The sequence below is a fragment of the Papaver somniferum genome, chromosome 8 (genome assembly GCF_003573695.1).
Source record: "Papaver somniferum cultivar HN1 chromosome 8, ASM357369v1, whole genome shotgun sequence".
Lineage (NCBI taxonomy): Eukaryota > Viridiplantae > Streptophyta > Magnoliopsida > Ranunculales > Papaveraceae > Papaver > Papaver somniferum.
In genome coordinates this window covers 49,212,548-49,284,636 of record NC_039365.1, presented here as the reverse complement: position 1 = coordinate 49,284,636, position 72,089 = coordinate 49,212,548, and the positions used below count along the sequence as shown (strand labels likewise).

Genomic DNA, 72,089 nt, shown 5'->3' with positions numbered 1-72,089 from the left:
TTCTCTTTACAGCTGATCAGGTGAACTCCATTTTAACCATTCCCATTCAGTTATATCAAGAGGATAAATTAATCTGGCCCTTTACAACCACTGGTATTTTTACTACTGCCTCAACTTATAAGATGTTGTGTGACAAAGATATCCTAACAGATAACTCCATGGGTTTATCTCAACATTTTTGGTTATCTTTTTGGAAGTTGAAAGTACCTTACAAGTTTCAGATTTTCCTGTGGAGAGCTATTCACAATGATGTTCCAGTCAAAGCAAGAATTTTCACCCATGTGCATAATGGTGATTTACACTGTGTGCTTTGCAACCACAATCAAATGGAAGATCTGGACCATCTATTACTTCATTGCCCTCTCTCTAGGGCAATATGGCAGTATTTTTTACCTCATCAGTTTCACTTTATTTTGCAGCACTCTTCTCTCTTATCTTGGATTCAGACTTGGAAACTCAAAGACTCCATCATCAACATCCAGAAGTCCCCTGAGATTGTTCACTTATCTATGTGCATCATGCATTTCATATGGAAGCTTCGATGTAGTGTTGTTTTTAACAATACCACTCCCAACCATAACTCTGTTGTCCATCAGGTCACTTCATACATTCTCCAGCATCATCTAGGAAGTAATCCTGCTAACTACAATCATCCTAATGTTCATAATATGTTTTTACATCATAAATGGGAACCTCCTCCTTTGCAGTACCTAAAAATTTAATATCGATGCTTCTTATAATTCTAGTTCTTTGTTAGCTGGTATTGGAATTATAATTCGGAACTCTACAAGGGCATATGTCATGGGAAGGGGAGCCTTGAGAAGAGCTAGTAATGCTCAACAAGCCGAAGCATGGTCAATGTTGGAGGCTATGCAACTGGCAGATTCAAATGGTTGGTCTCATGTGATTTTTGAATCTGATAATCTGGGAATTTCTGGGAATTTGTTCTTTTCTTCTAACAACAATCTTCTCTTCTCTTTGTCACTGACAGAGTATACCTCCTCTGCGAAAATGTGTAAACATATGTAATATTAATCCTGTTTGGTCTTGTAGTTTTGTGTATAGGTCTGGTAATAAAGCCGCAGATGCAATAGCGAAGGCAGCTTGTAAACATAATCTATGTGGGGATTGGTGGTTTCATCCACCTCCTTTGTTAATTCCTTACATAAATTGTGATGTATCAATTACTTATGTTTAATATAAGTTCTTTCCTTGGTTAAAAAAAAAAAATTAAAGGGATAACCCATGGAAAACAGGAGTTACATTCCATACAAAGAAATTAATAGACTATAGGGAAAGACCGACTTAAGCAATTTGAGTCTAAAGCGTTTGGTATAACCCCAAAATTTCTTGGAAGAACCAAAGGTGCAGATATCCATGCGGGTCTCATTATCCATATTGGCCCAAGCCTCAATATCGATCTTCAAATACACAGTAGAGTTGCAACACCAGTCAACCTGTCTGGAATACACAGGGTCACACAATCACCACGTACTTCAGGCAATCCAATCAAAATGTTCCGTTTCCGAGAAACATTTCCTTATCCTTGATGCTCACTTGCATGTTACCCTACATCAAACCGTAGAAGATGAACAACATCGAATCAACATGCCAAAAAGTGCAACTCATTAAGAACTTATTGCTCATAGAATTTATTTCCTTTTCCTAGATGTTGCACCACCTTCAACTATGCAGTTTCAGATTCTAAATCAACTGAAACATTATCCATATTCACAACATCGATAATCATGATAACTCTCCAAAATTAGTTGTTGTTTTTTTTTTAAATCACTTCAAAATTAATTTTTAGTCAAATATTTTCCATTAGACAATTTGAACCGACCACCCACACAAATGTAAAAAGTAATTTCTGATCCAAGAGAGGGGTTGTACCTTATACGCTTCTGCAAGAGTTAAACAACACATTGACACCAAGGTTTAGACCTCAGGCCTATATTTTTAACAAATGAAATGAATTAAAAAGGAAAATTAGATAGCATATTAAGATTGATGTGGTAGACTATATATAGGTAACTATATAACCATATCCAAAGACCGTGTGATAATTCTGATCTAAGATTGGGGTTGTACCTTAGAAATCCAATTGCGCAATATGAGAGCATCCAAATTTTTAAAGGACAGGAAGCGAATAAGTTCATGAATATTTTGGGGAAAATTGGGGGGAACGATTTAAGATGGTGTTGTACCATAAAAATAAGACAACCAATTCACAATATGAGAGCATTCGAAGCTCTTACCTTTGACAGGGAGCGAAGAAGTTCCTGCATAGGTAGAAACTGAAAAAGATAAAAACATAAAAGATATGATAATACGAAAAACAGTATGCGGCAAAATCTAAGACAAACGGAAATATTTAAGACAAAACCAGTGCTCTCTACTGATGATTGTCGATGTCAGCTGGGGAAGTGATACTGTATATTCTTTTCATCAAGCTCGCCATTCATCAGACCATACGGCACATACCTTGATTCAAAATAGAGTCACACAACGCAAGCACAACTCAAGCACATAATCCATTTAGACATTTAAAATCTTTTCCAAGGCTGAAATAATCCATTTAGACATTTAAAATCTTTTCCAAGGCTGAAAATACCACGTATCTTCCGTTATCATGTTAAAATAACGGTCCCGATGGGAAACTAATACCGACTAAGTTATATATTAAAGAGTTAGGGGTAGTGATAACCTTTGTAATAAAATCAATATACGGGATCATCTATGAAATTGTTGTTGTACCTCTGACATCAGGACCATGTCTATTGCTGGGTGGCGAGAAATACTGTGAAGCTCTGAGTCGAAGGCGTGCAAAATAGGTTTTCTGGTAGGGTCATGACAAAATTGCATTATTTCCAAATTAAGGAACAAAACCCGGTTGCGAGACTAAAAGGTGTCACCAGGTCGGGATAATTATCTTTATAACCCTTGCACGAAATGTCACATTCCTCACCAACTACTACCGTATGGAGGACCTGACAAGTTATACAACACCATTTTCTCTCGTAAATGAATTAGGTTGCAGTTTCCTATCAAAGAATCTTGCAACCCACAGAAGTACATGGATCATTTAAAAGTTGAACCAAGGGAATCACAGTCATTTCGTTGAAATAATGACCTGCACTCAGATTCTGAATAATAACCTTTAAAAAACATCACCAAAGACCAAATCAAACTTTAAGATATAAACTGCTTATCCGAACCTTAACTGACCGAATAACACTTTTTATGCAAATGCACGCTGCAGTTCACACTTCAGCTAATTCATGCTTTTGAACATCCTTTACCAAGTTCAAAACCTATAACATCAACAACATAAAATTAGAATTGTGTTATGTAACTGATCACGGTGTATACTAAAAGAGATTAGTAGGTTCCATTTAGTAAAATTCAATGCTCTATAATGTAACAGTTCATCTATGCAACAAGGAATTAGATGTACTTCATAAAGAAAGTGAACAATCGTTAAGCCAAAGGAGGAGAGCAGTAACAGCATAATTCTAGGTTGTAAAGGCTCCAGGGAGCCTAACTATCCCTCTCTATCTTTTGAGGATTTTTTTTTTCACATGCTCACCGCAATTGTTTGTTCTCTACTACTTTATCTCTTTTAAACACCTAAAATTTTCCCTGTTACCAGAAAAATTGAAAAATAATAGGTTCAAACCTTCCAAAATTCAATATACCTTGTCATAAGCTTCTTTGATTTGAGCCTGTATCCATAGCTTGCACATATGGCCTGAATAACACATATGTGCTTTGAACCAAGAAAGGCTTAAAAGACATTTAATTACATTCTAAAATAATACATCAACTGAAGTAAAACTCAAGAAACGACAGTATATTATTAAGAGCGTTAGAATTCTGTTAAATATTGTAGAACCTAACCTGCATTTTAAGTCATCTCCGTCGAGGTAACTTTGCCCACAACTGTTCACATTATTTCAAAAACCAGCAGATACTATTTCTTTTCTTTATACATATATACAACATAAAAATAAGTCGGCATTAAAACACAAAGAGATAAAGGTATCGTCATTAGGCTTTGGCTTGGAACTGATGTTTTTAGCGCGAATTCATAGAGCTCCGACAATAAGAAACACCAAGCGAGCGAGTTAATCATATTAAACAAATTCAGCAATCTAAAATGATTCTCTGAAAACCAAAATTCACATTCCAATGAGAACATACCATATTTAGATCTGAATTGGAAAACCTGTACATAGACATTTCATCGGGAGGATCAAGGACTTATTAATATTTCATCAGGAGGCTCAAGGACTTGTTATTCAGCCAATATGAACAACCAAGAAGCGATGTAATACTGGAAATTCTAATACATCGGCAGTCATATCCCACACTCGAGTTTCCAGAATCACATCATATCTTGATTCTGACCCTCAAATTCGGGTCCCAATCACTGATTCAACTTACCCTGGCAACTAATGCCAACTCTAATGTCCATGAACAAAGGATTAGCAACATTAGCCAGGGTAGCACTGCATAGAGGAAATTGACATTTGTGAATCAGTTAAACCTTCATCAAATTTAGAAAACTTCATAGATTCAATTCTAATAGACTAACCACTTTGAAACTGCATTCATTGCATACTTAGTAGTTACATGCTATTAGCCAGGGGTGCGGAACACTGTGCATATCTTAGTTAAAATCCTGCAAACATGTACAACCTGAATTGTAATTAACCCATATTACATTAGCTTATTAATCTGTAAAATGCCTACTGTGTTAAACCTAATTTCAGTCTCCTGAAATATATAGTATCCTATAAATCAAACCTACAAAACCCAATAGTCAAAATCACAGGTAATCAACATCAAATCAATAATATATTAACAAAATTCAGCAAATACAAAAACCCTAATCAATATTTATCCAAAAAAAAAAAGCAAATACAAAATTGAGACACAAACCCCTTTAGGACGTGATATTTCTGTTAGGATTTGAGATAGAATCTCGGATTGCTGAAACACGGAGGATTACGAGGTATGGTTCCAACGATTTCTTCAACGACATCTTTGTTGTGAATAAGTAGATGAAAAGAAGAGTTTAACAGTGAGAAACTGGAAAATTTGCTTGATAAGATGGAGAAGAAGATATGCTTGCATTAATCAATCAAATTAAAAACAAACAAAAACAAATAAATTTTAATACCGAATCGATTCGCTGAATCAATCCGATGACGGCAACCGTAAACCCTAAAAAGAGGCACGTCTTCTGATTGAATATTCACCCCTGTAAAAAATACCTGAAAAAGATCAACAAACTCCAATCAGTACAATTAAATTCGAAGAATTACATAAGAGAAAAGAAAGAATCGAAAAAGATAAAAAGAAAAAAAACACGGACGAAGCCGGGTACTCTTATTTTAGCTTTTTAGGGAACAAAGCTATATTAGGAAACTTAGGGTAATGGACATCCGCCTTGTTTGTCAAGATTTATGATTATCTATTTATGATTATAGATAATCAAAAATAGATAAATAATTTTAGTATAATCATTTTTATAATAAATTTTCACAAACACCTTTATCAAATAATTGATTATCTTTGAAAAATGCTCCCTAAAAGTAGTGGGAAAAATAATGATCTAGAACTTTTTTCTAAGTTCCCTAGTGTTTTTTTAACCCTCTCTTGATAGTTTATAGAAAATAAGAGGAATAAACACAACTCAATTTTATTAAGAAAAAATAATTGATTATAATAATTTTTAAACAACTTTTTTCTGTTTATGGAAATAATGGATTTTTTCAATTATGATTAAAATAAGCAATTATTATAATGGTTACCAAACGCATATAGAATCCATTATAATCTGCATAATGGATTATGGGATGATAATCCATTAAAATAATGGTTACCAAACAGCCCCGATATATACGTCACAGATCGGTCTATCCTGTCTGGAGGATGACGATTTCAACGGCCAGATTTATCCAATATTTATAACATCTGTCGTCCTTTGTCTCTTCATAAATTGGTCGATCCTGGCCATGTTTTGGTCTTTTACGGTCGATCTCAACCGTTCTTGGTCTTATCACAGACAGACACCACTTCTTCTTATAATATAGATATATAAAAAAAAAAGGATACAGACCTGTTGATGGTGGATTTTTGACAAAGGTCTAAAATCAAAACGGAAAATTATGCATTTTTGATCGGTATTGGAATCATAAGAAATTTGTATCTTCATAAGGTGAATCGCAGTTTGTTAATACCATGGCGGTAATAATGTATTATAGTGATATTAGGGTTTCTGAGGCAGAACTTTTAATATTCCATGTGAAAATGTGGGGGTATAACAATCACACCTAATAATTCGTTCGGAAATCTGTATGGACTAACTCCAATATAATTCCGAGAGCACCAGCTTATAAAGCGATCTCAATTAAGAAATATGTCAAAGAGTTATATCTCAATTTTTCAATACAATCTGCAATCGAACAGATAGAAATCTGTAAGCCCAATTGATATGAGAAATAACTTGGACTGTACCAAAGACCAATGCCCAAGTGTCAATCAATTTATATCAACAACCAAAAGTTGGATTTACCAATTGATTGAACTACGCACAACCTATGATATTTCAATTATATCTAGAATACAAAACATAGTTTGGATAAGTTTGCCTATGTAAGTGGCGGTCCAGATTTATCCTCGGCAAAGATAAATCTATGGTTGTGGTTGATCTATGTAATTAATTTTTGTATTTATACCCGCTCAAATTATTAGGAGGCATCAAAAGTCAGGTCCGGGGTGTTTTCTTCTCTGAGAAAAAACTATTCAGTTCTTCTACGCAGTTTTTTTTTCTCTCCTCCCCCCTCTAACTGACGCAGTCGTGGAGGAGTCATGGGGTTTACATTAACCAAATCTTCTGTTAAGTTGATGAAGATAATAATATCTTTGTATGTTCAGCTTTGGTTTCTTACAAAAATATATGATTGTGGGTTTAGTTTAAGATTCTAAATTTTGTTTATTGGATTTACGTTTTCTTTCTTTTTGAGTTTCTTTTCGTTTTCTTCCGAATAGAAAGAAGCCATTTTTTATCCTTCATTTTTAATGATTTTCATTTTGATGATCAAAATTTGTTCTGCTTCAATTCAAATCCCATTCTTAAATCTTAAGATAATCACGTTTAATTTAGGCCGTTTCATTTTGTTCTGTAGGGAAATTCATGGTTGTTGTTCCCATGGAATGCCTCTCTCATTGGGTTTTCTTTCATTGCATAACAAAACGCTTCTCAAACACCTCTTCTCCTTTGAGGTATACTTCATCCACTGTTAAATTCCAGTTTTAGGATTTTCAATTCTCATCTTGATTAGAAAATTAATATTGTCTCTTGTAGTAATTTTTTATATGAGGTTATAGTTTCATAATGATGATGTTTAGATTACAATCACGAACTATTTTGGCACTGGTTTTTCATAAATTCCGAATTTTATTATTTGTTTAGTCTTGAGTTTGTTGGTATGTGGATGTATGGGAGTATCTTTCTAACAGTGAGTATTCGTTATACTTAAAATGTTTTGTTCTGATCCTAATATTGATGGGTATCTTTGATTTTCACTTTTAAAGATGGGGATATTGATTACTTAGGTGGTAGTTCCGGCGGTGGTAAGAAGGAAGGAAATGAAAAAAGAAACCTAAAGGTAAGGTCAAATCATGTTATAGTTTGTATTCATTGATTTGTTTCTTTCTTATTGCTTATGGATCTATAACTCCTTCGGTGCTGAAACAACGAACTTGAAGATCGAGAATCAGTACTGCACTATTTTATTGTCTATTATTGTTTTACACTGAGAAAATGTTTTGTTATTGTGTTTTTATTTTGTGTTTTCCCTTTCTTATTTGATACTTGGTATCCTAGCGTATCTAAGATCTGAAAGAAGTTGCATCATTGGCTATTTTCCAGAGGATTGAATTGAAAGTTTTTTTGAATTGTTACAAAGGTTTCAAGGGCAAGGTTACTTCGAACTATTGAGGGTAAAAACATAGCAACTTAAGACGCATTTTCTATGAAATTGGCTTTGGTAATTATGTACGTCAGAGCTGCACTACCTAGAAAACCCCTGAGACCTAGTCCATATTTTAACACCACACTGTATTAAGTCGCTACAGACACTAGCCTACTACAAGTTAACTTCGGACTGGAATGTAGTTGAGCCCTAACCAAGCCTCACACCGATTAAGGTACAGTGATGTTCCTTACGCGTCTGAATCCCAACATGACTCTACGCACTTGATTCCCTTAGCTGATCTCACCCACAACTAAGGGTTGCTACGACCCAAAGTCGAAGACTTATAAACAAATCTGTCTCCCATAGATAAGTCTATTATGATAGATAAATCTGTCTCCCACAAAAGTACATATGAATTTTTTGTTTCGTCTTTTGATAAATCAAGGTGAACAAGAACCAATTGATCATCCGTTCTTATATTCCCGAAGAACAGCCTATAAATATCAATCACCTCATAATAACTTAACTATATGGTAGTAGAAGAAGTTATTGTGGAATCACAAAGAATGAGACGAAGAGCTTTGTGATTACTTTTTATATCTTACCTATCAGACATAAATCTCGAGTTAATCTTAGAGAAGATAGTACTCAATACGATAGAACAAGTAAGATCAGATCACGCAACTACAGAGAAAATAGTTGAGTCTGGCTTCATGAATCCCAAATGAAGTCTTCAAGTCGTTAACCTATAGTGGTTTTGGAAAAACCTAGGTTAAAGGAGAATCGACTCTAGTCGCAACTAGGACACATAAAAGTGTTGGGATTAGGTTTTCCAGTTGCTAGAGTTCTCCCTCATATAGTCTTTCGAATTAGGGTTTTCTTTCAATCAAAGCTAAGATAGCTTAGTAACAGAGAATTCAATATTCACCGTTAGATGAAAACCTGATTTAATATTCAAGCTAAGTTTGTTTAAAACAAAAGCAATATCTCTCCACCGTTAGATGGTCTTAGCTTGTTACACACAAATGAAATATACTTTCATTTAGATATGGGTAACCGTACCTAAACGTGTATATTGAGTTGGCTCAATAATAATTAACCGAAGTTATCCATATGAACACTTTTGTCTTAACCACATTCATCTAACACTTATAGGTCAAATATGATGATCAATCAAACATGAAAGATAATCAAATGAATCTAATTGTATTTCAGATAGAGTTGTTCAATTGTTCACTATCTCACAGAAATATATATGAACTAATTGAATCAAAATCGGATTGATTCATGAGAATCAATTCATGAACATTAAGCCATTTGCAAAGATTGCATTCCTTAATTAATAAATATTTTTTTCATGAGTATGAAAACATACTTAACCGATTTTAGAACTTTAACCACTAAGTTTGCAAACAGGTATGCAAACTATAGCTTTCAGACTTTGATCTTGTCCAGCAGTTTGCAAATCTATATGCATACTACCATCACGGACCTTAATTAACTCGGGTAGAACCGTTCGCATATTAGTATGTAAACTTGGTTCCCAGACTTTAACAATTAAAACCGTTCGCATATTGTTATGCAAACAAGGTTTCCGGACCTGAATCATACCACACTAGTTTGCATACTGTGTTGTATCCAGACAAAGGTTAATTTGTTTTAAACTCGCATTTCAACCATTGAAACATCCTTAAAAGACGACAATAGTTGTCTCACACAAGCTATTAGATTATAAGTAATTTTCAAGTGATTGAATAATCAATACGAAACTTTCCGAGTCGATATCAAATGATTGTCTCACACAAATCATGTAAGATGTCTCAAGGCGATTTTCACATGATCATCTTTTAACTTATTATTTAGTTTTCAACAAATAAACTGTTTCCAACTAAAATCGTCAAGAATATGATGAACGTAGCTGAAGCAAAAAGCTTCCAACACATATTTCGAGAAATAGATAACCGAGTTAAACTCGACTCGAAATATCAAATGTGTATAATATAAAAGTCTATATGGCTATACGACTTAGTATCATTAGGAGATAAAATATAATAGACTTCTGAATGATAGATAAGTTTTAGTCTTCACATACCTTCTGTTGATGAAGTTCCTCCAAGCTCTTCTCAATATATCTTCGTCTTCAATCGATGAACGCCGTGAAGTCTAAAGCTCAACTACGTATTCCATCCTAATCCGAGACATAACTATAAGTATACTAGAAATCAATACTTATAGTTTTGAGCACCTAAACTTGACAAACAAGCTTGAGATAGCAACGCTTGCGAGTTCAACCGATCAATGCTCTAACAATCTCCCCCTTTGTCAAATTTAGTGACAAAACTATCAATACATATGGATTACAAAATAAATAAACTTTGTAGCTTCTCATCCATCATGCTTGATTTACTTGGTTCTTCAACATTCCTTGAATTTCTTGCCACTCCAAGTACTCCAATGATTTTGCACGTGTTCAACTCAGCATCATTGTTGTTGAAGATCCATAGCCATAACAATAAGAAAACATATGTTCCCAATCATTGTTATACAATGTCATAGTATTATCACACAATATCAAAGTCTAATTGTATCACAACTTTGACAATAATACTACGGTGATATGTATCACTCTCCCTTAGTCAATACTTCCATCTCACAAACCACTCCCCCTTACATAATGATCCGTAAACCATATGTATGTAGTGTGAACTACCAAATAATTTTCCCCATTTTTGTCAATATAAATTGGCAAAGATACGAAAATTGCAGGATCAAAATAAAATCCTCAAAGAGATAATTCATGACTAAAAGATAATATATCAACTTTGTTTCAATGATATCACATAGTCGAAACTTAGTGTATTCACCAAAGAGTTTATAAAGATACAAGACAACGCCTATAATATTCCACAGTCGCACTCTCCACAAAGATTTGGCAATTAAGCACATGTTCAATTAAGAACTCCCCCCATAAAATGTCATTCCCCAAAGAACAACAAGAGCGACCTTAATTTTAACAAGAAAAGAAGGATTTCTTTGGACATTAAAAAATCACATGAAACATGAATTTGTATCCAGAAAACTCGATTAAATTAATCACAAGAATACCTTATAGATTAATTTAGTCAGAAATGCTCAAAATAAGAAAACTTACGGAGCCATACAATACTTTCACATAGAAATAGATCAGGGAAAGATTAATACTGCGGAATATCCAAAAGTTCATTCTATCTTTCATCAATATTTGCATAAAGACATGATAGGCTTAACTTTTGACATATATGAGATAATCATAGTTCACAGACGTAAACACACATATCTCATAATATATTTTTGCAATATATAAAACCAATAAACATTAATACTGCAAAATCATCTTCCAAGTAACTTAGAATTTAAATAAATAAATCTAAAACATTACAAGATGAAAATCATTGGCAATAGTTATGTGTAATCACAATATTTTTTATTCCAAACCCCAAAAAAAAAGTTATCCTTCTTAAACACAAGAATAAATTCTAATAAGAAGTTTCCTAGACAAAATAAAATCAACTCCTAAAATACTTAAAAACTTAGACATAATCAGCAACTAGAGATCGAACAACAGCAAGATCATCAGTTGCTCTCTTCATTTCAGTCTTTAGGAATTCAAGATTCTTTGTAGCAATTTTAAGTTGATCACGAACAACCTCAAAATCACGAAGAAGATTCCCTACCAAATCGGATGACATATGAACAGGTCTATTGTCTTCGAGATGGCATGCATAAAATATCACAAGAGGATCCTTATGAAACTCAATAACCTTTTCATCTTCGATTTTTTCTTCCTTTTTGCATCCATCCATCGTGCAGTTCATGATATCACAAGAATTTTTCTTTAGGTTACGGGACATACATATATCAAAAGAAAGAGAGCCTTTGATATATATATGTGTGTGTGTGTGTGTGCGTGTGTGTGCGCGTTTCATAGGAAAACCCCGGGGACACATATCAATCTTTCCAAACATGATAGTGTTGGAATCATATGTTCGATCATGAACCTGGTGCATGAATGGTTCGTGGTCATGAAAAAAAATCATAACCAAGGAACCAATTGATCCATATTAAAAACACGTTTTATCTTAACTTAAATAGATTTAGGCATAAGAATTTTTGTTGATAAAACAACAAATCCATTGTGTTAAGGGAAAGACCAAAAAGAAGCTTCTCAGAGCAAGTAACAAGGAGTATTACTTCAAGAGATATTGATCATTTACATTATCAAGTGTGATGATTAACCGGAGCAAGGCTCAACAGTAAGATGATCATTATTTTTAATAGAAAATAGATACAACAAAGACCACTTTGTCAAGAAGAAAGTATCTTCTTGAGAATCATGTGCATCCTCACCCGGTCTCAAAGAGAACGCACAACTGTAAGCAGTCATGTTGTAATATGATGAGCATTTTGCTCATCAAGGGTGTTGACACTCTATCCTTTTCTTTTACAAAAAACGTCAGAGAAATCAATAGAGTTAGTCTCAAGGGAATCAATAAAAAGAGGACAAGAGATACCTGAAGTTGTTGTCTTCCTTGCCTTCTTAATGTTGCGCTTGAGTTTATTTATACTGGTCTTGAGTTTTGAACAAGGTTATTAATGTGAATGTATTAAGGAACGATTGACACTTTTGATCCAAAACACTCTTCAGCCATGATATGAGCGTTTGAAGATTTTTCCTTTTGCAGAAATTCCTTTCTACTTATTGGATCAACAAAATAGCCATTTGTCCTTATAACATTATTCCTTTTATGAAAAGTCTTTGTGTTATCTTTAGAAGCAAAAATTGGCTCATCACCACACTTTCTTTGCCTGAAAGTTGGACTTTAAAACCAGTAATATGAGAGACAGGTTTGATTACTTCCTTAGACATCCAGACAAGAATATTGTGAAGCTTTTCTTTCCGCAAACGGAAACGACATCACATTTCAAGGTGACACTTGTTTATGCAATAATAACACTTGAATGGAATGTTATTACTAGTTCTCGTATGGGATGTATTTATAGGTTGACTGCCCTTGTTCTTAGAAATTTCTGCCGTAGAAGGTAAATTTTTACTTTTGCTATCAGTGAGATTTATCTGCTGGAGATTGCTATTAGTACCAACAAAATCAATCAAACTACTACTTGAAGCGTCTTTTCCTTCATATCCCAAACCTCGTGTGTCAAGATGTTTTTTACAAGCTCCCAGCATAGTGGACAATTTTGTTGAACTAACTTTAAACTTATTCAAGTTTTCTTCCAGTAATTTTACCTTATTGAGTGCAGCAGAAAGGTCAGCCTCCAATTATTTTTCTCGAGAAAGAAAAACATTTTTTCTGTCATTAAAACAACTTTGTTGAGAGATACATCTTGCTTCAGATTCTGCAAGTTTTTCTTTCAACACAAAGAGATTTCGACGAAGATTTTCACATTCAGAATTCTTTGAACGTAATTCTTCTTCTTGATCTTTAAGAAGATATTGTAAGAGATATCCACAATAGAAAACATTAAAGAGTTGTTTCATTTTTTTCTTTCTTTTTTTAACAGAGAGGAGTCAGAAACTCAGTCAAACAAGATGTTGACTTCTTTTTATTTATGAGATGGTCAAAAAGCTTGATGTATTGTGAGATTTCCTCATCAACATCTTTTCCATCATCTGAAAGATCATCTAACTGTTCGTCTAGACGAGTTTCCAGTCATACATGGTTTCAATCAGTAGAGAAGACGTGAGAAGTTACTCAATAGAATCACTGCTTTGAACCAAGTCAGACTGTTTCTGAACTGGCGATGCGATATTTGAGATAGCACATCCGTCCATCGAGTCAGATTGCTACAAACACAGACTTATGAGGTCTTTAACGTGTTTGCCTACTCTGATACCAATTGAAAAAGCGGGGGTATAACAAACACACCAATAATTCGTTCGAAAATCTATATGGACTAACAACAATATAATTCCGAGAGCGCCAACTAATAAAGCGAGCTCAATCAATAAATATACCAAACAGTTATATCTCAATTCCTCAAAACAATCTGCAATCGATCAGATATAAATCTGTGAGCCCGATTGATATGAGAAATAACTTGGACGGTACCAAAGAACAATACCCAAGTGTCAATCAATTTATATAAACAACCAAAGGTTGGATTTACCAATTGATTGAACCACGCACAACCTATGATATTTTAATTATAAACAAATATAATGCGGAAAAGAAATAACACAAAGACCAGAAATTATGTTAATGAGGAAACCACAAATGCATAAAACCCCCGGGACCTAATACAGATTTGAACACCACACAGTATTAAGCCGCTAAAGACACTAGCCTACTACAAGTTAACTTTGGACTGGAATTTAGTGGAGCTCAAACCAAGTCTCACACCAATTAAGGTACAGTCGTTTTCCTTACGCCTCTGAATCCCAGTAGGACTCTATGCACTTGATTCCCTTAGCTGATCTCACCCACAACTAAGAGTTGCAACGACCCAAAGTCGAAGACTTATAAAGAAATTTGTCTCCCACAGATAAATCTATTATGATAGATAAATTTGTCTCCCACAAAAGTACCTATGAAGTTTTTGTTCGGTCTTTTGATAAATCAAGGTGAACAGGAACCAATTGATAAGCTGGTCTTATATTCCCGAAGAACAGTCTAGAATATCACTCATCTCACAATAACTTAACTATATGGTAGTAGAAGAAGTTATTTTGGAACCACAAAGAATGAGACGAAGAGCTTTGTGATTACTTTTTGTATCTTACCTATCGGAGATAAATCTCGAGTTAATCTTAGAGAAGATTGTACTCAATACGATAAAACAAGTAACATCAGATCGTGCAGCTATAGAGAAAATAGTTGGGTCTGGCTTCACGAATCCCAAATGAAGTTTTCAAGTCGTTAACCAATAATGGTTTTGGACAAACCTAGGTTAAAGGAGAATCGACTCTAGTCGCAACTAGGACACAGGAAAGTGCAGGGATTAGGTTTTCCAATTTCTAGAGTTCTCCCTTATATAGTCTTTCAAATCAGCGTTTTCTTTCAATCAAAGCTAAGATGGCTTAGTAATAAAGCATTCAATATTCACCGTTAGATGAAAACCTGATTTAAGATTGAAGCAAAATCTGCTTAAAACCAAAGAAATATCTTTCCACCGTTATATGGTCTTAGCTTCTTATACACAAATGACATATACTTTCATTTAGATATGGGTAACCGTACCTAAACGTGTATATTGAGTTGGCTCAATAATAGTTGATCGAAGTTAGCCATATGAACACTTTTGTCTTAACCACATTCATCTAACACTTCTAGATAAAATATGATGATCAATCAAACATGAAAGATAACCAAAAGAATATAATTGTGTTTCAAATAGAGTTGTTCAATTGTTCACTATTTCATATTAATATATATGTACCAATTGAATCAAAATCGGATTGATTCATGTGCATTAATTCATGAACATTAAGCCACAGTTTGCAAAGATTTCATTTCTTAATTCATAAATGTATTTGTTCATGAGTATGAAAACGTACTTAACCAATTTTATAACTTTAACCACTAAGTTCACATACGGATACATAAACTATAGCTTCCGGACTTTGGTCTTGTCCAGCAGTTTGCAAACCGGTATGCATACTGCTGTCCCAGACCTTAACTCAGGTAGAACCATTCGCATACTGGTGTGCAAACTTGGTTCCAGGACTTTAATAGTTAAAATCGTTCGCATACTGATATGGAAACAAGGTTTTCGGACCTGAATCATACCACAACAGTTTGCATATTGGTATGCATATTGTGTCGTATCCAGACAAAGGTTAATTTGTTCTAAACTCCCATTTCAATCAACGAAACATCCTTAGAAGATGGGAATAGCTGTCTCACACAAACTATTATCTTATAAGTAATTTTCAAGTGATTGAATGATCAATACGAAACTTTCCGAGTCGACATTAAATGATTATCTCACACAAATCATGTAAGATGTTTCAAGGCGATTTTCACATGATCATCTTTTGACTTATTATTTAGTTTCCAACCAATAAATTGTTTCTAACTAAACTCGTCAAGAATATGATGAACGTAGCTAAAGTAAAAAGCTTCCAGCACATATTTCGAGAAATAAATAACCGAGTTAAACTTAGCTCGAAATATCAAATGTGTATAATATAAAAGTCTATATAGTTGTGCGACTTAGTCTCATTAGGAGATAAAATATAATAGAATTCTTAGTGATAGATAAGTTTTAGTCTCCACATACCTTTTGTTGATGAAGTTCCTCCAAGCTCTCATCGGTAGATATTCGTCTTCAATCGATGAACGTTGTGAAGTCAAAATCTCAACTACACATTCTATCATAATCCGAGACATAGCTATAAGTAGACTAGAAGTCAAGACTTATAGTTTTGATCACCTAAACTTGATAAACAAGCTTGAGATAGCAACGCTTGCGAGTTCTACCGAGCAATGCTCTAACATCATGTATTTCATGATTAAAGTTGAAAGACTCAACACATTTGTATGGAATTCAGAATTCATCACTGGTGTCTGTATTAACCCGGAACAATGTATGATGCTGATCACGTCATATCTAAATGCTCCTAGACATATTGCATGCTGGTATAGAGCAACGAGTTAATTAAATCTAGTAGAATTATTCATCGGATTGAATTCCTAGAAATTATATACTGATTAAACCTTAAATATTCACCTACTAAGGATACATGGATTTTCTTAGTCGAATTCCATGGAAAGTAATGGATATTGACCTTTCGGACATTTGGGGCACCCCCGAGTGAGCCCGAGCAAGAGGCACGGGTGTATTTAGTAATAACGCTCAAAGGAGCATCCAAAAACATGAAAGAACTAGGAATTGAAGTCTAATCAAAGAAGGAAAGGGAAGGGAGATAAAATAATAAAGGAACCGTGAGGGTGAGCCCACACGTCTAGCCGGCCCACCCTTCTTTTCCTTATTTTATTATTATTATTAGGGTTTTGCTTTTTCAAGGATTTCTCTTTCAGTCAAAACTCCTGAAACTTCTACATGCCTTCATAAATCATGTGGTTAGCAAAACAAGTGGTCCTGCAACCATCATGACTTGTCCTTCTACCACCATGAGAAATATGAAAATACTATTGTTTTAATACATTTAATAAGTGGTCCTTCCACCACTATTAAGATTTCTAGTTAAACTCAAATTCTTCGTACAAGGATGAAATAATGCCCGATGGACCATCAGAAAATATCAAAATTATCAGGATTGGACCGCGAAGATCATGGCGACACGGTAACGCCATCATGACCGGTCATGGTCGACCCTTTGGCTTGCAGAAGCCGGTCCCATATTTCTTGATGATTTTTGACCCGATTAATCATCTAGAGTCCATATTTGGTTCAAACTTCTTCCTACAACTGGGAATAGTCATCCACCCACCATCAGATGGTCCCACGACCACCAAGGGCCGGTTTTACACCTATTGATCGGTTCCTCCTCTCTCCATGACTAGGTTATACTACCTATTGCTCAGTCAAACACAATTTAATAATCATTAAACATCAATTAATCATCCTTTCATCAACTGCTCTGAAGTTTGGTAAATGCTCAGTCTAGCATCCAAACACTACATGGTCATTCAATCACTAGTAGAGGCGGTCCCTCTCTCATGATTGGTTGACTCTCAGTCGATCATCAATTGATCATCATAATTAGGGTTTTGAACTGAAAGCTCTGTCTAGCATAATTATGAACATGTTCAAACATCAATATTTTAATATTGATCCAGAAATCAATATTTCAATTAATTAGTTAATGTTACAGGGCCTACGGTCCATGGATGTGTGGTCCAACTAGATTCATATGGTTTTATATAAGGCAAACTATGTAATGATTCTACACTACTCTCCTAATAATATTGTTCTTCTCCTTCAGAATAACAAGGAAGCTTTAGGGTGGACCATAACAGACATTAAGGGTATAAGTCCTACTGATTGTATGCATCATATCTATATAGAGAATGACACCAAACCTTCTAGGGAGATGCAACATCGATTGAACCATAATATGAAAGAAGTAGTTCGAACCGAGGTTCTTAAGCTGTTAGATGCAGGCATTATCTACCCCATTTCAGACAGTAAGTGGGTCAGCCCCGTTCAGGTTGTTCCCAAGAAATCTGGTATTACTGTAGTCCATAATGATAACAATGAGTTAATCCCAACCCGGGTGACCACGGGTTGGCGTGTCTGTATTGACTATAGGAAATTGAACAAGGTCACTAGGAAGGACCACTTTCCTATTCTCTTCATCGACCAAATGCTAGAGAGATTAGATGGACGTAGCCATTATTGCTTTTTAGATGGATACTGCGGTTATAATCAGGTTGTTATTGCCCCAGAAGACCAAGAGAAAACCACTTTCACCTGTCCCTTTGGTACCTTTGCGTATAGACGCATGCCTTTTGGGCTATGTAATGCCCCTGCGACCTTTCAGCGTTGTATTCTGAGCATATTTCTGACATGGTAGAACGATTCTTAGAGGTCTTTATGGATGATTTTTCAGTTTTTGGTTCGTCTTTCGATGAGTGCTTGCATCATTTATCATTAGTTTTGACTAGGTGTAAGGAAAAGAATTTAGTGCTTAATTGGGAGAAATGTCACTTCATGGTTCGTTCAGGAATTGTTCTAGAGCATATCGTATCTTCGAAGGGTATAAAGGTAGATAGAGCCAAAGTTGACCTCATTAAAACTTTACAGGTCCCAAAAACCGTAAGAGATATTAGGTCATTCTTAGGGAATGCAGGTTTTTATCGTCGATCCATTAAGGATTTTAGCTTAATTTCTAGACCTCTTTGCAATTTGCTTGCAAAAGACGTTAAGTTTGTCTTTGATGATGCTTGTTTAGAGGCTTTTGAGAAGCTTAAGAATTTACTCACTACCGCCCCCATAGTCCAGGCACCCAACTGGAACCTACCCTTTGAGATCATGTGTGATGATTCAGATTATGCTATTGGTGTTATGCTAGGTCAGCGAGAAAATAAGTTACTTCATGTGATTTACTATGCTAGCAAAACTCTGAATGATGCCCAGTTGAACTATACCACTAAGGAGAAGGAACTATTAGCTATTGTGTTTGCCTTAGACAAGTTTAGATCCTACCTCTTAGGTTCTAAGGTCATAATCTTTACTGATCATGCTGCTTTGAAGTATCTTATTTCCAAGAAGGATACTAAACCTAGATTGATTAGATGGATCCTATTGTTGCAGGAATTTTCCTTAGACATTAGAGATAAAAAAGGTGCAAAAAATGTAGTAGCAGACACTTGTCTAGGCTTGTTGTGGATACCCCTAATGATTCTCCTCCGGTTAGGGATAGTTTTCCTGATGAACAACTGTTCTTTGTTACCCAAGCACCTTGGTATGCGAATATAGTGAATTATATTGTTACTGGTCGAATGCCCAACATTGGGGTAAACAAGATCGTTCTAGGTTTTTAGCCGAGGTGAAGCACTTCTTTTGGGATGATCCTTATTTTTTTAAGTATTGTCCAGACCAGATTATTAGGAGATGTATACCTGAGAGTGACCAGTCCAGTATTATTTCCTTTTGTCATGATCATGATTGTGGGGGTCACTTTAGTGCTAAGAAGGTTGATGCTAAGATATTGCAGTGTGGATTCTATTGGCCTTCGTTGTTTAAAGACTCCCATAGTCACTGTGTTACTTGTGAGCGTTGCCAGAAATTAAGAATCATTTCCCGTAGGAACATGATGCCCTTGAACCCTATTTTAGTTGTTGAGTTCTTTGATGTGTGGGGTATTGACTTTATGGGTCCGTTTCCTAATTCTTTTGGTAACCTTTACATCCTTGTCGCTGTAGACTATGTCTCTAAGTGGATTGAGGCGGTTGCGTGTAAAACAAATGACCATAGGGTTGTGATTGAGTTCTTGAAAAATAATATACTTACACGTTTTTGGTACACCGCGAGCTATAATTAGTGATGGAGGGTCGCACTTTTGTAATGGACCTTTTAGGCCTTTGATGAAGAAACATGGTATTACACATAAGGTAGCTACCCCGTATCATCCACAGACTAGTGGTCAGGTAGAGGTTTCCAATAGGGAGATAAAGCGTATATTAGAGAAAACAGTTAATCCTAATCGGAAAGACTGGTCGTCTAGATTACTGATGCCTTATGGCTTACCATAATGCGTTTAAGACCCCCACTGGAATGTCGCCTTATCAGCTTGTGTATGGCAAGGCATGTCATTTACCTGTTGAGTTAGAACATAGAGCTTATTAGGATGTTAAGAAGCTAAATTTTTCACTTGACAAGGCAGGAGCCCATAGGAAACTCCAGCTCAATGAGTTGGAAGAGATTCGTATAGATGCTTACGATAGTGCGAAGGAGTATAAGAACAAAATGAAACTTGTGCATGATAGAAATATTTTAAGGAAGTCATTTTCTCCAGGTCAAAAAGTTCTTCTGTGTGATACCCGCTTGCATCTTTTCCCTGGGAAGTTACGTTCTCGGTGGACGGGTCCTTTTATTGTTCGCACGGTCTTTCCTCATGGAGCTGTTGAGATCGAGACACCAGATGGTAGTAGTTATTCGAAGGTTAATGGTCAGAGATTGAAACCCTTTTTAGAGCCCTTTCCTACAGGTGATGTTGAGGAGGTCCCTCTGGAGGACCCTGTTTACCCTTGATTGACCATCGAGGCGATTGTATGTTGTATATTAGTTTTTGATTTCTCTCTTCACCCAGGTACTATCTTTCCGACTTCTCTCTTTACTGATTCCCCATGTTACTTTGCTTTTTGGTATTGCTCTTTAATTAGAAACATTGAGGACAATGTTAGATTTAAGTTTGGGGGTGGGGAAGAAACTTTTTGTTAGATTTTAGTTGCAATAAATAAATTCCAGAGCCTAGAAATTTATGCTTATTAAGGTTGGCACTAACCAATCTAAGTGGATGGGAACATCTTGGTTGTAGGAGTTGAGGAACCAATCTGATTAGATGGAAACATCTAAAGAGTCTATTCATAAAAGCACAGAGCTCAGGTGTTAGAATTAAAAAAAAATGGTAGTTTCGCCATAACTCGTTGAATCCTAATCCCTTCTGTTTTTATTTTTTAAGTGATTTGCTGGGGCACACGACACAAGTTGTTACCTTTGCTATGTGAAATATGGTGATTGAGATACAAAAAAAAAAAAAGTTTGTAACCAGACCATCAGACCAACCGGAATAAATTCAATAAAGTCGACCACTGGTGCCCTTGTATATGCCAGTTGTGTTGACCTAGAGTTAGGTTTATCGACCACTGGTCCCCTTGTATATGCCGGTTGTGTTGATATTAGTCAGACCGGTATCTGGAGTAAAGGTTTACCTTTCGCATCAGGGTACTTCCTCCTATAGTCAATGATTGTATGCCAACCAAGGAGATTATTTAGTGCCTTCCAAGGTTCTGCGTAGATAGCTAGGGTCTGGAGTAAAGGTTTTGTGGGTACACCTCTGGTAAACCCTTCGGATACAACACTCCGCCGCTAGGGCCACTTAGCGGTTTAACGGCTTGCTGCACGTGCTAAGTGTAGTCATTTTATATTAGATTTGCTCGAGGACTAGAAAATAATAAGTTTGGGGGTATTTGATAGACACATTTTTGTGTCTGAATTGTCCTCAGTGTCTCTATTGCTAGTGCTTGATTTTGTACTTATTATGGTGTTTTTATATTTGTGTAGGTGTTTTTGGAGAAATACACTTGTATGGAAAAAGTTGCTCAAAAAGTGTTATTTGGACCCTCGGAGGACATTTGTTATACGAACCCCAGATTTGACTAAGGGGCACCCAAGGTTATGCGTAGCCCAAATTCATCCTCAGCACCCAATTACTAAGGGGCGCACTACCTGCTATTTGCACCCCCAGAGCGCCACCTGCTATTTGCACCCATGGTTTGGTTAGGGGGACTCCGTCTTCATCATTTCAAAAAATTGTTTTAGCGGGAAAAGCTCACAGGATGTAGCAGATTTTGGACGGGAATCAAAGAGACTAAATGGCTGAAACTCTTTGGGATGACTGATTGGGCTTATCAGGCTTGGTAAAGGCCTTTGGTTCGACCCAGTTTGGCTGGATATTCCGCCAGAAGAAAAAAGGGTAACACGTTCAGGCGAGAAGTTTTCACGAGATTTCTTGTTGTTTTGGAAAGATTATATGTGTCTGAGGCGTGTTGAATCAATCTTAGAGCGTGTACGATCATGTTTGGAGTGTTATTACATCATTTTAGCGCGTGAAATGTTAATTCAGGAAAGAAAATATTTTCTTTACTGCCTGAAGTATGAAGAGATTATACGGAGAGTTTGGAGGGGATTACAGAGCTGTGAAAGTCGAGTTGCAGAAGAATCACCATTTCTGCTGCTGTGAAGAACACCAAGAACATTAGGCGCGCAACAACAGTCGTTTCTCAACAATGGAAACGACACACATGCGAGGGTCGAGAATCAGCGACAGTACTTTGTTCTATCGTTCTTTTCAGTTTGTAACACTTATAACTGTTGCAAACCCGGTTTTTAATAGTTTTTCTCCATTTCATCTTTGTAAACACCCTTTGAGCAATAAAAATGAATTTTGAGTGTGTTTCCAACATGATGATGAGCTAATTCTCCCACAACCAAGGCAATGAGGAAGCTATTCACGCATGAAGAATGGGTAACTATTTCATTTTCTCTAATTTTTAATTATAATTCACTCAATCACTGCTCTTGCAGAGTTTTTAAATGTTTACATAATTTTCTTAATTATTTGTGATTCAATTGGATAGATTATACATTGTTTAATCAATTGATAGTCTATGCTTGGGGAATACAATTAATATTTGAGAATATATTTGATTAATTGTGAATTAAGAAATAAGGGACTTAAAAGATAATTAGAGTTTTGGATTATTTTCCATAATTTATTCATGTGTGATAGTGGAATCAGTGTCTTGGTTATTCCTAATAATCTTGAATTAAGTTTTGTTTGTTTTTAAATCTCATTAAATCTAAAATCTTTGCTTTCACAAGTCTCAACGAACTTTTTACTACAACTCAATTAAAAATCTCATCAATTAATTTTTGACGCCGCCGACGCGGACTTGTCTATAGGCTAGAGTTTTTAGATTTTTTTTTTAAGGTTTTTATTTGTTTTTCATTTTTATTTTATTTGTTCTTCTTTACGTTTCTGGGTTTTTGTCTTTTCTTTACAGATTTTGGAATTTAGAGCGAAAGAAAAATTTTCCAAAGCTTTTGGTGAATACTTAAAGATTTGGAGTACAAGCAAAGCGAAAGGAGCGAAAGAAAAAGAGAATAAAAATTAATTAAAAAAGAGAGAGAGTGACAAAAAAAATTTATTTTTTTTTATTTTTTTAGAATATCTTTTAGATTATGTTTTTCTTTTGCACTTTATTTTTGGACTTTGGACTGTGGACTTTGGGACTTTATTTTTTTTAAACCCTACGGAAGGGAAGTTTAAATATAAACTGTTTGCAGAAAAGGACGGCGATTACGATATCGCATCGGCCCCTCGGGTTCGTACATGACATAGGAGTCGTGGCCCGAGTCGACTTCAGCGGTTCATCCCCCGTCTGGTACGGGAGGTAAGTTTGTCGAAACACTCGCGAATCTCCTGTCAGCGAGTTACTGTATTCTTTCGTTTGCATATGCTGAGGATTTGAAAACGGCTGCTTTAATTTCTTAGTAAAGGACAGGGACTGGCCATACAAGATAAGGGTTCGGATTTCATCACCGTTCCCTTCTTGCCCGCCTTAGGAAAACGAAACCAAACGCGAACCTAAGCCTAAAATTTGACTAGAGCGAGACCTATAGGGTAACGAGCTTAATAGGAAAGTCATTCGAAAAATATTGGTTACTCTTTTAAGCATGCTTCAAATTTCATGATGGTTTATGTGAGTTGAATACGCCGCCTTGTAACGCCGGTGAGGCCTTGGGTATCAAAGCTCCACTGAGCTTCCCTCGTCTCGATTCAACTTACTTAAACTCGGATTGATTCCAGAGGGGTTTTCTTAAATTGTAATGAATTCCCTTTCGAAGGATTAGAAGCTCGCCTAGAAACAATCTAAGTGGAGCCATCATGCTTTTTGTTTGCTAGAAATCAGTAGGTTTGTTGTGGTGGAGTCAGCCTTGTTTGTGTTTGCATAGAACTTCCCTTCCTTTTAGGATTTCTTTCTTTATCTTTTGTTTTTCTAGCATATGCCCAAGGTTATTAAAGAGCGGGCTTGGAAAAGAAACACTCTGGGTCGTTTGATTAGTGATAAACCTAGTAGTTCTTCTTGTGAAGACTCTTCTTTGAGAGCCCTGTTTTTGGAAACTTCAGTTTTGAGAATTTGTCTCTTCGTGAGGAAAATACCCTTAGTACTTCAGCTGTGCCAGCAATAGCAACTTTGAAAGACTACATGTTCCCAACTAGGTCCACCCGAGCTTCGTGCATTAAATTGCCAGCCACTACGGCTAATTTCGAGATAAAACCTAGTATTCTTCAGATGATCCCTATATTCTTAGGGAAAGATGATGAGAACCCTTATTTTCATATTAGGGACTTTGAGGAAATTTGTGGGACAATTAGAATAAAAGACCTTACTGATGAAGTCTTGAAACTTAAGATGTTTCCCTTTTCCTTAAGAGATAAAGCCAAGACCTGGATGAACAACCTACCATCTGAATCCATTGAAACATGGCAGGAACTTATTGCTGCTTTCTATATGAAATTCTACCCTAAGCATAAAACTGCGTCTGTTAGGCAGAAAATTAGTGCTAGTGTGCAACAAGAGGGAGAGTCTCTTTATAGGTTTTTAGAGAGATTCAATGATCTCCTATCCCAGTGTCCTCACCATGGATTTGATAAGATGAAACTCGTAGAGATTATTTATGATGGTTTAGACTATTCAAATGAGTCTATGTGCGCTGGTGAGTTCACTATTAAAAGTGCTGATGATGCTTTTACCTTCTTAGGAGATGTCTCTGAAAAATCCCAACAGTGGTAGTCTTGTGTTGAACCCCCCAAAAGACTCTTGGTCAATAGAAGTAGCACCAATATGGTAGATACAAGCTTCGGGTCTGATGCTAAGTTTGTTGCTTTGTCTAGAAGGTTAGAAGCTTTGGAATTGAATCATCCTAAACATAGGTCTCGTATTGAACCTGATGATAGGTTTAGAGCCTCTCAAGTGTCTAGTTGTGGAGTAGAACCCAATAACTCGTTTTGGGAAGGTCAGGTTAGTAAAGAGCAAGCCCATGCTGTCTATAATAATGCTAGGTTTGAGAACCGTCAAAAGTTTGACCCATACTCAGAGACTTACAACCCTGGTTGGAGAAACCATCCTAATTTTTCTTGGTCTAAGGGTCAGAATCAAGGACAGTCTAGTAATTCTCAGCCTCCCCCAGGTTTTGGTTATGCTAAGAACTCTTCAGGTCAACCCCAGTTTCAGAATGAGAAAAAGATCTCCACCTTAGAAGAAACCCTTACCATGTTAGCAAAGAGCCATGAGATGTTATCAAAGAACCACTATGGTTTTCAAAAAAAAACCCTTAGAATAATTCCCAGCCTCTTGCTAACTTAGAACTTCAAGTCGGCCAAATAGCTAAGTTTCTTAGTGAAAGAGAAGATGGAAGGTTCCCTAGTCAAACTAATCCTAACCCTAAAGGAGATAAATCGTACAATCATGTGAATTCTATAACAACCCTTAGGAGTGGAAAGAAAGTTGACAATAAGGTTGCCATGCCTGATAGTGAACATGCTGCAGTTCACCATTCTGAGCCAGAAAATGAGGAGATTGATAGAGTCTCCAAAGAGACCAATGAGGGTCCTGCTGAGCCCGGCTTTGTTCCCAGAGCCCCGTTCCCCTAGCTGCTAGTTCCAACTAAGAGGGAGTCCAACTTTAATGATATATTGGAGGTTTTTAAGCAGGTTACTATCAACCTCCCATTGTTAGATGCGATTAAGCATATTCCCGCTTATGCCAAGTTTCTCAAGGATATGTGTACGCGAAAGCGAAAACTTATTGTCCAGAAGAAAGCCTTCCTAGCTAGTCATGTGAGTTCTATTATTCAGAATACCACTACTCCTAAGTATAAAGACCCATGGTCCCCTACTATTTCTTGCACAATAGGTAAATACCGTGTCGATAAAGCTTTGCTTGACTTAGGAACTAGTGTGAACTTACTGCCATACCATGTGTACCTTAAGCTAGGACTTGGTGAAATCAAACCTACCCATATGACACTTCAGTTAGCTGACAGGTCCGTCAAAATTCCTCGTGGTGTGATCGAGGGCGTTCTTATTGAGGTCGACAAGTTTATTTATCTAGTGGATTTTGTTATCCTAGATACCCAACCTGTCCCTGACCCAGAGAACCAATACCAGTGATTTTAGGTCGCCCGTTTTTAGCTACATCCAATGCGATCATTAACTATCGAAATGGTATTATGGATTTGTCTTTTGGTAATATGACTATTGAGCTGAACATTTTTAATAGTAAGCTACCCTATGAACTATATGACTCGAACATAGAAGAGGTGAACATGATAGGAACATTAGTCGAGGAGTCATTACCAAACACTTTGTTAGAAGATCCATTAGAGAAATGCCTAGCCCACTTTGGGATTGATTTTGATGATGACGATGTGATTAATGAGGTGAATGCTTTGTTAGATTCAACCCCTTTGATAGACACTAGTAATGGCTGGAAACCTAAGTTTGAACCTTTACCCGTTTCTAAGTCTACCCTAGTTCCTTCGTTAGAAAAGCCTCCTAAGTTGGACCTTAAACCATTACCAGATTCCCGGAAGTATGTGTTTTTAGGCTCATCTGAAACTTTACCTGCGATTATAGCATACGACTTGGATAGTGATCAGGAAAGCAGGCTAGTGACTGTCCTTCAGAATAACAAGGAAGCTTTAGGGTGGACCATAGCAGACATTAAGGGTATAAGTCCTACTGATTGTATGCATCATATCTATTTAGAGAGTGACACCAAACCTTCTAGGGAGATGCAACGTCGACTGAACCCTAATATGAAAGAAGTAGTTCGAACCGAGGTTTCTTAAGATGTTAGATGCAGGCATTATCTACCCCATTTCAGACAGTAAGTGGGTCAGCCCCGTTCAGGTTGTTCCCAAGAAATCTGGAATTACTGTAGTCCAGAATGATAACAATGAGTTAATCCCAACCCGGGTGACCACGGGTTGGCGTGTCTGTATTGACTATAGGAAATTGAACAAGGTCACTAGGAAGGACCACTTTCCTCTTCTCTTCATCGACCAAATGCTAGAGAGATTAGCTGGACGTAGCCATTATTGCTTTTTAGATGGATACTGCGGTTATAATCAGGTTGTTATTGCCCCAGAAGACTAAGAGAAAACCACTTTCACCTGTCCCTTTGGTACCTTTGCGTATAGACGCATGCCTTTTGGGCTATGTAATGCCCCTGCGACCTTTCAGCGTTGTATGCTGAGCATATTTTCTGACATGGTAGAATGGTTCTTAGAGGTCTTTATGGATGATTTTTCAGTGTTTGGTTCATCATTTCAAAAAATTGTTTTAGCGGGAAAATCTCACAGGCTGTAGCAGATTTTGGATTCGCATTTTGGACGGAAATCAAAGAGACTAAATGGCTGAAACTCTTTGGTATGGCGTGATTGGGCTTATCAGGCTTGGTAAAGGCCTTTGGTTCGACCCAGTTTGGCTAGATATTCCGCGAGAAGAAAACAGGGTAACACGTTCAGCCGAGAAGTTTTCACGAGATATCTTGTTGTTTTGGAAAGATTATATGTGTCTGAGGCGTGTTGAATCAATCTTAGAGCGTGTATGATCATGTTTGGAGTGTTATTACATCATTTTAGCACGTGAAATGTTAATTCAGGAAAGAAAATATTTTCTTTACTGCCTGAAGTATGAAGAGATTATACGGAGAGTTTGGAGGAGATTACAGAGCTATGAAAGTCGAGTTGCAGAAGAATCACCATTTCTGCTGCTGTGAAGAACACCAAGAACATTAGGCGCGCAACAACAGTCGTTTCTCAATAGTGGAAACGACACACATGCGAGGGTCGAGAATCAGCAACAGTACTTTGTTCTATCGTTCTTTTCATTTTGTAACACTTATAACTGTTGCAAACCCGTTTTTTAATAGTTTTTCTCCATTTCATCTTTGTAAACACCCTTTGAGCAATAAAAATGAATTTTGAGTGTGTTTCCAACATGATGATGAGCTAATTCTCCCACAACCAAGGCAATGAGGAAGCTATTCACGCATGAATAATGGGTAACTATTTCATTTTCTTTAATTTTTAATTATAATTCACTCAATCACTGCTCTTGCATATTTTTTAAATGTTTACATAATTTTCTTAATTATTTGTGATTCAATTTGATAGATTATACTTTGTTTAATCAATTGATAGTCTATGCTTGGGGAATACAATTAATATTTGAGAATATGTTTGATTAATTGTGAATTAAGAAATAAGGGACTTAAAAGATAATTAGATTTTTGGATTATTTTCCATAATTTATTCATGTGTGATAGTGGAATCAGTGTCTTGGTTATTCCTAATAATCTTGAATTAAGTTTTGTTTGTTTTTAAATTTCATTAAATCTAAAATCTAAAATCTTTGCTTTCACAATTCTCAACGAACTTTTTACTACAACTCAATTCAAAATTACATCATTATCTTTACATGTTTCATCCATAATTCTCCTAAAACACGTTATCATGCACGAAGCTGATCCGCGGAGCTAACACAAGTTTGCCTCCACCTTATTTGGATATTTCAATTTTAACCAATTGCGTTATCGACATAGAACATGAAAGCTAGGTTCAGTTGATTCCTAAAAATAAAAGAAAAAAAAAAGAAAAAAAAAATCTGATGATGATTGATGATGGATTAATTTGATTGTGTTGTGGGCGAGGGAAAATCTATCGGCGATCCCGTCTCTTCACGTTCTGAGAAGAACAAATCTTGAAAAGGAGAAAAACTGTTCACTGTTGATGAAAGGAGATCTGGTGAAAGAAGTTAGATTGTCAAGATGCTACATGTCCGCGTGAATGTGAAGAAAAGTCTCCCGTCCAGTCCACCCGATTCGGTCGGTCCATGCGTTTGGTCCACCCGATTTTGTTCGGTTTACCCGGTCCGGTCAGAGCTGTCTTGTTCCTGGTTTTCTGCTTTTGGGACGTGCACGGCTAAACCCGTTCCAGTTCTGTCTATATATACAGGGGGAACCAAAGCCTAAAGTTATGTAACTATAACACTAATATTGGCTTTTACATTAAATACTTGCTAGGCTTATTTATTTGTTTTTAGAACATGTCTAGTTTTGTTTATTTTTTTCTTAAGATAAGTCCATATCATATAAATAGTCAATTTAATTATGATTATTGATCATTAAGAGTTTTGTCTTTAGTGTTATTTTATTCTCTTGAATATGATATTGGCTATAGTTGAATGGTGTTCTTTTTTTTAATTGGTTGTACCAACTCAATTCCAATGTATTTATTTGGGGTTTAAAAGTACTTGAGCACCATTACTGTGCACTTGATATTTTCTTCCCAAATTTGAAATGTTCTTTGGGATGCAATCCACTGGCTCGTCTATTAAGAGTCGGTGTTTTTTTAAAAGATATATTGCAAATAAAATCACATATATTCCAATTTGTGGAAGAACTCACAAAAGGTGATATGAATCAGAAAATTTCCATTTCTCTACTTCATCAATGATATTAACGAAACTGTATATGTTGAAGTATGACAACAAGAGAACTACCTTTTCTACTCGACCTAAAGTAAGTGGTTGACATGTGTAGTGAGATTCTCTTGGCCTATTGAGATAAATAAATTTCTCAAATTAATCTAAATGTGGCAAAAAAATTGAAAATATAAAGAACCCCGAAGTAATAAGGATTAGACGTAATGACTCATATAAAGCATGAGAAAAGGGACATATATATCATGGGATGAAGCTAAAATGTAATTCTAGCTTCCGTCATAAATGAAAGAGTTGGAAAAGCACCTGGTCATAGGTATTGGTATATACAATTTATTGTGTGTATCATAGTAGCAACCAATTTTTCACATCAACTTTAATGGCAACAAGAACTTTGCCGGGCCAATCGACTATCTTATTGAGTTGAACGAGATCCAATGTTTGCACTTATGGAATGAAAACACAAGACATAAATTCTCTAAAGCACTTGAGATACATTTGGTGACACGTAATATATATTCACTCTAAAGTACTTGAGTTGAATCTCACTTTTATTACGTAATAAGGCCACACCACTTATTAAAACTCTTAAGACCCAAGTGTCTAACTCATAATTTTTTTTTCTTCCACTATCTTAAGGAATTTAAACTAGTTTTTGAACTATTTCCTTATAATGTGACTACGAGGATTCGATCATCGAGTGTAGTGTTGTTCAAATTTTGTTTTCAAGATAGAACAAAGTCGTCAAAAAATCTCTAGAGATAATCACACCTTGTTAAATTCCAACGTAACCCATGCAAATGGATATCATGTGGAACCTCACAATGATGAGAATGTAATTGATTGCATATTTTATAGTTTCTAATATATTTGGAAGGAAATATTTCTTAGAGAAACTAATGAGTTCTAGTGAAATGTAAATCACTATAGTATTTGGATTATTGAATCCATATTGACTCCGACTATGAAATGTTGGGAATTGACTCATTTAGGCTTTGACATAACCATAAAGGAACTTTGGTTGTGACATGATGTTTCATTTTGAAATGAATCATACGTACATCATTGTGTTTGAGTGGACAAGAGAATGAGAAAAAGATTGACATAATGCGAAATAACGGTATATCTCTCAATAAGTGTTCTCTAAAATACTATATGCACAACCCCCCTTTCCATTATGCTTTTAGGTAAGAAACCATATCACTCATTTTTACAAAGTCTTCAGTAAAACAGGATCGAGACCATCCTAATATGCAAACGGTAAAAAAAAAATCCATATTACAAAGAAAACAAAGTGAAATTTAGAAAAATATTCATGCAGAATGCGGACCATTAAAGTGACTGATGGATCTGGTGAATGTTATGACATTTTGGACTATTTATAGTTCCCAAGAAATTTGGGTTTGAAAACTCCTAGCACATATTACACAATGCAAAGTGCAAAAGCTAACCACCCTTGTTAATGCTATAGAATTTACATCAAAAGGACTTGATGAATATTGCATGTTTAATAGGATCAATATAGAGCATCTTATACCCAATGGTCTCGCAGAGGCTACCATCAAAGGTTACAGATGGTGTCTAAGGAATAGATTATGCATACCAACCTATCTTTTATTGCTTTGGGGATATGCAATATTACGCGCATGTTTACATAATTCGTTTTAGAACCCAATATTAGTCAACCTTTTCTGCGTACCAGTTGGTAACTGAATCTAAGCCTGACATTTGTGTTCTTACGCATTTTTGGTTGCACTATATATATGCCATTACGAGTCCACATCGTACTATGACGGGTCACGAAAATGATTAAGTAATTTTGTTGGATATTTACTCTCAACAATTATCCGCATTTTAAAACCTTTGGCAGGAGATCTCTTACTACTAGATTTGCAGGTTATCACTTTAATGAGACAGTCTTCCCATCATTAGGGGGAGATAAGAAAAAGTATTTTCTAACGGAGCGACATGAATTGTCGTGGTGTGTTCCCACTATGTCTCATATTGATTCTTGTACTCCACAAATGTAAATGTGAAGTGACAAAGAATAATCAATTTTCAGAATATACACTAATGTCGCTAAAATGACAAGATCACACATACCAGCTGCAAATATTCTTGCAAGGTTAGAAATCCTAAGTATGGGATACACCATAGACTAAGGTGTTGCAACTACACTTGGTGGAAGTGTGGTTGAGGCGGTGGCTCCATAAAGGAAGATGGAGAGACCACTAGGTTCGATCAATGTTCACCTAAAAAGAAAGTAGATGAGTAAGGCACAACCTAATTTATATCATTAATGAAATCATCTCATTTGATTGTCTCTGACTATGTCCATGAATCAATACTGGAGGACTCTCCGAAGTTTTAAATGATTCTAGAGAACAATGAAATCCTGATGGATTATGAGAATGCACATGAGTCAATAGAAGGATCATGCGTGCACAGTGATGATATAATCCATGAATAGTTGCTCCAGAAGTAGAGCACAATGAAATCGAACCATGCTTTATTTTGATTAATTTCAAATAAATAGCATATTTGGCCTACACAATCCAGGTAGAACTTAGTTCTTTGGCAAATATACGGGTATCTGGTGTTGTAATGCTAACCAACCAAGTGTAAAGCCTATTGGACATACATAATTAATTTGTCATAAAGCATAATGAGAAGAAAGTAGTCTTAAAGTACAAAGACTCGCCTTGTGGCGCGAGGTTTCTCACAAAGCCCTGGAATTGTTCTCTTGTAATGAACTTTACAGAGTTCCGCTACTTAGTTAGCTTGGTAATTTCAAAAGAACTTGAAATGCAGCATATGTATGTGGTTGTTACGTATCTCTGAAAGAATCAAGAGATATAAGATATTTACAAAAGTACTTGATAGACTTTTGTTACCCAAATCAAATGACTTTAAACCACATAGTGCATTTACAGTTAGATAGAACGCTCACTTACAGATTCAAGCAATCAAGCGGATGTGGTATACCCGTCTAAGTGGCTATTTGATTTGGAGGGGATATACAAGTTAGTTATTTTTCCTTGCGTATTCATAACAAAGTTCCTGATTTGGAATTGTAGCTATTTATGTTGATGGTACAGACATGATGCGTACTCTTGATGTAATAAGAGACCTTAAAAGCTATTTAAAATCCGAATTTGAGATGAAAAATATGTGGAAAGCTCGATCGAATACTGAGCTTATAGTATATTATTCCACCAGTTTGCATATGTCTAAAGTTGTCAGGAAATTTAACAAAGACATGCATCCTGATAGCACTCCCATGATTAGTCGAGGTTCAAATGTAAGTAAGTAACCATTTCTTCCAAAGGAATATGATGAAGATGTGTTGGGAAATGAAATTCCCATGTCTAAGTACAATAGATGCATTTTTGTACTTAGTATAATAATATACTCGATTGAATTTTACATCCTCAGGGAACTTGTTAGCTAGATATAGCTTCGCGTCAACGCAATGTCATTCGAATGGTATAGTGAATGTGATCATGTACTTAAAAGTAACCATTGAAATAAATTTGTTTTATCCCTACAAAGACATTAAAAGGAATGCTAGTGAAACTGCAATCCAAAATTTGTTGATTATGAAGGAACAATAATCTCTTTTCCAACGAAAGTAATCAGATGGAGATATGGTAGATTATTTTCTAAGTCATTACCAATATTCAGTTTTGAAAAATACATGACTAAAGGAACTGTCTGGAATAACTCTGAAAGCAATCAGGGGGATATGCCGACATCAGGGGGAGGATCCAAGGATATGATGTCGACATATTTTTCTTCGAAATTGAAGTTGTGTTGTACTCTTTTTCCCTTCGATCGAGAATAGTTTTTCCCAAAGGTTTTTGTTACTCGACAAGTTTGTTTAGAGAGACAACACTAAAAACATCAAGTATGTTGAACGTTGAAGAGATAAAGATCGTGTTGATATTACTAAAACTATCTGAATCAAAGAAATGAAATGCGATAGTCTGTTAAGCAACGTAACTTCCAGAATCAACGACATGGTTTTATAAACGTTCAAGTCACCAAAGTAAAGTGTGATAAACTCCTTTTGACTGCATTAGACTAATGAAAATTGTCTGATATCAGGGGGAGCATCTAATGGCGTGTTGAACTATTTTCCTTCACCGAGGTTACTTTTTCCCACAGGGTTCTGTTACTCGGTAAGGTTTTCAATGAGGCAACAACAAACACCGAGAATGTAATTTCCCGGCTAAGGCTATTGTCTTTCCCACGAGGATTTTCTGCCTTAGGAGTTGTGAAGCAACTAGTCAACTTCAACAAAGCAAAGTGATCATCTGCAACATATCACCTTTACTTGCATATTCCACGTTGTACTATTTTCCCTTCGTCAAGGTTTTGTCCTACTGGATTTTTCCTTGTCAAGGTTTTAATGAGGCAACGTATACACATCCAACTATGTTCTAAGTTTAATTAATATTGTACTTTTTTTCTTTAGTTCAGGTTTTGTCCCTTTGGGTTTTTTTGCTGACGAAGTTTTAACGAGGCAATTAACTTAGACTCGTTGATTTTTGAGGATCGTATTGCATGTGATGAACTACATGTAAAATACGAGACACATGTGAAGTATTACATGTGAAGAGTTGTATCAATGTTTTGTCCCACTGGGTTTTTCCTTATCGATATCAAAGTTTTAATGAGGCAGTGGACTCCGGCACAAGTCATCAAGGAGAACGACATTTGAAGAATTATATGTAAAGCATTATGTATAAAGTTTTGTTATTGAACTTCACAAGAGGGAGTGTTACAGGGCCTACGTCCCATGGATGTGCGGCCCAACTAGATTCCTAGGGTTGTATATAAGGCAAACTATGTAATGATTCTACACTACTCTCTTAATAATATTATTCTTCTCCTTCCTCTTATCTTTCCCTGTTTCATCCATAATTCTCCTAAAACAATTAAATAATATTTGGCCAATATTTTTAGTTAATATTTTATTTGGTCTTACTACCAATTATTCATGGATCTAGCAATATTTTCTCTGACTAGTAATATTTGCTCTATTCATCAATTCTCCATCTGGCGATACCCTAATTGCTTCGTCTAGCAATAGGTCACGGACAACAGGGTTCAGAACCGCCAATAATGATTCAATTATCAATATTTAACTGCTCAGAGCAGTATTCCTCATATTGGTTTAGTTATCAGTATTTGAGTTGCAGTATTTATCATGTTGATTCAGCTATCAATATTTGAGAATTTAATATTGATCTAGCTATCGGTAGTTTATTGGTTCATCAAACAATATTTGGTCTGTTTGTCAACTGTTATTTTAATATTATAATCTCTCCTCGTTATTCGACTGACTCATGACACACGAATCAAGAAAGGTCTTTTATGATCATTCAACAATGATTATTTTTACAAGTGCTCATTGCACCAACATAATGGTCTGTGATTGATCCAGCAATTTCATAAAACCATCACTAAGTCATTCGAATACCATTACTGCTTCAACTAGCATAATGATATGACACGGTCATCAGTGACCTACTTCAACATTCGTGGTCTGCAGAGCATGTTGATGTTTCAACATTCCATGTTTCATCCATCATAATATTGAACTTCGTCGGTTCAGTTCATAAGACTCATAGTCTTAGGTCAAAGATTTACTACTCACACATGAGACATCAATTCACATCACATGGGGGGATATCACTAGGGTTTTGGTCTGGCGACGTACAACACGTGCGATATGAGGTACATCCACGATAAGAGTTGTGGTAAGTCGTGCTGACAGTTACGTAGTAAATGAAATAGTAGACGGTTGATCAACCCAGTCTTTCGTGCAAAGTGTAAATGGTTCTTACATGATCTCCCACTTCCTCATTCTTCCACTACCTTCAACTGTCATCACTTACAGGAGATTGATGTGCTGATATAAATAGGTTTTTGAACCTATGATCTGATAACTACCAACAAATAAGACTCATCACCGTCAAGCTATCAAACACTTTCATAAGATTTCACTCATCTACACAGAAAATCATCTTCACAGCAGATTTCAACACATCGCATCACCTACGTATCAATCTCCATTGATATCCACACAATATCTGCTTTGCTCCTTACAGACCGACCCTTCTACTCCTCTTGTGACCGAATTGAATATGGAAGGGCCATTGTCTTAGTTTAGGCCAGGGTCCTAAAAATTAGTCTTTCGAACTCAAAGTACTCCAGTGAGTACATTTGTTTAAAGGTTCAGACGATTTGCAACTTCGACACCTGCTTCAGCGAGCACTTTCGTCCTCCACCACTTTTTTACCAGAAAACTTGCGGGTCGTTTTTACCCACAAACATATTGGCGACCACAGCGGAATATTAATCTCTCGGTGGAAAATTCAAGATGGTCGGTCTTAGGTTAGATTCAACTGATCCCAACCAAAACCATTCAAACAGTAGTTTCCCTCTTCATAACACTCCTTCTCCTCCCATTAATGGAGAAGTCCCAACTTTAGCCAAGTTTAGAATGAGTACAAGGAATCCATACTAAGGAGACGATATACAACATAATTGATTTTATTGTCAGGCTAACAACGGAGCTGAGCGGCACCACTGCACGTGACTTACTCTCGGCGCGGAGGACCAATTCCTCGATGGATGACTATCTTCGAATTGATGGTTTCACTACATGTGAAAAATTCGTATGCCAGGAAGCTACATGTTTGATCAAAGACCTGTGTGCACTTCTACACTTCTCAAAGGATCAACGCGCTAGTGTATTCGCCATGCTCAACAAGGTCTCTTCTGATGTGCCGTTAGTCCCATCATCATCATTATAAATCATAGAGGTGTCTTCAATGAACGATTCTTCAATAAGCAACATTACTTTCTCCGAAGAAGACCGGATGTCTGAAAAAGGGAACAACATGGCTATGTACGTGACTGCGCTCATCAACGACTTTGATTTTAAACGATCTCTCGTCGACACAGGCACTGCTGCCAATGTTGTTCCTCTCAAAACCCTAAGGGCAGTGGTAGGTGTTGTAAAAACCTTGTTATTTATCTATTGTTTATGTTTATGCATGTTTTGTTATTTTTCTTGTAAATTTTGTATCTTATGTTTACTTTTGAGTGTTTATGTACTTTCGAGTCTTTGGGAGAAAAAGAGGGAGAAAATGTCCATTTGGAGCGAAAAGGACAAAAGGATCAATTCTCAGACAATATTTGGAGCAAACTAATATTGTGCAAGAAGGAGCGATTCATGAATTGTCAGTTTTCTGAGGCTGACAGGCGTCATATTCGGAATGGGTGGCCCTTATCCTATTTTTGAGTGCCTGGAGTTATTTTCATTTCTACACATAACCTAAAATTCAGAGAAGAAGCATTTATTTCTTCTTCTGCCTGAAACAAGAGGCGGGGGCTGTGGAGTTAGAGATGTTGAGAAATTCAGAGAAAGGGAGAGATGCATAGAGGAATGAAGATGCTGAAAATGAGAGAAATCAGTCAACACAGATTTTGTCTGGTGAACGAGTAGAAGAGATCTGTTTGTGAAGATTGTGAAAATCAGGGTTTCATAAGAGGTGATTGAATGAAGAATCGACGAAGTTCTAGAGAACAGATAGATGGGTACTCAAGGAATTGGGAGAAACAGCAATGGTGTTGGTTGAATTGAACAACCAGATAAAGAAATTAGTCGATTGAAGTATTATTTGGGGTTTCTGAAGAAAAGAAGGAGATAAATCTGTTGCTGCTGGTGTCGAGCTGAACAAGGAAGAGGTGGTTGTGCTGTTCAGATGAGGCAGTGAAGTTACTGGAGAAATTACCTTTGCTGCTGGTAATTTAGGTCAAGAAAATGGAGATATATGCTGTTGTGATGAAAGATTCATGGGGATTTGAAGTTGTTTGAATGGAGAAGAAGAATTGCATAGATGAGTCTGTGTTTATGGTGGTTTCGCAGTGCTGGATGAGCTGAATTGATAAGAGACATGGCCTGTGATGGTTTGTAGGAGTTGCAGGTGACCTGGAGTGATGGAATGAGAACTGGTGTAGTGGCAGGCTTTTGTGATGATCTGTAGTTGATGCTGCTAGTAAGCTCAGGTTGCAGCTGAAGTTGATATTACAGAGAGAGTAAAGGCTATGCAGTGTTCAAGTGATTTAGGCTTGTTGCGGTTGCAGCAGTAGCGGTACTGAGAATGTGTTGGTGGTTGGATTTGTGGCATCTGAGCAGCTAGAACACAGAATGGGTTGCAGGTTAGAAGCGGAGCTTGGTTCTATAGGTGTTATAGCAGTCAAGAGACAAGAAAAGCTGGGCTGAAATGGAAGTCATGAGTAGATGAATGTTAGGAGCCGGGGAGTATGTTGTTGGTGTGATGCAGAATTGCAGCTGAAACGGGCTGGATTTGGTGATGATGCTGATTAAATGGTGGAGATTCAGGTACAGATGATATATGCAATGGAATGAAAGTTGAGTTGTAACTGTAAGGAGTGGACTGGAAATTGCAGGTAAAGGAGCTGTGGCTTTGAGATGAAATTACAAGAAAATATCAACTGAAGTGGAATTGGTTTGATGGTGGTGCAAGAGGCAGTAGAAATTAGTGTTGCAGGGGATGTGACTGAATCTGAAGTTGCAGTACTGGAGATGCAGTCAGATGGCAGGAATGGCAATTACAAGACTGAGACATAAATGGTCATTGTTGTGGTGGGTTGATGTTAAAGTTACTAGTGGAGCTGTAATGATGTTGACTAGAGGCTGTGTGGCATGGCGTTGCAGGTGAAATTACAGGAAATGAAATGTAGTGTGGTTGTGAAGTTGAGATACATATGATGCAATTGCCATGGTTGAATGGTTTGAGTTTGAGTTATAAGAGAATCAATGTTGCTTGGAATAGTGGCTATGAGATAGAGAAGAAGTTGCAGTTGGTAATTTGAACTGTGCGTGAATGCATGAGCTGAAGGTTACAGGACAAGATATTGCAAGAAGATGGTGCAACATACAGGGCCATCATGGCTGGACTGTACTGCTGAAGCACAATGATTGTGCAACAGAGCTTAGGCCAGTGCCATGGCCTTGGCCAATACCAACTTAGCACACTCAGATGAGTTAGCTGATCTGACTCATACTTGACTCAGTGAGACACTGAGCTTGACCGTGTTGACTCGTTTAACCGGTGACCGGGTGGACTTTGTCGGTCACCTGAGCTACTTTTTCGACAATTTCCCGGCTAACTTCAGGTCAATTTATCAGTTTTCTGGCGACCTCTTTTGGGACATATTTTCATTTGGGTACTCTTCACATATGGACTTGGTGGACATCTTGTTGCTGGACTTTGGAGATTGGACCTAATCTTAAAAGTTGGAAAAAAGCTACAAAAAGGAAAAGTTCTTCTCTTTTGGAGATATCACGTATCACATTACTACTTGGAGCTTTTGGAGAGAGCGGCGACTAGGGTTTTCTTTCATTTGTTTTTCATCTTCTTCGTTTTATTATTGATTATGATGAACTCAAAAGTTATGAGTAGCTAAATACATAATATTGGTTATGGGATAAAGTTGATTTCACAACATGATATTGTTTCAATGAATTAGTTTTGTCTCAACTTTATTGTTTATGATTCATGGTTTATATTGTCATATGATTTGATTGTTTGTTTGGTTTAGTACGGAATCAATCTGATTTGCATTCGTTTCTAAAGCTATATTAGGGTTTTCAATACTAAAAAGTTGTTTATCCCTGATTCTAAGTAGCATAGTGTGGTTATTACTTGTAGTGATACATCTTTATAATCGCATATGAATCATAACCTTGGTTAAATCGAATTAGTGCTTTTACACGTTTGATTGCCTTGATTAGTCTTATTCCATATAACCTAGTGCTTTTAGGGAGTTAAACTTAATTGTGCTTTTACACTTTAGGTTGCTTTCTATGAAGAATTCACATATACATCTTTTAATGTGGTTGTGATGAAATCATGGAATTAGCGGGATATACTTGCAATCAAGGTATCCTAGGACTTTTAGTAAATGAGAGATTAAAATAACAATTCTAGTCATTGATGAAAATACATGTTTGTGAATGAAACTATCCCATGACCAATATCTTCCTGTTATTGATTACTTTCATATTTTATTGCTTTCAATTATTTTTATTGCTTTGCTAAAACAAAAATCCCCCCTTGGTTACTTAAGAATCTGAAAATTGCATAACAACAATTGCCTCTCTATGGAAACAAACTCTTTCTTATCACATAGTTCATTTATTATAGTTAAGTAAGAAAGTGAATTATTTTTGACGCATACGACTGCGATCAGGCAACAAAATTCCAACAAAACAAGATTGTTCGTCAGCCGATCGTGATGACCGATTTTGAAGGAAACAAGACCAGTTCATACGGGTACACGTATTTATATCTGAGAGTAGGGCCAACCCACTCAACGGTTAAATTCCATGTAATCGACAAAGAACCTGATTATCACATGATCCTGGGACGCACATGGCTTCATGACAACAAAGTTCTCCTTTCTACTTATCATAAATTTATGAAGGCTCAACTCAATGACAAGGTCGTTCGTATTGCAGCATCTTTATCTCCCTATGCTCCTGTCTATGATGATGAATACTTCGAAGCACATGAAGGCATCCCAATCAGACCAGCAGAATATACAACACACCACTTCCCAGTCGGACATCAATTGAGGGAAAAGTCATCTATCACCGCCAAGATTAGCAATCAACAGGGAGGACTAGTGGAAGATTTCCCCGCCCAGAAAGGTGACACCATCTCCAGGAATCGTGTGAAGAAGTCTAAGATATTCCGCGACAATTGCAAGATGGCACCGATTCCATAACTGATATTCTCAAAACAATCAACATTTGAACAGACAGGGATCCTAGACCCATCTTGATCAGCTCAACTCTGTCACTCGAATAACGAGCAGGCTTGGTCAACTTGCTGAAAGAATATCAAGATATATTCGCCTGGACATATGAAGAAATGCCAGGTCTAGATGAAAAATATGGTCACTCATCATCTTCATATTACTCCTGGGTCCAAGCCTGTCAAACATCCGCCTAGGCAGTTCCGACATGACATCGAAGAACAAATCAAGGTTGAAATTCAGAAACTGTTGGCTGTTGGATTCATTAAACCTATTCAACATCCGACCTAGATAGACAATGTGTTTCCTGTCAGAAAGAAGAATGGTCAGATCAGATGATGTGTGGATTTCATAAATCTAACCAAGTGTTGTCCTAAAGATGATTTTCCCTTACCCAACATTGATATGCTCGTCGATGCAACTAGTGGTCATGGGATGTTCTCATTCATGGATGGTTATATCGACTACAACCAAATCAAGATGTACAAGCACGATGCCAACAAGATAGCGTTCCGCACTCCCATCGGAAATTTCTATTACACAATAATGTGCTTTGGTTTGAAGAATGCAGGAGCCACTTATCAACGAGCCATGACTACGATCTTCCACGACATGATGCAAAAAAAGTGGAGGATTACGTCGATGATGTTGTTGACAAATCAAGAACCCGAGCAACACACCTGGAAAATATATGACAAGTCTTTGAACGATGCAGAGACTACGAGTTGAGAATGAATCCTTTGAAATGCGCCTTCGGAGTGTCTTTTGGAAATTTCATAGGGTTTCAGGTAACCGAAGAAGGAATTAAAGTTGATCCAGTCAAAACACAGGCCATTACCACGATTCCTCCACCGCAGACGGTGAAAGAACTCCAGAGCTTCATGGGCAAGGTAAACTATATACGACGCTTCATTCCTAGATTATCTCAACTCATTGCTTCATTCGTTCCGTTACTAAAGAAATAAACAAGCTTTATTTGGACACCCACTTAGCAAGATGCTTTCTAGAAGATACAACATATATTATTATCACCAGCTATCATGAAATCCCCTGTGCAATGATGATTATTGTTCCTTTACACTGCATCTAGTGAGGTCGATGTTGGAGCACTCCTTGCTCGAGAGGATGATGAAGGAATCAAACGCCCAATATAATATTTCAGTCGTACATTGAGGGATGCAGGACTCACATATCATAAATCCGAAGGAGCCTGCTTAGCACTAGTTCACGCCATTCAGAAATTCAGACACACTACTTGCTATCAAACAGAGTTATACTAGTTGTTAGGCTGATCCGATAAAATTCCTACTATCCAAGCCATCTATGATAGGAAGACCCGCAAAGTGGTTGCTCCAGATGTCGGTGTTCGACATAACATGTGTCTCTCCCAAAGCGATCAAAGGCCAAGAAGTTGCAGACCTACTCGCAACCTTTCCAGGAGAATATGTAACCATGATACATGAAGATATACCCGAGGAGTTTCTAAAAATTTCGGTCATTAAAGAAGAGACATGGCTATTGTATTTCGATGTGTCAGCTACACATAGCAATGATACTGGAGGAGCAGGCGTGGTCCTAGTATCTCTAGCTGGCGAAGTCTTTTCACACTTATTCAAACTGGACTTCCACTGTACCAACAACTCGAGAGAATATGAAGTTTTATTATTGGGATTATCACTGGAAAAGCAAGCAGGAGCTACACATATGGAAGTAAGAGACGATTCGAAATTGTTGGTCAATCAGATGAACGACCTATACTCTCTCAAAGAAGTATCTCTTGCTCCCTTAAAAGCCGAAGCGCAAAAATTGTTGGCACACTTTGTTGATTCCACAATTATCCACACCGGACGCACTAATAACAGGTATGCTGACTGTCTGGCAACTCTTTCTTCGAAGTTGTAATTCGAAAGCTCAGAGAAAACTATATCAGTGCAGAGACGATCAGTATCGTCAATATGGCTCATGCAAGATGAAGATATCAAATTAAATGACTGGAGGACACCCATCATCCGCGAATTGAGTAGTTCACTTCCAGAAGGAAACGTCAGCCTCAAGAAACCAAAAAAATTCTTCTTGCTTCATGGAGCACTCTATTATCGCAATCCAGATAGTTCATTATCACGGTACCTCGAAGATGATGAAGCGCAACAACAACTCAGTCGCATCCACGACGAGGTATGTGGACAAACACTGGTAATTTTTAGAGCACTGCTCGGTCGAACTCGCAAACGTTGCTATCTCAAGCTTGTTCGTGAAGTACCAGAGAAGGTTCATCAACCTTCAAAAACAGATCACATGAGATCATGTAGTAGCATTCCCTTCAGTTACCATTATTGCGAAAACAAAGGTCACCTTGAAAGGAGATATCGTTTTCATCTACAAAATGAGAAACTTCATAACATTCTTGTTTGGATGTCCAAAGAAGTGATCAAACCTGTATCTCATATTACTGGTTTTAATTGTCCAACCTTGAGACAAAGAAAGTGTTGTAATGAGCCAACATTTGCTTGTAAGGGTAATACAAAACCTTTCCACAATTGTAACAATTGTCAAAGGGATAATGTTATTAGGATAGATGATTGTCTTCAAGAAGAAATATGATACTGCAAAAGGAAAATCTTTCAAACTCTTTATCTATGGTTGAAGAAAGTTTTGGATCGGAAGGCTCGACCATTCCTGGATATTTATATCAATAATCGTGTATCGGAACTCAAGCCCAGTATCAGTAGACTCAAGCGCAGCATTAGGAAGGCAAAGAAGGCAGCAACTTCAGGTATTTCTTGTCCTTCTCCTGTTGATTCTCTTGAGACTAAAATTATTGTTTTTTCTAATGTTTCCCAAGAAAGAAAGGGTGTGAAAGTCAACACCTTTGATGAGAAAAATGTTCATCATGTTACAACTTGACTACTATTGTTTGTGCCTCCTCCATTGAGACCATGTGAGGATGCACAAGATTCTCAAGAAGACATCTTCTTCTTGACCAAGTGGTCTTTGTTGTACTTGGGTTATTCTTCTTTTGATATGAAAGAAAAAATGATCATCTTACTGTCGAACCTTACTCCAGTTAATATTTACTCTTGTTAATATGAAAGATCTGTAACTCGTTGTATCAAGCAATAAAAAGCTTCAATAAGTTCTTCCTTCAAATAGGCAGTTGAGTTGTTGTTTTTCAATAAATCTCATGTGCTCTAAATTTATTTATTGAGCTAAGATGCTTTGCCTAAAGTTTTAAACATGTCCTTGATGATCGGTTCAAAACTTGTTTCTGGTTTAGGCTCCATTGGTTCTGAATATCCTTATTCATGACCACGAACGACCCGTGATCTAGGTCCATGATCGGACGTATGGTTCCAACACCAACGTGTTTCGAAAGAAATATATGTGACCCTAGGATTTATTCCTAAAAAAACATATATATATATATATATATATATATATAAGAGCAAGGGCTATGGAGTGAGGGTTCTCATTCAAAATGAATGAGTTTCACTAGATTTGATCAAATTTGGTGCTGCTATGGAGTGAGAACACCCACTCATTCATCAAAAATCACTCACATACTCATTCAAGCGAATGAGTGGTCGACAGTCTTCACTAGGAGGCTGATCTTCTTCCTCCTGAGAAAAACTTGAGTTAGGAGGCTAATCTTCTGCCTCTTGGAGAAAAAATCGTCCTAGGAGGTTGATCTTCTTCCTCTTGGAGATAAAAAACTAAAAAAAAATATTTAAAATCATGTTGGGGAGGCTGATCTTCTGCCTCTTGTGTGATTTTTTCTCTCTCAAGCGGGCCGATAATCAGCCTCTTCAAGAAATTTTCCCTCCAAGAGGATGATCATGTGCCTCTTGGTGTGTATTTTAGCCTCTCCCATGGTTAGAAACACACTCTTTCACTCAGTCTCGCACTCGTTTAGGTATTGAATGAGTGTTAAAAACACTCATTCCATAGCCCTTGCTCTAAGACATAATTCCTGATTTCTTAGATATATATACGTTCTGAAACCCTCTTGGGATATCATGAACTGCACGATGAATGAAATCAATAAGGAAGACAAAATTGAAGATGACAAGGTTATTGAGTTTCATGAGAAGCCTCTCACCATAACCTGTTACTTTCCATGCGATCATGAAGACAACAGACCTGTTCAAATGTCATGTGATTTGCTTGGAAATCTTCTCCGAGATTTTGGGGTTGTACGTGAACAACTTGCAATTGCAACAAAGAATCTTGTTTTTTTGAAGACCGAACTGAAGAAAGCAACTTATGATCTTGTTGTTGTTCGATCTCTAATTGCTGAATATGTATAAGTCTTTCAGCACGGTTTTAGGCTTTATTTCGTCAAGAAAACTTCTTATGAAAATTTATTCTTATGTTTAAGAAGGATAACTAGGGTTTGTAATAGCATTATTTGTGATTACACCTAGCTATTTCAATGATTTTCATATTGCAATATTTTTAGATTTATTTATTTAAACTCCAAAGTTATTTGGAAGATGATTTTTGATGTATTTAATCTTTTTGATTTTATATATTGCAATTGCTTATGAGATATATATGTGTTTACGTTCGTGAACTGTGCTTATCTCATATATGCTCAAAATTTAAGCCTATTATGTCTTTATGCAAATACTGATAAAAGATATAATGAACTTTTGAAAATTCCGCAGTATTGATCTTTCCCTGATCCACTTTTATGTGAAAGTATTGTATGACTCCGTAAGTTTTCTTACGTTGAGTGATTTCCGGTTAAATTAATCATAAAGGTTTTCATGTGATTAGTTTAATCGATGATATTTTGGATATTAACAAATCACGTCCAAAGAAATCATTCTTTTCTTGTAAAAGTAAGGCCACTCATGTTGTTCTCTTGGGAATGACATCAAATGGGGGGAGACTGCTTACTTGAATTGGTGCTTAATTGCCATATCTTTGCGGGGAATGCGACTGTGGAATATTGTAGGAGTTAACTTGTATCTTTATAAACTCCTTGATAAATACACTAAGTTTCGACTATGTGAAATCATCGAAACAAAGTTGATATGTTCTCTTTTAGTTATGAATTATTTCTTTGAAAATTTCACTATGATCCCGTGGTTTTCGTACCTTTGCCAATTTATATTGATAAAAGGGGGGAGAATTATTTGGTAGTTCACACTACATACACATTGTTTAAGGATCATTATGTAAGAGGGAATGGTTGTCATTGTAAGATGAAGTATTGACTAAGGGGGAGTGATACATATCACCATAGTATTTATTTCAAAGTTGTGATACAATTGGACGTTGATTATCTATAATAATACTATGATAATGTATAACAATGATTCAGAACATTTGTTTTCTTATTGTTATGGCTACGGATCTTCAACAACAATGATGCTTAGTTGCACACGTTCAGAATCGCTGAAGTACTTGGAATAACGAAGAATTCAAGGAATGCTGAAGAGCCAAGGAAATCAATCATGATGGACGAGGAGCTACAGAGTTTATTTATTTTGTAATCCATATGTATTGATAGTTTTGTCACTAAAATTGACAAACGGGGAGATTGTTAGAGCATTGCTCGGTCGAACTCGCAAGCGTTGCTATCTCAAGCTTGTTTGTCAAGTTTAGTTGATCAAAACGATATACTTGATTTCTACTCTACTTATAGCTATGTCTCGGTTTAGGATAGAATGTGTAGTTGAGCTTTAGACTTCACGACGTTCACCAATTGAAGAAGAAGATCAACTGAGGAGCTTGGAGGAACTTCATCAACAAAAGGTATGTGGAGACTAAAACTTATCTATAACTCAGAAGTTTATTCTATTTTATCTTCTAATGAGACTAAGTCGTTAGCTATATAGACTTTTCGAATATACACATTTGATATTTCAAGCCGAGTTTATCTCGCTTACCTATTTCTCGAAATATGTGTTGGAAGCTTTTTGATTTATCTATGTTCATTATATTCTTGACGAGTTTAGTTGGAAATAATTTATTTGTTGGAAATTAAATATTAAGTCAAAAGATGATCATGTGAAAATTGTATGAGACAGTCATTTAATGTTAGCTCGGGAAGTTTCGTATTGATCATTCAATCACTTGAAAAATTACTTGAAGCTAATGGTATGTATGAGATTACCATTGTCGTCTTCTAAGGATATTTCAATGATTGATGAGAGTTTAGAATAATTAACCATGTCTGGATGCAACACGGTATGCATACCTAGTATGCGAACTGTATTGTGATGATTCAGGTCCAGAACTGTTGTTTACGTACCTAGTATGCGAACGGATTTACCTGAGAAGGCCCGAAACTCTTGTTTGCGTACCTAGTATGCGAACGGGTTTACCTGAGTTGGGTCCGAGAAAATTGTTCGCGAACCGGGATTGTGAACGGCTTGACTAGGCCAAGGTACGGAGCTGCTGTTCGCGTACCTGGTTTGCGGACACAGTGGTGAAGTTCTAAAATCGGTTATGTATGATTTTCATACTCATGAACTAGAACATTTATGATTTAAGGAATGCAATCTATGCAAACCGTGGCTTAATGTTCATGAATTGATTCTTGTATAAGTACTTTGCACGATTACGAATCAAACCGATTTCGATTCAATTTGTTAAGATATATTTCTATGAGATAGTGAACAATTGAAAAGATCTATTTGAAACACAATTAGATTCATTTGATTATCTTTCATGATTTATTGATCTTCATATTTGATCTAGAAATGTTAGATGAATACTGCTGGGACAAAAGTGTTCCTATGGATAACTTCGGTTAACTGTTATTGAGCCAACTCAATATGCACATTTAGGTACGGTAACCCATATCTAAATATAAGTATATTTCGTTTGTGTGTAACAAGCTAAGACCATCTAACGATGGAGATTGATTGCTTAATTTCTAAGAAGACTTAGCTTGAATCTTAAATCATGAGTTCATCTAATGGTTAATATTGAATGCTTTGTTACTACGTTATCTTATCTTTGATTGTAAGCAACCCTGATTTGAAAGACTATATAAGGGATAACTCTAGCAACTGGAAAACCTAATCTCGACACTTTCCTGTGTCCTAGTTGCAAACTAGAGTCGATTCTCCTTTAACCAAGGTTTTTCCAAAACCATTATTAGGTTAACGACTTGAAGATTTCATTTGGGATTCGTGAAGCCAGATCCAACTATTTTCTCTATAATTGCGTATTCTGATCTTACTTGTTATATCTTATTGAGTTTTATCTTCTCTAAGATTTACTCGAGATTTATCTCCGATAGGTAAGATATAGAAAGTAATCACAACAGTTCTCCGACTTTGGGTCGTAGATACCGAATAAAGAATAGACATATCTGTGGGAGATAAATTTGTTTATAACTCTTCGACTTTGGGTCGTAGCAACTCTTAGTTGTGGGTGATATTATCTAAGGGAATCAAGTGTGCAAATTTCAGCGTGGTTTTAGAGATGTAAGGAACGTGACTGTCCTTAATAGGTGTGAGACTTGGTTAGGGATCAACTACATTCCAGTCTGAAGTTAACTTATACTAGGCTAGTGTCTGTAGCGGCTTAATACAGTGTGGTGTTCAAAGCTGGACTAAGTCCCGGGGTTTTTCAGCATTTGTTGTTTCTTCGTTAACAAAACTTCTGGTGTTTGTGTTATTTCTTTTCCGTATTATATTTGTTTATATAATTGAAATATCACGGGTTGTGCGTAGTTCAATCAGTTGATAAATCCGACCTTGTTTGTTGTATAGAACCTGATTGACACTTGGGCTTTGGTCTTTGGTACCATCCAAGTTATTTCTCATATCAATCAGGCTCACGGATTTTTATCTGCTTGATTTGCTGATTGTATTGAGAAAGATATAAAAGCCATTTGATATATTTCTTGATTGAGTCTCACTTTTAAGTTGATGTTCTCGAAATTATATTGGAGTTTAGTCCATACAGATTGCCGAACGAATTATTGGTTGTGGTTGTTATACCCCCGCTTTTTCAGTAATAACCCTTTACAGACGACTCCAGTGCCTCAGATACTATTGGCCTATCATGGAGACACAAGCAAGATTATTGCAATGATCATGCCCGAGTTGTCTGTTTCCGCCACGTCAACTCGAAGCGCTGACCATTCACTATCCCGGGGACTGGAGAGAACCCTACATCAAATACCTTAGTGATAATGACCTACCCTCAGAAAAGAAAGAAGCATTTCGGTTAACCCAGAAATCTAAGAGGTCCGTCTTTCACGATGTGATTCTATATCACAAAAGCTTTGGAGGAAATCTACTGAGATGTCTGTCAGAACGTGAAATCCCGATGGGCCTAAAAGAGATGCACGATGAGGAACATCATGGGACAAGGAAATTATTTCTCCAGATCCTTGAGAAATATTATTGGCCGACCATGGAAGATGACGCAGACGCCTATGTTCAGAAATACCATCAAGGCCAGGTCCACGGTAACCTCATACACACTCCTTGCCTTCCATTACATTTTTTTAAAACTCCACGGCCGTTCTACAGCCGAGGACTGGACATTATTGACAAGATTAACCCTGCATCATCGAAAAACACGAATATATTATCACCGCAACCGAGTACGTCACCAATTGGGGTGAAGCTATCCCTCTTCGAAGCACTGCTGGCATCACCATTGCGGCATTCATCAAGGAATATATCATATGCAGATTCGGTGTTCTTAAACATATCATTACAGATAATGGTACCCCTTTTGCAAACAAACACGAAACCGAATTACTTCAGGAGTACGACGTTAAGAAAATTTTCTCCACACCATACTATCCGCAAGGGAATGGGCAAGCAGAGGGTACTAATAAGACTTTGATTCAGATTCTTAGTCGAACGGTGCATGACAATCCAAGGACATGGAACGAGCAATTACCTATGGTATTGTGGGAATACCGGATTGCATCAAGGAGTTCGACCGGAACTTCACCTTACTCCCTTGTCTACGGTGCAGACGCTGTCCTCCCCAGCCGAGATCAAGATTCCTTCAGCAAGGATTACAATTGCTAGCTGGGTAAAATAGGATGAAACTGAAGCATCAAACGCCAAAGTTGCTGACCTAGATATGCTTGAATAAAGAAATATGTAGAAGCATACAGACGAAGGGTTTCTAAAACATACAACTAAATGGTAAAACCCAGAACATTTCAAGTAGGAGATCTAGTACTGAAAACTGCAAAACATATTCAGCAAGACATGTCTGCTCCGAATTTGGCACCTAAAAGGGAAGGTCCCTATGTGGTCATCAAAACAACACCTAGCGGATACTACAAAATCTTTGCAGTCAAAGGAGGTGTTGAAGGAATTATAACCAATGGCAAGTGGCTCAAAGCATATTATACCTAATTGTAGGACGATAACCTAGATATTAAAATGCAATTTCATTTCCCCAAAAAGTAATTCTCTAAATATTCTACCAATTAATTCAAAAGCAAACATATTGCATCAATCTAAAAAGTTTCATCAAATTAAACCTTACTCAAGAAAACATTGTGAAATGTGAAAAACCAAAACTCTATAGAGTAACCCATCCAACAATAAATAGTTTCTGCTGTACACCATCTCAAGCCTCTTCTGATAGTTATCAGTCTTGATCCTCAAGTCCTGAATCGCCTTGTTCACTCTTACGGACTCCATAGCCAGAGTTTTTTCTTCCTCTATGATGGCATTCGCAGAAGAGACTGTATTAGCGGTGGTGGCCGCTCTATCGATCTTGATGATCTCGAGACAATGACGTATACAATCGACGTTAAATATGAGAACCTCACAATTAGAGATCATATCGTCCCACCGATACAGTTCCTTGTTGCTGACATCACGAAGATTCTTCTTCTCCATCTATTCTATCACGGGCAGCAATCCAGCTACAACAATATCAAGTGTTTGTGGATCGTTCTTCCATACCTCGGTGGTAGCGATGTGAACGTATATCTTGCAGATCTTGGTATACATAGTGGCATAACATTTAGACACGATAAAACCACCCACGTTTCGGTGGTCACAGCATGAGTTCTTCATGAGAAGATCGAAAGAAAGTCCAGCAGTTGGATATTCATGGATAGAGATTCACAGTTCAACCTCGGCAGGGTTGACTGACGGACTGGCGGAGATCTCATCATCAGTCGCCGTTTTGTCATCACCAGTATCTTTATCATCTGCTTATCCTCAGTGTCAACGCAGACATCAACCTGTCATATCAGAAGAGTAGTCAATATGAAATCCCGAGGAAATGACAGGAGAGGATGATTACCTACACAGCTATATCAACCCCGTCGGCATCCATTGAAGTAAAGGCGAAGCGAGCAGGAAATTTAATGGTCTTCTTAGGTCTCAGATTGTAAGGAGAAGAGGAAAAAAAATCTGCTTGCTCCACCTGCCAAAATATTGATCAGATATCGATTATGAAGATGCAAGAACGGAAGAGGGAATATCTCTTACCAATTTATCAGTTGTGTTTCTGCGCCTGGAAATAGATTCATGGATGATTCGCTACTACCTGACATATTACGATGAATACGAACAGAATTCTAAGTCCTTGCTGAAAACCGGAAAAATCTAGAGATGAAGATGACAATGCAGGAAGACGAAACCCTAAGTTGAAAACCGTGTGTTTATATCTGAGAGTAATCGGTCACACTTTTATTGGGATTTTGGATGAAGATTATACAGACGTACGTGGAAACCAAGAACACCGGGGACTGGTATTAGTCAACTGTGACTACAATTCAAAGTGTACGGATCCCTGCTACCTTATGGACAACCCAACTTATCCATGATCAAGGTATTATGTGTCTAACACCGTTTTAATAATTTAAACGACACATAATGGTGTTTTCAGGATAATGATGACTCTTGAAGCAAGCAACTCAAAAAGTCCGTCATGAATATATAAATATGTGGTGCAATGACACTATTCGGTCCCAGGAGCACGAGCAAACAGTTTAAAAAGTTCTAAAGCACGCTCAACCATGACTTTGTCTGTGGCCGTTTACATTACCCGACACAAAGTGACGAACTGGGAGTGATTGGTAAAGGATCAAGACATGGTCTTATGTCGTTCTCTTTGTATAGGTGTTCTCTACAACATATCCAAAATTCAAGTTCATCAGATCAAACATCAGACATCGTCATTGCAAGAGATTTTCTGAAAATCTCTTGGAACTTTTCTGTTTTGCTGATTTGAGCCCCTAAACGAGCTCAAACTCAAAAATCTTCTATGCTATTGACGGGAAATTGTCTGGGCATAAATAAGTTGGGGTAGACCGTCGAAAACTGACATGAGATGAAGTTTTTACATCGTTTCTACTGAGGATATTATTTCTTGATTTTTCAAAAACGAATCCTGACAAAACTCTTCTTATACGTATGGGTTATCCGTGGATTCAACCGATCAAGTCATATGGAAAGGATGATAAAACAAGCAATTAAGAATTTATCATTCAAAAAAGAATATGCATGGATCAATAAAAGAGTTACTTGAATATTAAAGCAATATCTATGAAACTACGAAAATAAAGTATGCTCTTATCGAGCAAGAAGATTAGTTGTCAGATTCATCACTATCCTCACATTCATCACCAACCATCTCCTCTTCAGGGTCTTCGTCTGGATCGGAATCCGAATCTTCCTCTGGATCTTCTTCCAAGCAATCATCCGGATCATTGTACATCATATCTGAATACTCGCATTCCTTTTGTTCGGCTTTAAGATCAGCTGCGACTAGTAGTCCGGACTTCACGTCAGGAGAGTAAGGCTCAGCTTCACGATCAGTGGAATTCCATTCCTCACTGTATTAGGGTCTGATATGATACCATCAATGTGAGCATGTTTTATCCTCAGCTTCGAGTCTTATTCGTTCAAGACGACGACGTTTTTGCTGAAATTCAGCTGGTTTTCATCTTTGGATTTTCTCTTTTGAAGAATTTCATTACGCCATAATTCTTCCTCTTTTGAGATTGAGTTAAAAAAAGAATGGGTACGAAGACGTACAATTTCCAGACGATTAAGAGGCATGTCTTTTATCAGTCTCTCCAGTCTGTTGAAACAAATATATATACAAATCTGGATAAGCATCGCCGAAAGTCTTCATCCTTGCTGTTTTGGCTACCCTATGGATTGGTTTCTCTACAATATCAACATCATAAATATGATTGGGGGACATCATGATCTGTTACGAGGAAGATGGAAACAAATATTTGAAGTCAACAACGGAATCAAATACAAAATAGTCTTTTCGAGCAAGAAATAATAAAGTGAAGCGGGTATTCACCAATTGCAATGCTTTGGTAACAACCAGTGATGATGGCACAAGAGTTGCTGCTACAACGACTTCCTCTTTGCTGCACCAAAGTTGATTAAAGCACCTACGAAGACGTTTGAAGCATCGAAAGTCAAAAATACGATAATTTGACCTAAATCTTCGTTAATTCGTAAAAAATACTGAAATGATTTTTTTTTCTATGGATGAAGCATTATGTAGCAGAGAAAAGGAAACAGTAAAAGAAAAAAAGAAACTTTTAGAAAAAAAGTACTCTCTCCGTTTCTAAAAAATAGGCAGGTTTCTATTTTCTGGTATGTCAAAAAAATAGGCTTGTTTCCATGTGTGGAAAGTCAAATGTTATGATTTTACTACTATACCCATAGAAGGACCACTTCTCCTTTTTCATTTTCTCTCCTAATACAAAAACGAGACCACTTCTCTCTCCTCTTTTTCTAATAACAAATGAGTGGGGACCAAAAAATAAATTAGGAAAAAACATGGAAAAGTAACTCCAATGATTAGTTTTTTTAATTTTTATGAAAACCAAACAAAACCTATTTTTTTTTTAGAAAGGGATGGAGTATATATCTCGAGCAGTGTTGGTTAGTGGAGGAGAAAAAACAATGCGGACACGAGAGGGAATGCGGAGGTAAAATGCATAAGTTGGGCGAAGTCCGCTGTGAACTCCCATATAAGCAGTAGAGAGAGTGGCAAGCAGAGTGACAGATCAATTCTCTGAAAAGTTGAGCGAGCGAGTGAATGAGGTGGGAGGATACCAGAACTATAAATAAGCAGAAATACATCGCTAAACCACAAAAATGCTTGCTCTATTTCTGCATTTTTACTATTAATTTTGGAATACCCTAGAATCTTTTATTTTTCGATAGTTTCTAGGGTTTTCAAAATGGAATTAGAGTTTTGGGTATACAAACCAAAGTTTTAAAAGATCTATTCTCTCTTGTAAAAACTAAAACAACTTCATCTTTCTAGAAAAAAAAAAGGATATGGCTACAGCACCAGAAGAGAAGAAACTTCAAGATCAACTCAAAGAAGCTGGGAAAAAACTCCTCAAACCTCCGCTTTCAGTTGATCAACTTCTTCCCCTTATATCTGTAAGCTTTTCTCTTGCTTAAGGTTTTAATTTGGTTTGCTCTATATCCTTGCCTGTCACTGTTGTTCTACTTCTAGGTCTTGCAAAATATTCTAATCTTGTGTTGTTACTTTGCTCTTCTCAGTACAACTTTGCTATTAACTAGATAAATAGCTTGGTAATGCCCTATTTGATTTTGTGTCGTCTGTTTTTGTTTGTTGGTTTAGTGATTTATTTGGTGTCTTTTGCTTTTTTAAACGTCTTCTCTTAATTCTTAATAGTGCTTGGAATGTTATTTATGTTGACCTACTCAATAGATTGTGGGCTGTTTCTCAAACTAGGCTGTTTGTAATAGATTGGGATTTTGAACTATCATACTAGTTAGTGGCCCAAAATGCATTTGAGATTTATAGTATCTAGATCAACAACATGTAACAATAGGTGTGCCATATCAAGTCCCCATTACTTAATCAGGTAGTTAGTTGCACTCGTTTGGTTATTATCTTCTACCGGTTTGCCAGCTACCTTTTTTCATTAGATTAACACCAGCTTTAATTAGAATGCGAAAAGAGAAAACAAAATGTAAGGGGACTAATTAAAACCCAACTTCCAAAACTGAAGCAAAGAAACTAAAAGAAAATTTATAGGTGGAACGACCCAATCTATCTGAAGCCATAGACTTTTACAGAAAGGAATGACATAATTACCTGCTAGGATCACCAGAAGTAGCACCGCACTTGGTGAATACATCTGCAGAATCATTTTCTTTCCTAAAGACAACAGAGATAATAAAAAACACATGCAAATTGTCCCATCTGAAGTGAATAGACCAACAAACAAGAATTTACTATTCAAGGTCAAGATAACTGTCATAGAGTCACACTTTAACTTAACAAGCTCCACTGCATGAATAAACCACCCAGGATTCAACCATCATTGAAGACTTGAAGTATTTTAAACCAAACAGAACAAGCTAGCCAACCCATCGCTAAACCTTCATGGTTTTGAATAACCGCATCACAGCCAACTCAACCTGGATTCCCTAATAAGCATCCATCAGTGTTTACCTTGATCCATTCATACAACGGATGGTGCTGACAAAGAGGACTTACTCTAGGAGTTCTCCTCTACATTCCGACTATGCCAAAATAACGACAGCATGAGTGAAGGTTACAAATCATCTTCAAACCTTAATTTGTGTGTAACTTACCTAACTGCCCAAATTCGGCTGATGATAGTCACTTGAAGAAGATTCTGCAACTTAGAACTATATCCACAACACCTTAAAGAAGAGCCTTAACTGATTGATAGCCCAAATTCACTTGATAAATACTGCTGATCCAAAACCACATAGCAGTAATTAAACAGTATATACTTTGAGGTTTCACAAACTAGAGGGTAACTACATAACGAGCAACACAAAACTTCAGGTATCCTGGTCCTGTGCATAACATCATATGTTGCTAAGCCACCTTGTAGTGGATAGGAGGCACAGCTGAGCAAATACCAGCTGTTGGGAGCCATGACTTTTGCCAAACTCATAAGCTCCATTAAACTGGACTAGCACTTAAGCTAGTAATACCTAGCAATAGAAGCTAACTCAATATGTGCCACCAAAAATGATCCGACATGCGAAGACCTGTAGGAATAAACCATCAATTATTAACTACCTCAATGCAGGGTTAATGAGCAAATTAGGAAAAGGTTAAAGTTCTCTTTACTCTGCTGATCACTGGTAATTGTTTGTTTTGGTCTTGGTGCTAACACATTTGATTGTTCATATTTGAAATGGGAATAGGTGATAAATAAACTTTCATCGAAATTACGAAATAAAGAAAGGGTACGGAAATTAATGGTCTGTTGATTTATCTACTTGTTGAATGCCTGTTATCTTAGAGTTGTTGGAGTTGGATCTAGCACTCAGTTAGGTTGCATCTTTCGCCTTTTATACTTGCTTGGTTTTGTCAGGGTTGTGTTGCACGAAACTGTTTTCGTGGCATTTAAATTTCATAAACGGAAGGCCATTAAGAAATTGTCACTTTCCAAACATCTGATTCGGCTTAAATGAGATTTTCTTTCTGCTTACTTATTTGGATTAGGAAGTGGAGGCTCTTTTATTGAAGGTGGATCAGTCACCATCTAAGTCGATGCAAAAGGCCATTTCTCCATTGGTGAGGGCACTGGCTGCAGATGACCTTTTGAGACACATTGATGCGGATGTGAAAGTTGCTGTGGCATCTTGCATTACTGAGATCACTAGAATCACAGCACCCGAGGCTCCGTATAGTGATGATCAAATGAAGGTAGTCAGGTTATCTTTTCCAATGCTTTTGTATGGTTCTTGTATTCTCCTGATGTTTCAAATCCCTCATTTTCCACGGGTTCATCTGCTGTTCTACTGTGTAGGATATATTTGAGCTGATTGTAGCAGTATTTGAGAGGCTGTGTGATATGTCTGATCGTTCCTACTCTAAGAGGGTCTCAATTCTTCATACTGTGGCAAAGGTGCAGTCTTGCGTTGTCATGCTGGACCTAGAGTGTGACTCGCTCATCCTTGAGATGTTCAAGCATTTTCTGAACACCATTAGGTTAGTAGTCAAGCTATGTTATATTTGTTCCAACTCCCTTTATGCTGATGGTAGGTTGAAAATTAAATAGTCTGTGTCTGTTACTGATCATTGAATTGGTTTTAGATGTCCAACTTTTTGCAGTTCAAAGGAGTGAGAGTAGGTTCACATTGAACTAATGTAGAATTGTTTTACGAATATTGGCATGTTCCTGCTAACACATGTTGCACCTTTGTGGTGCCATTTCTCTAAATCTAACAAAGTTCACATGGTCATTTCCTCACGTGTTTTAGTCTATATCGGAAACAAATTGTTTATAAGTAACATGCGTAGACCCGTAGTGACAACTTGCTTACAAATTGTATTCTCTATTATTATTCTACAAACAAATTAAAGGTTTTTATCATTCTACAAACATACTAAATTTTTTTATCATTTGCATATGCTACATCTATACATCACGCAAGTTATAGACTCAATTAGAAAGTTCTAGTTGAATGACGAGAAGTTTCTGTGTAAGTGTTCATGATTCGTTTGCTTGTATGACTGCCATTACACAAACCCAGAAGCTTTGTTTCCCTGCATCTGTGATGCATTGTGTAAGTTATAGTTATGCCTCATGTATGGTTAATTGTTGAAGGAAAAAACAATGATGTTAGTTGTTGTATAGGAGAGATTAATATAGAAGGAAAAAGAACATAAGAAGTAAGTAAGAACACTACATTGTACGCTGACTGATTGACAGGCTAAATAAACACTCGGATGGTACTAAGAAAGTTGTTCTTAATACAACCAGGAAATTGTTTTTATAGAGTGATAGAGGTTTTTGGAGGTCTACAACTCAGTCAGGAAGCCAACCAAGTAGTGACGGGATAAAGAATAAGAAATTGAAAATGACGGTGACGTTAATAATACACTGAAAATATACAGTTTAGGTAACACCAAGTAAGACAAAGTAAAATGAAAGTGGAAGTTTAGTAGTGTACCCTTGACAACGAGTACCTAAGGGTGTGGTGAAAACTGACAGCTATGGTAAGAAGTTCAAATTGAACCATGCTTTAGAATTTTAAGTATCTACAGCCCATGATGATGTCAATAGTTCTCACAGAGGTAGAACCCAAGCTTGGCCACGGTCAAATCAGACTCCAGTTAGAGTTAGCTGATTCAAAAGTGGCCAAGATGTATTGATCAGATCTATTAGCCATGCACATTATATCATATTGAAAGTTTTCTTAAATGAGAGCACCTTAAGGTTAATGTTGGAAAGGATGATTTAACGTGTTAAAGCAATACCTGCTTATAGTATTGCTTATTGGAGTACGTAATTGTATGTAAGCGGTAGAGTTTTTAACTTGTGTTCATATCAGCTGCACCTTTCTCAGCTTCTAATTTATACTATTGAGGGAGAATACTTTTACTTAATTTACAGGGACTTCCACCCGGAGGGTGTCTTTACCTCCATGAAGAAAATTATGTCCTTGGTTCTGGAAGAAAGCGAGGATATTTCTCATGAGATTCTCTCTCTTTTTTTAAGTATCTTAAAGAAGGACAATCAGGTAATTTTTTACCATATAATGTATTCTTTATCTTCTTACTAGACTGGTATGCTTCCCAGCTTGGTATTTATACTCCTAGGTGTTATCATGTTTCACATTTTAATTTAAGTGAACCAAGTAATATGTTCTTACAGACAACGAAAGATACTACATTCGTCTTGTATTTTTGACCAAGGAACGGCTTTCTTCATCAGGAATACAGATGGTTAATAAATGAATTTAAGTTGAAAGCACGAAGAGAAATTTTTTTTTGAATGCACCCACTCCTTGTGGTTATTGAAAATGGATAATTTGACTTGGAAGAATCTTGGTTCTGTAATTACCCTACAAACTTGTCATCTCTGTGTAATACCTCTTTCTCTTTTTAACCATCCTTGGTTTGTGTTGCCGAAGGAGTTTTTGGATATACCAAGTGAGGATGCTAATTATTTTTTCTCTTTGTAAGTTTTGAACCTGGATGCTAATTTTTGAACTTACCTTTGTGCCTTTTGTCCTGACCCTGGATTTTGATCCTACTCGGTAGATAGTTGGGGGTCTTGATCCCATTGGACTTATGGTGAGATGTCGTACTTTTGTTGTTCATCTTTCTCCTCCTAGCTTAAAGGACCTCAATTCATACGAATTGTTTTCACAAAATTAGTTTTTGCTGAGGCTAATGTAGCCCATGTGAAGCAACAACCACATTGTTAATCTGTGAGGATAGGTTACATATTCCAATCAAAGTTCCCCAAGTTGCTAAAGGTCCCATGGGTTCATAGCAAACTGTAAGTCGTAAACTCGGTATTGTATATTTTTTCATTAATTTTTATCTGAACCAGTCATCTGGAGGGTTGTGCTTCTTTTAATTTTTGCTCTTTTTAAGAGATCTTTTTCTCCAATTTATCTTTCCTTTTTTTTCTTTTAATTATTATTGGCTAATGAGTAATGATGTTTTTTTAATAGGATGTATTGCCTACTATGAGGAAATTGGCAGAGAAAGTACTTGAAAACTGCAAAACTAAGTTGAAGCCATACCTCAAGCAAATAGTGGAAGACACAGGCTTGTCACTGAATGATTACAGTGACGTTGTTTCCTGTATATGTCACGAGACGCCTGATGCAATCAAGCATTGCGATGATGTGTCAGAAGAACATTCGGTCTGCTTCTTGTTATCTTCTCCGTATCTATGTCTATTTTCATAATCTCATAAAGAATTGTTTTTGATGCTTACTTCTGTCAATCTCTCGAGCTGTTTCTGTTGCTGAATGGTTTTTCTTCTTTGAAACATATATTGGTTGCAACTATTTTCACTGAGAAGGGTTTAAGTTTTTCTTATGTTGGAAACTACTGTTTCCTCTTTCAGTACCCTTGATAAGATTCTTTAGGTATACCTATATCTTGCAGTTCTGTGTGCTACTAGGTATACCTATATCTTGCAGTTCTATGTGCTAAAACTTTGCAATGGTTAAGTTCCCAAGAATATGATTTATGTTACGGTGGATGTATCGTGAAAAAAAGAAGCTTTGTTACTTACTGCTTGTGTGGTAAGTCTCGTGAAAAATGTGAACTGCTTGTGACTAGTTGTATTGACTCAATTCTCTGGCATCTTTCAGGAAAATGGGGGCAAGCCATATGAGAAAATGATCTCTGATGAGCCACAGGCAAGTAATTATTTGAGTAATCTTATGTTAGTAATGTTCTGCTTTTACATATATCTAATGCTAAGATATCAGCTCAACATATTTCGTCTTTTGATTAGGTGACCAAAGAGATGGAAATAGAGGAAGTGGTTACTCACCCCCTCGTAAAAGAATCGAAAAAGCTTGTGACAAGCAATGGTATATCCACTACTGACAATGGAAAGTCTTTGGTAACTCCAACTTCTCCAGGAAAGAACCCAGATCTTTCTATTATCAAATCTCAATCTAGAAGGCAGAGTGACCCTGATGAAAATCGTTCTACAAGGGGCCTAGATTTAAAAAAGAAAAATAGAAAAAGGTTACTTGGTTCCCCTTTAGAACCACAAGATGATCAAGTTGAGCATCAAGGGCCAGTATCTTCAGACAGTATCCTGAAAAAGGCGTCTGAAGGAAGTAGTAATTTGGAAGCACGGCCATCTGGACATTTGGGTAAAAGGGAAGTTTCTGAGGTGGTCAATGAGGATAAAGTGGTATCTGAAAAGGACGGGGTCATGAAGGATTGTGATCCTACAAAGGATTCAGAAGAAAGGAGCTTAAAGAAGTCTGCGGAGAAGTTAGATAGAAGTGATTCTGAGGGCAAACCATCACTGAAAAAGCTGGGAGGTGAAGCAAGGAAGGCAAAAGGGGGAACCATTACCGGGAAGGACGTAATTGGTGACCTGAGTAGCAAGGTATCGTCCTAAGTTGTTGGCCTTTTTGTTTCATTTTATAGCACCTTCTGCTCATTCTTTTTCACCTTGTTGATCTGATATATTTGCGTATGGATTTTGTCTTTTTTTTTTCCTTCTGTACAAACAAATGTTCGAACCACAAAAGTCCAACTCAAACTCAGCGAATAAACGCAGTCTTTCTAAAGAAACACCCAAAACAACATCAAAGAGAAAACGTACACCAGGGAAGGACGAGGTATGAATTTTTAGTTCTTTCATAATTATTTAATGTTCTCCTTAGACTACATATATTTAATTTTGTCATTAATTCATGTTTTGCCCCTCCCCCAGTTGGTACTTGTTACCGCCTTGCAGTACTTATACTTTCCTGCTGGGTTTATCGTCTAAAAAAAGCAATTAATTTTTGAGTGGTTCCTGCTTCCATTGAAATTCTGGATTTTCTGCGGATTGGAAAAAAAAAAAAAAATCTTATCACAAGGCTGTAATCTGAGATCAGCTTCACCGGGAGTAGCTACTTTTGCTGCTATTTACAGCCAGCAGCGTGGTTTCGTAGTTGATGTTCTTCCTGATTGCTTTAGATCGACACTAGCTCTGATTTGGTACCCTTAATATGTGCAGTTGCTGCTGCAAAATAAACCACTATATTTACGGGATTATGATGTGAGTAGTAAGTAAAAACATTTTAAGAGACCAGCCCACCCATAATAAAAATATGCCAAATTATACCGGTTCTCGCACATGGAAACTAAGAAGCAGTCAAACCTTTGATGGCTCGTCATGATTTTTATATATGGAAGAAATGATGATACCATGCAATAAAAAAGTAATTTTACCGAGTTTGTCTTTTGCATCTTATGCACCAAACCTATATGACCCTGTTGTTTTGATAGTCCACTCGAATGATGACAATGTAAACGAATAACTGCAAGGATAATGGTTATTTTGAGATATATACTTGAAGGGAGAGTTTGAAAGCATAACATACAACTCGGTTTGCAAATTTCCTCAACCCTACAATAAGCTACGTTGGGATAAAGCTGGAGAAGTTACTGAGCTTACCTGACCTATTGAGGTGTCTGCATGATAGAGTTGGCCCAGAATCAAGAGTACTCAACTAAACTCGGGACATTATATATGGCTTTAAGTACTATTTCAAGATTTTATGATGGTTCGCTGATTTAATCCTTACTCTTAGAATAATGCAGTTTGCTTAACTTATGTATCCAAGTAATTATACTCGTAGTTCATAATCATTTTAAGCACCAGAACTTTTCTGCTTCACTATTCCTTTGCCACGCTCTGTTGAATTGGTACTTTTATGAAATGAAGTTTCTCTATTACTTGTTGTCTTTACAGTCTTTCCCTTGAATTTCTTGTGCCAGGCTTCTAAAAAAATGTCGTCTGTTGAAGAACATGATGAGAATTTGGTTGGTTCCAGGATAAAAGTTTGGTGGCCAGATGATAAGAAGTAAGTGTTGGCTATGTGCACAATTACTATGAAGATACTGCTGCTTATTTTGAATAAAAGATATATAAAGAAACGGTACCATGTAGAATGAGAACCTACATCTGTGTTCTGCAGGTTTTATAAAGGCGTGGTCGATTCTTTTGATCCCATTAAGAAGATGCACAAGGTATCTAATGTTTGCATTCTATGCTGGAATTGATATTTTGTATTTCACTTTATCACATGTAAGTTTCTTTTCTTGTGCAGGTATTATATGTTGATGGTGATGTAGAGGTGTTGAAACTCACCAAGGAACGATGGGAGCATGTTAAAGAGAAGTAAGTGTAGAACCTTGAGCTGGTATTCCATGTTTTCTTTTAGAGATGCTTTTATGTAATTATAAACTGTTACTTTCATGTGTTTTGGCCATGAAAAAAATGCATGGCGTTATCATCCTTTCGTCATTTTCTTTCTTATAAAAAGAAAAGGATGATAAGAATTGGTGGATTAATTTTGAGGAGTTGATATTATGTGGCTACTAGGTAAATAAATTTTTGATGATCGTATACTACAAGTTCATATTCTGATTAAAAGGGGTTAGATCCAGTTACCATCAGTGTAGCAATCCTGAGTTTGAATTTCATGTCATACATTGAATTGCTTGTTACCCTCTGTTAGTGACATTTTATCTGTCTAAATTTTCTCACTACTGTTATCGTCCAATTCAATTTTTTGCTAGGCATGAGAGCAAGAAAATGAAAACAGATTCTGATTCGTCAACTCAGCATGGAAAGACAGATTCTTCAGTGAAAAGGTCAGTAAAGTTGTGTACCACCATTATTTGTTCATTTTTATGAATATTTTTATGTTAGAGGATTGTTGTTAATCTGAGATTTATGTTTGACCAGTAAATCCATGGAGGCCACCGACTCCGAAGATGAATTGAAGGATGACGACAGACTTAATAGAACAAAAACCATCCCTAAAATTTCACATAAATCCAAGGATGGTTCTGGAAGATCCAAGGAAAGCACTGCGAAAACTGGTAGTAAGTCAAAAGAGGGCACTCCGAAGCTCGATAATAAGTCGAAGGATGATGCTCCAAAAACTAGTGGAAAGTCCAAGGTAGATAGTGGCGGTAAATCTGAGAAAATCATCGCCAAAACTGATATTAAGTTGCAAAAGGGCAGTTCAAAAACCAACACACATTCAAAGGATGCGAGCGCCAGCAAGTATAAGGAAAACACCAGCAGAACTACAAGTGTCAGTAAGCCAAAAGATGATACCCTGAAGATTGGCAGCAAGTCTAAGGATGTGTCGGTCGGTGAAACAGGGGACTGCATCACCAAACCAAAAATTGGCAGCGATTTGATAGACGTCTCCCTTAAGCTTGGCAGCAAGTCCAAAGATGGGTGTCCTGCTGGAACAGAGAAAAACATTTCGAAACCAAACTCCAGCAGCAACTCAAAAGAGGATAATCCAAAGCTTGGCAGGAAGTCCAAGGATTGGAGTGCTGGTGAAACAGAGGAAAATATTACAAAATCTGAATCTGGTACTAAAAATAAAGGTGGTGCCTTAAAGCTTGTCATCAAGTCCCAGGATGCAAGTACTAGTGATTTGGAGGAAAGCACTACCAACTCTGAAACTGGCAGTAAGTTGAAAGGTGGTAAAATGTTCGTAATCGTGTCGAAGAACGAGAATGAAGTTGATACCGAGGAAAACAATACCAAGTCTGAAACTAGTGGTAAGCTGAAAGGTGGTAATACAAAGTTCATCATCATGCCCAAGAAAGAGAATGATGCTGATTCCGAGGAAAACATCACCAAGTCTAAGCTTGGCAGTAAGTCGGATGATGCACTAAAGCTTAGCGAAAAGACAGCAGATGATAATCCTACAACCAGTACCAAATCAAAGACTGATACCCCCAAAACTGATAAACAGAGGGTGAATGCAAATTGCAAAAGGAAAGATGGTTCATCAAATGCAGAGGAAGGTGCGGATATGGAGAGGGGAAAATCGGTGAATGACTCCGCAAAGTCATCACAAACAGAGAGTGAGACAGAGACTGCGAAGAAACGGCAGAGGAAGTGAATGGCTGATGCACCAGATCCCATTTTGGCTAGGATTTGACTCAAGTGTGTACACATTTTATAATTTTTGTTTTGTTCCTCCCATCTTCTGATCAGCTTAGAAGGGACTTATATGTATCGCCGAAGCTTTTAACGCAACAGAGTTTAGGATAAATTTTTGATGTGGGCGTTCTTAGATGGGGGCATGAGGGACAAATCAGGAGTTGACATGTGTTTTTCATATTAATTGATTCCAACAAATTTTGTTTCCAAAAAAACAAGACAATTTATTTTTTGAGAAAATATTGGTTATCTTAATTGCTTATATTTTATCTTTGATATTTTTGGAAGCAAAATTAGTTGAATCAATTAATATGAAAAACACATGTCAATTCCTGATTTGTCCCTCGTGCCCCCATCTAAGAACGCCCACATCAAAAATTTATCCCAGAGTTTAATGGAGATGGATGGGTGTTTGGTGAAGTAATCATTTGACATAGATAGGGTAGGTGATGTGGAGTCCAGTACATTCTCACTTTCGTTTTTAGATTTTCATGCAGTTGGCATCAATTTCTAAGTTTGTTTTTCTTACTAAAATTATGCCCACACATAGAATCCAGTCAGACGATCAATGAATATGCTTAAATGACGTGATCTCAAGAGTAAGAATCTCTTGATATGGAAATAAAAAAAATCAAGTCTCTGGATGTCTATCCCGTTATTCGTCTGATGCTGCAACAGATAGCAGTCTTTTTGGTCAGTAGCCCAAAATCTGGATACTCACAAACGAAAAGCATGACATAAAATATTTATTTGATATCCAATCAGCACGCATTAATCGCACAATGCCACGGAAACGGAAAGTAGGAATTACTGGCTAGTCCAGTTCTAGCAGACCCAGTTAATGGCTAGTCCACCCGTGAAAAAGATTTACTCTCTAGTCCAAAAACTTCGTGGAGACTATAAAGTGTATCTTATAAATTCCTAAAACACCCTTCCAGGTCTAATTAGTATCAACACATGTAAATGTTACTAGTACTATGTTACTACATACTAGTAGTATCAATACGGTGATACTGCATATTAATATGTACTGTACTAGTAGTAGCAAAAATATCTTATTGTTACTAGTAAATTATGTAACTACTTTACTATACTAAACTAGTAGTAACTAGTACTAGTAGTATCAATACATAGCAATTTTTTTTTGATATGTAGTATCAATACATAACATACTACATATGAATATGTAGTATCAATATATAACATACTACATATCAAACATACTAAAAATATCTTATTGTTACTAATAAATTATGTAACTACTTTACTATACCAAACTAGTATACTAGTAAACTAGTATGCTAGTAAACTAGTAGTAACTAGTACTAATAGTAAAATATGTAGTATCAATACATAACAATTTTTTTTGATATGTAGTATCAATACATAACATATGTAGTATCAATATATAACATACTACATATCAAACATACTACATATCAATATGTAGTATCAATACATAACATACTACATATCAAACATACTACATATCACATAACATACTACATATTGACATGTAGTATCAATACATAACATATTACTACTAGTATACTAGTTACTACTAGTATATTACATACTACATAATGTTATTAACATACTACATACTAGTTACTACTAATTACTACTAGTATACTAGTATACTAGTAGTAACTAGTATACTACATATGTATTATTATACATAACGTTATATACTAGGGTTTCTAGAGTAATTTTACTCTTTTCAAAACCTTTTTGGACTAGGGAGTAAGTATTTTTTGGCGCTGGACTAGCCAGTAACCCGGGTCGGATTTTCTGGACTAAACAGTAAATCCCTCAAACGGAAACCCCTCGAAGAAGCCCACCAGAAGATGAAAATAGAGTCGATTCGCTTGTCACCGATTGTCTTGGTTGAGGGACAACGTATACTTACATTTTGCGAATAATTCATGCTTTAGAAAAAAATAAATAAATCTACAACTCATCTCCTGGCACGTGAAAAGCATAGTTCCCGTAACTGCAAAATAATCACCATACACGTGGCACGACTATGAGATAAGCGCAATGCAATTTTATACATCTGAGGATCACTGAAATAGGAGAAGATCTAAATCTCGAGATAGATTTAAAAAAGAGCGGACCATATGAAGCTACACATCAATGGATTTGATAGATCAAGAAAAAAGTCGTTGGATACGTGTTGTGGTAGTCCATTAAGCACTTAATGGCACAACCCGACACAATCGAGTACGTGATGAACACCTAGGGAAACACGTGAGATCAAGGCAAAGCACTACCAACGTCGAGAGAGGCCCACAAAGCTGCAACGGCGATAACGTGAACGACTAAAGTGCCCCACCCGAAACTAGTGAGCAGGGAGTCCTCTATTTATATTGATGAACAAAGTTTGGTAAGTTAAAGACAAAGCTAGGTTCGTGAAATAGTTTCCTTGTTTACGAATTGCTTTGTCGTCAAGCAAGCTAAACTTCTCTATACTGTACATCTAAGCATGTAAGAAGTTTGCTTTGAATCACAGAGAATATATGTGCAAGCATAAGCATACATTATACACCAAGTGGTTTTCCAAGAACATGGTTAAGTAGTTCTGGATCAACAAGCTTAAATTGGAGTTTAATTATCACAAGACCAAATCAGTTCATAAACTCAAAGTCGTCTCATAACTCAGAAGCCTTTTGAATTTGACAAGTTCACGAAATGTTAAAACAATTTGTGTACTTGAAAATAAAAGATGTACAAAAAGCATTAAAAAAAAAGCAGTTCGCGAATTACATAAATTAGTCCGTGTACTATTGAATTAAATAGTATCCAGGACTATCTCAAAATTAACTAGTTCGTGAACTGAGCAAATTAGTTCGTGTACACGAATTAATAGAGGTTTATTTAATCAAGTCTTTATTTTTATAAGTTCAAGCTCGTGAAATGAGTAAAACGATATGTGAACTTTAAGAACTAACTTGACTACTCCTTATTGTTTGAATTATTCTTTGATATGTTCATCACTATACTAAAGTCACATCACATGTTTCAGTAGATAAAATGGTAGATAATATGATATGAGTAAATAAAATAGTCAGTCTTCGCATATCTTTCTTGGTTAAGTTTTCATTGACGCCATTGTCCTTCGGTCTTCAATCTTCAAGGTCGATTTATGAATTCTGATACTCAACTACCATGCTCTGTTCCTATTTTGAAACTAGCTTTAGTAGACTATCAAGCAAGATATAGTTTTGATCGACTAAAATTGCCAACAAGCTTGACATACCAAAACTTGTGAGTTTGACCGAGCGATGATCTAATAATTCTGATACCAAGTAAGCTTAACTTCTCCATTTAGAATGATCATGTAAAGAAGTTTTTCTTGGATTACAAAGAAGAATGTACAAGCGTATATTAGTCAAAATAATCCATGTGCACCAAGTATTAGCCCAAGAACAATGGTGTTAAGTTGTTCGTAAACTTTCAAGCATAAGTTGGAGTTGAATAACTCACAACAATAAAACAGTTCCTAAACTGTCCAAAACAATTTGTGAACTATTTGTCGTCTCGTTGTTCATAAACCTTTTATATTGATAAGCTCACGAACTGTAAAATCAGGTTATGTACTCAAACTATAAAAAGTGTCTAGGAACCTCTGAAAATCAACCGGTCCCGCGCACTAACCAAATCAGTTCGTGTACTTGAGGATTCAAAAGTATTCACGAATATCTCAAAATTAACTATTTCTTTTGAGATATTCAAAAGTATTCAAAAGGGTCTAACAACCACCTTTACAGAAGTGACGTCAACGTGAAATGTAACTATTTCTTTCACAAATTAGGGATAGTCGTACAAAAAGGTGTTGCTGCCCAGCTTGTCGTTAGGCTTCCAACTAGTTTCTTGTCCACCAAAAATAAAATAGATTGATTGTAATTATTCTTATTTATTTTGTTCGCAAACTAACCAAATCAGTTCATTTACGCGAGTTAATTAAAGAATATTTCATCAATTATTATCATTTATAAGTTCCAGATTCGTATACTGAGCAAATCAATTTGCGAATATAAAAACTAACATGACTAATCCTTATGAACTTAATACGCAATTGTGATATGTCGAACAATAAATTTCTCTTAACCTATTATGCGATAATTTCTACATTGCTCGAATATATGATTCGAGTTTTACCAAGTAATAGCTTGTACTCGAGATTTCTTTTTTGCAATATTTATTATAATACTAGAGTCATATTATATGTCTTGGATATAATGGTAGATAATATGAGTAAATGGGATGGCAACTCTTCAATCAAAATGACATTAGTTAAAGTTTTAGTTTTTCTTCTTAAGAATTCCATAAACATACTCTATATTAAAAAAATCCTTAAGATGATTTTTTTTCTCAATCATTGTGGGTATTGATTGTTCGTCAAAAAACTAGTCATATCTTATATCTTACATAATTAAAAAACTAGAACTTAATTCATTTTATTGTTGATTTAGGGATTTAGTGGTTATCATATTATTTTGGGCTATATATGATAATCATGTATAATATTTTAGGATATGTGGAACGATTATAAAGTTTTGTTTGGTTAGATTAAGTACTTGTTTCAAATGGGTTATGGTTAATAAATGCATGGGCTATATTTAAGAGATTGGATAGTCAGTATTCACATACCTTTATTAACAAAGTTCTCGTTGATGTCTTGACCTCGGTGAGCTAGGGCCTCGGATATACTACCTTATTTTTTATTTTTCTCATGAGGTCCCTCTCTCGGTCTCCAATTAATAAATATTAGTCACTCCGTTCACCAGTTACCGTAGTTGAGCACGTCTTTGGACAGATAAGGCTTCACCCGATCTTTATCCACCGTCTAATCGAGAACAGATAAGTAGGGTACTGCCTAAACTAAGGTCCTTCAATTCTAATAATACGTTGCGACTCGTCTAGTGAAAGTTTTTCTTGGCTCTTCGATCTTGAAGGTCGATTGTTGAATTCTGATACTCAACTACCATGCTTTATTCCAAGTCATAAATCGACCTTAACAGACTATAATCAATAAACAGTTTTGATCAACTAAATTTGATAACAAGCTTAATATTCAAAATCTCGTGAGTTTGACTGAGTGATGCTCAAACAGAAGATATATCTTACCGGCCAGCTTCACCAAATCGGCAGAATGAGCCTTTTGAAGAACTTTATAGGACTTTTGGAAAGCAGCAAACTTATCATTTGCAGGAAGGAGTTCTCCTAGGAGCCTCTGGATATTTTCTTCCCATTCAGAGTAATATACGATTATAACCTTGGCATGCCCTGCATAAAGTTATCCATTCAAAGACGTCTTGCTAGATACGTGTCATTCAGATAACAAAATGACACGTCACTAAGTGTCGTCAGGTATGCATCCTGCTTCACATGATAACGTGATTCACACGCCACTATGTATCTGACCTGTGATGCTCGAGGGATCTCCACAGCAGACCACAACATCATCTAAAAGGTACAGAAAGGCAATCATTCCAATCATGTCTTTGTTAGCAACTTTATCTATCAGAGCTGTAAGTTTCATCTTGTGGAAATATTTTTATGTCGATTCCATAATTGATAACGATACCCTCAAGACCAGATACATAACTATGATCTTCACAGGGGATCGCACCAAGAACATCCCATTCTTCGAAGTTGGAACTATTCTTACCAGAAGCAACAATATTATCCAAAGACTTGCTAGCATTGTCTTGAGCAACATGAACTTTATTTGAAGGCGTCTCCAAAACCACCTCGAGGAGAACGTTATCCGCGTATCCCTCAGAACCTTGACCATGAAAGGGCTCATTCTCCAGTTCCACAGGGAAAATCGAAACCCTAGTCATCAAAAGGAAAAGAGAGATTCACCATCATTTTTTCTCTAAGAACATCACCGCAACATTACCAAACGATAATTCATATCACCAGGAGCATCACCTCCCCCATTTGCAATCCTTGACCCGGAAGAACCCTTGGTACGTGGAAAAAGGCGTCGTCCAGACTTCCTTTTCGGAAACCGTAACAAGGATGGGCTCAACAAGGGGCAATATTTTAAGAGGTATATTTTCAAGGGTATTTAGATAAGTTTCTTTTATTTTCATATGACCCACTTTTCCAGATCCCTCTTTCTCATTCTCTTATTTGATTTCCTCATAGCCCTCCTCATTAGATATTTGAGTATCACTGGTCTCCCCACTACAAGAAAACTGTGATTTAGCGACTACTTCGTTTCAGTTGGTACATGTTCGTTTTCAGCGGGTGGAGCTCTGCAACAACCAACATGGAAACAGATACGCTCTGTGACTAAAGGATGATTTGCTAAAGACCTGGACCATCCATGCTGTTGGAAGAGATATCTTTCAGCTAAATTGAACGACGAAAGTTTTAGTCGACATAATTTTCTAATAACTACTAACTGCCGTTCGTAGAAGCATAAAACATTCGTTGCTGAAACATTTCACACGCCAAGTGATTTGTTGCTAAAGACTAATACTTCATTGGTAGAGGTGGGAGGTTATAAAATGTCGCAAGCTGCTAAAGATTTTAACTTACTGAATTTCAGTTGGTAGAGGTGTTTGATGTCGTTGTCCTAGCAATTTTATCACCGAATGTTTTGATGGTCAAGAGCTTTATTCACTAAATCTTTGCTTTTAGAGGGTTCTGGTAGCAGAATAGTCATCTAGTTAAGGTGCGCCGTTGATAAAGAATTCAACCAACATAAAGGTCTGGTCGTTGATGTTCACTTGGTGAAGGTTCTCAGCCAACTACAAATTGAGGTGCTAGAGTGATTCACAAATATATTACTCCCTCCGTTCCTTTTTAATAGGCTGGTTTTGTTTTTAGAGAAATTTAAGGAAATTAAGAGAACTAATCATTGAAAGTGGTCCTCATGACACTTGTCAATAAAATAAGTGAAATGAAATGGTCCCCATGACACTTGTCAGCGAAAGAAGTAAAATGAAATGGTCCACATGACACTTGTCATCAAAAGAAGTTAAGATAAAATTGGTCCCAAAAAATTAAGTAACATTTGACTTTCCCAATTAGGAAACCAGCCTATTTTTTGAAACATTTATTTATAGAAACCAGCCTATTAAAAAGGAACGGAGGGAGTATAACGCAAGAGAAAACAAATATGAATTTTATTGACAATGATACACTAGATATTATTAATATTGAAAATATCAAAAACAGTCAACTACAATATCTATCCACCTCTTCTGATAACAACACAAAGCTTGTATGCTCACATCCATAGTCATTGTACATTAAATAGAAAAAATGACTAACATACTAAGAGATCAAGGACACACGGAACCAGAAGTTGTCATATCATGGAGGCTGAAAGCTACTAACCACACTAACAAATTAGTGGATTGGTATAATTGTATGTCAACAGAATGACTTGGTGGATGCAGTTAGCGGCATGAAATATTCACCATTTGTTGTACTTTCTAGTTGTCGAATTCTCGTGGCTGAAAGCTTTTGACAACGCCAAATTTTTTATGGTTGGTTAAGGTGTCTACCAATATATTGTTTTAGTGAACAAGAATAGTCACAAAATATATATACCTTCTAGGGGTACAATTTGGTCGGCCAATCTTGGTGGTTAGAGGATAATAACGACAAATATGATATTTCCGTTGTTAAGAAATTGTTACTAAAGAGTCCCACCTATCTTCGTTGCTGAAAAACTAGTGGTTAGAGGTTTCGCCCGATCGGAGCGGTTTTTAGTTGCAAAAAATTGTTGTTGAAGAGTTTCATCAACTACAGTTGGTAAGAAAATAGTTGATAAAGCCAAGTTTTTTTTGTAGTGCCTCTTTATGAGCATCTTTGACATTAGTGATAGACTCCATAAAAGATATCTTCACTTTCTTAGGAGACTGATAGAAATGAAGCAGAAAAGTTCATCTAAGAGAGGATATAAGAATCCACCAAATGACATAAAAGAGACAGAAAAGATAGAGGTGCTCCACAGAAGCAATCATCTTCCTCTTGGAACTCGCTGCACCACCCTGAAAGTAACATAAAGATTTATTGCCACAAGCAATACTCAGAAAGAAAAAAGAAA

The 72,089-nt window shown here is 36.6% G+C and overlaps 1 protein-coding gene and 1 long non-coding RNA gene across 9 annotated transcripts; one reads left to right on the top strand and one right to left on the bottom strand.

Moving 5' to 3' along the window:
- Nucleotides 1-1,118: 1,118 nt before the first annotated feature.
- On the bottom strand, nt 1,119-5,467 carry LOC113306939. Of its 8 annotated transcripts, XR_003338922.1 has the most exons (7): nt 5,186-5,467; nt 4,945-5,047; nt 4,598-4,684; nt 3,699-4,511; nt 2,259-3,314; nt 1,894-1,951; nt 1,119-1,569 (listed from the first exon to the last, which is right to left on the bottom strand). It is a non-coding gene; the product is annotated as an uncharacterized LOC113306939 (long non-coding RNA). The 8 variants fall into 8 exon arrangements; XR_003338916.1 differs by having other exon boundaries at nt 1,894-3,314; XR_003338920.1 differs by having other exon boundaries at nt 1,119-1,951.
- A 48,052-nt stretch (nt 5,468-53,519) lies between these two features.
- LOC113306938 lies at nt 53,520-64,416 on the top strand. The gene is made up of 13 exons (XM_026555861.1): nt 53,520-53,984; nt 56,062-56,265; nt 56,369-56,550; nt 57,959-58,085; nt 59,028-59,222; nt 59,679-59,726; nt 59,825-60,436; nt 60,582-60,671; nt 61,819-61,904; nt 62,019-62,070; nt 62,151-62,221; nt 62,623-62,697; nt 62,792-64,416. Exons 1-13 carry the CDS (start codon nt 53,877-53,879, stop codon nt 63,972-63,974), a joined length of 3,033 nt encoding a protein of 1,010 aa, XP_026411646.1. The 5' UTR covers nt 53,520-53,876; the 3' UTR covers nt 63,975-64,416.
- The last annotated feature ends 7,673 nt before the right edge of the window (nt 64,417-72,089 follow it).

Excerpts from the sequence above, each read along its gene's own strand:
- LOC113306938 (XM_026555861.1), top strand. The coding sequence starts at position 53,877 with ATGGCTACAGCACCAGAAGAGAAGAAACTTCAAGATCAACTCAAAGAA. Across the intron at positions 60,437-60,581 it reads TTGGTGACCTGAGTAGCAAG|TCCAACTCAAACTCAGCGAA; the intron begins GTATCGTCCTAA and ends GAACCACAAAAG. Across the intron at positions 60,672-61,818 it reads GTACACCAGGGAAGGACGAG|GCTTCTAAAAAAATGTCGTC; the intron begins GTATGAATTTTT and ends TTCTTGTGCCAG.